General features: G+C 41.9%; 2 long non-coding RNA genes and 1 other non-coding gene across 3 annotated transcripts; 1 reads left to right on the top strand and 2 right to left on the bottom strand.

Annotated features, from left to right (window-relative positions):
* The first annotated feature begins 35,675 nt into the window (after nt 1-35,675).
* On the top strand, nt 35,676-48,221 carry LOC102551665 (uncharacterized). The gene is made up of 3 exons (XR_010054181.1): nt 35,676-35,765; nt 43,619-47,740; nt 47,979-48,221. It is a non-coding gene; the product is annotated as an uncharacterized LOC102551665 (long non-coding RNA).
* LOC120094404 (U6 spliceosomal RNA) lies at nt 39,636-39,745 on the bottom strand. The gene has a single exon (XR_005488729.1). It is a non-coding gene; the product is annotated as a U6 spliceosomal RNA (small nuclear RNA).
* LOC134480052 (uncharacterized) lies at nt 47,581-49,467 on the bottom strand. Its single transcript, XR_010054182.1, has 2 exons — nt 49,340-49,467; nt 47,581-47,769 (listed from the first exon to the last, which is right to left on the bottom strand). It is a non-coding gene; the product is annotated as an uncharacterized LOC134480052 (long non-coding RNA).
* Nucleotides 49,468-72,089: the final 22,622 nt, after the last annotated feature.

The raw sequence follows: 72,089 nt of genomic DNA, 5'->3' as shown, positions 1-72,089 counted from the left end.
CCACTTGGACTTGAACTTTGTACAGGGCAATAAGAATGGATCAATTTGCATTCTTGCAGATGATATGATGGTATATTTATGTGACCCCAAAAATTCCATCAGAGAACTCCTAAACCTGATAAACATTTCAGCAAAGTGGCTGCATATAAATTTAACTCAAACAAGTCAGTAGCCTTCTTCTACTCAAAGGATAAACAAACTGAAAAAGAAATTAGAGAAATGAAACCCTTCACAATAGTCACCAATAATATGAAATACCTCAGTGTGACCCTAACCAAGCAAGTGAAAGATCTGTATGACAAGAACTTTAAGTCTCTGAAGAAATTGAACAAGATCTCTGACAGTAGAATAATCTCCCATGCTCATGGATTAGCAGGATTAATATTTTAAAAAATGGCCATCTTGCCAAAAGCAATCTATAGATTCAATACAATCCCCATTTTCAGGAGGCCAGCTCCAGCAGGGGTCTTCTTTCTTGTTGGTTCTTCTTGAGGCAGTGGAGGGGGAAGAGTGTCAGTGGAGGGTAAGACTTTGTCTTATGAGATATTTAGGTTTGATATATAACAATAAATTTACTTATCTAAGTCTAAATTACAATGCTATTGTAGCTGACTTACTTATCTATGGCTAAGTTACTATGCCATGCTACAGTAGCTGACCTGCCTTCTGTGTTCCTCTGAAGCCATAAACTTTAGTCTCTGGCACTTAGCACCTCATTCTAAAACAGGAGGATATAAAGTAAAGAATTAATTGCTAGAGCCTTTTCTCTTTTGTCACTATGCCTCTTGCTTGTCAGGCCAGGGGGAAGTTTGGAACAATAAATTTCAACTAAACCAAGAGAAGTGAATAGCACTTGCAGAAGGAAAAACTTTTACATAGGCAAATATGCATAAACTTATATAAGTTCATATATATATTCATGAATGCATATTTATATAGTTTCACTCAACATAGTTGGGCTCAGCTTACATGCATTCTCACAATTACATTTTTACACATACACATGCATACATTCTCACAATTACATACTTACACACACATCCATACTTAACATATGCATATGGATCAAAAGACCAATCACTGGTGCCAAAAGAACTCACTTATCCTGGATGAAAAATAAGCTCCAATCTTTCTTGTATAGAGAAGAAAAAGGCTTCTACCCTTTTAATGCTAAAATAATTAAACCTAAGTTTGTAAGAAAAAAAGCTTGTTCCTTTTAATAAGACTAAGTCTGCCTTGTTATTAAGAAATGACCTGTTCTGTCCCATGGTAAGGAGAAGCCTGCCTGCTCCTTCTGCTCTCTGCAGCTTCTTCTTTCTTCCTCTTTCCCTCTGCATTCTGCACATTGCTCTCTTATGTTACCTATAGTCTCTAAGTTATTCCACTCTGCATTATCCTTCTTATCTTGCTCTCTCTTCCTGCTCTGATATTCCAATAATGCTCTTGCTCTCAATGCCTTTTCTCCCAATGCTATGCCTATACTTCTTTTTTTTTTTTTGCCATAAGATTTTTTTTTAAATTAACTTGAGTATTTCTTATTTACATTTCGAGTGTTATTCCCTTTCCAGGTTTCCGGGCAAAAAACATCCCCCTAACCCCTCCCCCTCCCCATTATGGGTGTTCCCCTCCCCATCCTCCCCCCATTGCCGCCCTCCCCCCAACAATCTAGTTCACTGGGGGTTCAGTCTTAGCAGGACCCGGGGCTTCCCCTTCCACTGGTGCTCTTACTAGGATATTCATTGCTACCTATGAGGTCAGAGTCCAGGGTCAGTCCATGTATAGTCTTTAGGTAGTGGCTTAGTCCCTGGAAGCTCTGGTTGCTTGGCATTGTTGTACATATGGGGTCTTGAGCCCCTTCAAGCTCTTCCAGTCCTTTCTCTGATTCCTTCAACGGGGGTCCTGTTCTCAGTTCAGTGGTTTGCTGCTGGCATTTGCCTCTGTATTTGCTGTATTCTGGCTGTGTCTCTCAGGAGCGATCTACATCCGGCTCCTGTCTGCCTGCACTTCTTTGCTTCATCCATCTTGTCTAATTGGATGAGTGTATATATAGGCCACATGTGGGGCATATGCCTATACTTCTAAGTTCTTCTTGAGTTCAGTTCTGTCTAAAAACTTCTCCTCTACTCAGTTCCTCTCTCAGCTAGGTTCTTCTCAGTCCAGATCTTCTTGGCTCAGGTCTCCTCATCTCTCTTCAGCTCAGTTCTTCTTAGTTCAGTTTTCCTTCGCTTACTCCCAACTCTTCTTATTTGTCCTCAACACTTAAACATCTTTCAGAACACATGATCACATGTTACAAAGTTCATCACAAGTTCACACAAAAAATCAATTCATAAATTGAAATGTAAATTTACAACAGAGAATGTTTACATGCATATCCCTTAGGAGTAATTATCTGGCTAAACATCCATCACCTGTCTCAGCTCTACAGGTTCACTGAAGGTTTAAAACCATAACTTTAAGTTATTAGTGAAGTTTTGTATAGATAAACCCAGTCAATATTTTATCCTCTGTCCTAGCACCTATAATAAATAGTTAATTCCCTTTTTATGACCTTTGGTTAATTGTTTTATAGCCTCTTGGAATGAGCTCTGAGTAGGAGAAAGTCTGGTTAACATCGAAGAGCAATTAACTGGTGACACTTGGGAGACCAGCAGAGTTCTCACTGCAGCTTTGGCTATCAGCAAAAGACCTAATAGCAGTCCCACTATAAAAGAGTTTAATAACCATTATAATTTTAGGAATTCTTACAGGATCATATTAAGACATAAGTCTTCTATTTATTTATATAGCATCACTACCAGACAGTACATCTTCATAGATCTGCAGAGATCTGCTCCTAAAGTGTATTACTTAATGGTTGTTATATGTTTTTAATAATAACATGAAAAGCATTTTAATAGCAGGAATCCTTCCTAAAATGAATCCATTACAGCCTTGCTTAATAAGGACACATCGGTCACAGATTATATAATTATCTGAGGCAGGCCATCTCAGGATTATCACCTGCTAGTTATTAGCTTGTCTTATTATGTCTCTTGACACCCATCAAAATTCCAACTCAATTCTTCATAGAGTTAGAAAGAGCAATTTGTAAATTCATTTGGAATAACAAAAAACCCAGGATAGCAAAGGCTATCCTAAACAATAAAAGAACTTCCGGGGAAATCAGTATCCCTGACCTCAAACTGTATTACAGAGCAATAGTGATAAAAACTGTATGATATTGGTACAGAGACAGGCAGGTAGATCAATGGAATAGAATTGAAGATCCAGAAATGAATCCAAACACCTATGGTCACTTAATCTTTGACAAAGGAGCTATAACCATCTAGTGGGAAAAATTTAGCATTTCAACAAATGGTGCTGGTTCAACTGAAGGTCAGCATGTAGAAAATGTGAACTGACCCATTCTTATCACCTGTACAAAGCTTAATTCCAAGTGGGTCAAGGACCTCCACATAAAACCAGATACACTGAAACATTTACTGAAGAGTAAATGTGGAAGAGCCTTGGACACATGGGCACTGGGGAAAATTTCCTGAACAGTACACTAATGGCTTATGCTTTAAGATAAAAAAATGGACAAATGGAACCTCATAAAACTGCAAGGTTTCTGTAAGGCAAAGGACACTGTCATTAGGACAAAATGGCAACAGATTGGGAGATCTTTACTAACCCTACATCTGATAGAGGGCTAATATTCAATATATACAAAGAACTCAGGAAGTTGGACTCCAGAGAATCAAATAACCCTATTAAAAATGGAGTACATAGCTAAACAAAGAATTCTCAACTGAAGAATATCAAATGGCTGAGAAGTACGTAAAGAAATGTTCAACATCTTTAGTCATCAGGGAAATACAAATCAAAAAACCCTGAGATTCCACCTCACACCAGCCAGAATGGCTAAGATAAAAAACTCAGGTGACAGCAGATGCTGGTGAGGATGTGGAGAAAGAGGAACCCTCCTCCATTGTTGGTGGGATTGCAGACTGGTACATCCATGATGCAAATCAGTCTGGAGGTTCCTCAAAAAATTGGACATAGTACTACCTGAGGACCCAGCTATACCACTCCTGGGTATATACACAAAAGATGCTCCAACATACAACAAAGACACATGCTCCACTATTTTCATAGCAGCCTTATTTATAATATCCAGAAGGTGGAAAGAACCAGATGTCCCTCAACAGAGGAATGGATACAGAAAATGTGGGACATTTACACTATTACCTTAACTATTAAAACAATCACTTCATATAATTCATAGGCAAATGGATGGAACTAGAAAATATCATCCCAAGTGAGGTAACTGAATCACAAAAAACAAAAAAAAAACCACAAAGACAACAACAACAACAACAACAACAACAACAACAACAACAACAACAAAACCCACACATTGTATGCACTCACTGATAAGTGGATTTTAGCCCCAAAACTTGGATTAGCCAAGATACAATTCACAGACCACATGAAGCTCCAGAAGAAGGACAACCAAAGTGCAGATGTTTTAGTCCTTCTTAAAAGAGGGAACAAAAATATTTATAGGGAAAATTACAGACAAAAAGATTAGAGCAGAGACTTAATGAAATGCCATCCAGAGACTTCCCATCTGGGGATCCGGCCCATATACAGACACTACCCTAGACAATATTGCTGATGCCAAGAAGTGCATGCTGACAGGAGCCTGATATAGCTGTCTCCTGAGAGGCTCTGCGAAAGCATGACAAATACAGAGGCAGATGCTCATAGCCAACCATTGAATTGAGTATGGGTTCCCAATAGAGGAGTTAGAGAAAGGATTAAAGGAGCTAAAGGGGTTTGCAACCCCATAAGAACAACAATACCAACCATCCAGAGCTCCCAGGGACTAAACCACCATCCAAAGAGTACACATGAACAGACCCATGGCTCCAGCTGCATATGTAGCAGAGGATGGCCTTTTGGGCATCAATGGGAGGAGAAGCCTTTGGTCCTGCCAAGGCTGGATGCCCCAGTGTAGGGGAATATCAGGGTAGGGAGGCAGAAAAGGGTAGATAGATGGGGAAACACCCTTATAGAAGAAGGGGGAGGGGGAAGGCATAGTGGGCTTATGGGCAGGAAACCGGGAAAGGGGATAACATTTGAAATGTAAATAAAAAATATCCAGTAAGAACCAGTGGTTGGGAACAATCAAAGGAAATTAAATAGTATATTGTAAATATGATTGGACCACTCTACTCATAGAATCACAGCAACTGTGATGGTACAAAGGCTACACAAGATCAAACCAGCATAGAGCATAGCATAGAGACAGGTGGAGTTCTAAGACCTGACCCCTTACTGAAGAGCACAGTCAACAGATCCAGTGGAAAGCCCCATAACCATGGGTGTACTCACGGATGGGATTTAGTTGGTTATTTAAAAACAAAAACAAAGCTGGGTGGTGGTGACACATACCTTTAATCCTTCACTTGGGAGGCAGAGGCAGGTAGATCTTTGTGACTTCAAGGCCAGCCTGGTCAACAGAGTGAATTCCAAGAGAGCTAGGGCTACACAGAGAAACCCTGTCTTGAAAAAAAACAACCACCTACTCAACTACCCACTCAAACAAACTTCCAAAGAAAAACAAATGCAACAGCAACAAAGCAAATAAACACACCAGGGTTAGAGAGAGAGAGGGAGAGGGAAAGAGGGAAGGGGAAGGGGAAGGGGAAGGGGAAGGGGAAGGGGAAGGGGAAGGGGAAGGGGAAGGGGAGGGGGAGAGGGAGAGGGAGAGGGAGAGGGAGAGGGAGAGGGAGAGGGAGAGGGAGAGGGAGAGGGAGAGGGAGAGGGAGAGGATGCAGGCTTGGTTTTTGGGAGGAGAGAGGAGTGTGAATGGTGATTATGAGCAAATGGATTGTATGAAATTCTCAAAGAGTTAATAAAAATGCATTAAAAGCCCCCCAATTATTTTTCCTTCAGTATTACTGACTATTCCTGATCCACACTTGAATGAAACCCACAGTCTTTTTTCTGGTCTCTATCCCCAGTGTCCTTCAAATGTACCTATAAGTACAATTCAGTTCATTATTTTAAAATCTCCATGTTTATATTCATTTCTCCACTTGTAACTAAAAATTGATGCTAAGTTCTTAAGGTCTTTTTAGACCTGTCGGTTTAATTTTCATAGTACTCATGAATGTAATACCCTCTACCAATGCCTGTCTCTGGCCCCCACTTGCGCATGCCCTTTGCTGTTGACACACTTCTACCTCACTGGTGTCTTGGCTGGGTATTTTACAATCCCCTTCTGCAGAGCCACATCTTACTTTTTTACCTCCTTGCCTCCTCTCTGAGGGCAAGTTTAATAAATCTTCCCTCAGCTAATCTGGTCCACAGGGTGCTCTCTCCTCACTAATCTCCCATTTATACTTTTAGTCAATACCAAATTCATTCTTAATTGCTTAATTTATTTTTAATTTCATGCACAGTAGGTTTTCTACATCCAACTTGATTGCAAGTTTATTGAAAGCGAGCTTCTCATGGTATATGTCATCTGCCTTCTCAATTTCATTGAGCAAAATGACTGGCACATAGCAGACAGTAAATAGATGATCAAATAAATGGTCCTGGGTTTCCAAACAATTCTAGACAAGAGGGATCCTCTTTTAGTTGTTTTCATCCCCCAAATTGTTCATATGCTTATGGACTTCCTTATATTATAGCATAAACCTCATTTTCTTACTTTGAGCACATAGAAATAGATAAAAAGATCTTACAACCAAAAACGATTCTTCATTCACCTTGTGATGTTAACAGAAATAATCATATTGCAGTAAAGATTTAAGAACTATTATTAAAAAATTTACTCTCTTGTAAACATTCGGACTGTTTCCTTGAACTTTCGGAATCCATTGACTTGTTTTTTCTTTTAAAAACAAAAATAAAAATTCGAGTGTCATCAGTAGCCAGTTACTTTTGAGGTCAATGTCTCCTCAAAAGACATGTGTACATGGGAGAAATGAGTACATCTCAGAACAGAGAGCGGGCATTCTGATTAGACTCCCAGAATCATTTTCTGCAGAGTGAGTTTTAATATTTGAAGGTTAGAAAGGTGAGCCCAAGCCGGATGCGGTGTGTGAGAACAGCCTACTTTTGCTAAGCAAATTACCTTGGAAGTGGTTCAGTGTTGGATTCAGGGAGGGCTGTGCCGGCCCTCGGAGGAGAAGGCTGAGGGTAAACGGCAGCTCCTGCCAGCAAGATGCCAGTGATCCATTCAAGCTCATCAATCAATATTGGATGTCAGAAATGAGATTGAGCACCCTGACTCCTCTAATAATGGCCAGGAAAATGAAGATATCTTGGAAAATAGCCAGAGGCAGAGAAGGCTTTGGGTTTTGACACTGTCCTGTAGTGATGGGCTTTGCAATATGTTTCCTATTCGCTCTTAGACATTCTCTAAGGACTCCCCCTTCTTTTTCAAGCACCATACCATATCCTGGGTTTTTGGTTTTCTGGAAGACATACATGATGTGGGCTGTTAGCCCAATTTGTGAATAAATGATGTTTATATTAAGACTGCCCACCTATGTAAAATAGACCTTGTATGGCACTGTGTGCTGCTTAGTATGTGTATGGGGCAGATGTACATGAATGTACATACCTGCCAAGGCCAGAGGTTTCTGAGTCACCTGGAGCCAGAATTTCAGGTGGTCCTGAGCCACCACCCATAACCTGGGTACTGAACTCAGGCCCTGGGCAAGAGCAATCAACTGCTCAGCCATCTCTCCAGTCTTCTGTGTGCTGTTTTTGCAGCTGCATCTCTTCATTTAATTGTATCAGCAACACAATAGAGTAGATAAAAGAATTGTGTGTCTCTGTGGGGGTATGCACATATGCAAGTGGGTACTCATGGTAACAGAAACATCGAATTCCCCTATAGCTGGAGTTACAGGCATTGTTGAATATTTGAAATGTACTAGAAACTGCAGTTGGGTTCCCTGGAAGACCATTGTTCACTCTTTAACGTTGATCCAATTCTCTAGCCCCTCGAAAATACTTTTTATTAACCTAATTATACATACCGGTTGCGTACAGTGAGATATTTGAATACATGCATTCCAATCAAATCAGAGAAGTTAATACTCCCTCTTCACTTGGTTTCTCTGTTTAGAGCCTTCAAGTTCACGGATTCCAGATACTTATATATTATAAATATGTTTCACCACAGTGGTTGCCATAGAGTTACTGTATTCCTTTCAAGGCATCAAGATATCTTACTATTTCTCATATGCTTTTTATTCACGCTTGCACATCCAGTGGGGTAGGCTATTCTACCACTGTTACAGGCCAGCCTTCAAAATAAATCCCTTTCTCCTGACAGTTTGCTTAGTGTGTCAGCTTGATGTACAATGCTGTGTTTAACTTCTTCTGGGCACTGGAGTGTGGTCTCCTTACAGTATTTTTGGTTACAGTTAGTGACTTTGGATACAAAGTGTACAACTACAGAGCTGGAGAGCCTCTGTATAGGCTGCATAGGAATGGGGTATTCTAGTGTCACATGTAGATATGTCTAGAAGGTAGTGGTGTGTTGTGCCCAGTGTTTGGTCATTACTGTAAGTGGATAATGACATTGATGGACTTAATCTGCTTCTGCAGGTACTGGTGATGTGAGATCTCTTCTGCAGACAAGGGGTTCTGTCCCAAATACTGCATGGGAGAAGGAGACAGTGAGAACCACAGTGTCTCCAAAACCTCTTAGTGCAGGCGCAGTAGCTTAATGGCATCAGGGGCTATTGTGTTTGAGCAGTGGGTATACAGGTAGTGAAAGGAAAGATAATTTCCATTCCCAGCTCTGTAAACAACATGAGCCAACCGTAGCATGGAGGTGCTATGCGGCTCACTCCCTGCCTTTTCAGCAGAATGGTCCAGGCATGGGGCAGCAATAGGAACTGTCACTTTTATTACTAGCCCTTTTGCGGTACATGCATATATATATAGGAGAAGGGGGAAGGGTGGAAGCTGCATCAGCATCCTCTTAAAGTGTTGGCACCAGCATGAGCCCATAGATAACTGAACTCATGAGTCTGTAGATAACCTTGGTCTTGAAGGACAGACATGCAGGTCTCCTGACCCTTAAGGATGGCACTTTCCATTCTCCGTGCTGTAAAATCAATTTCGTGCACTGTAGGGCACTAAGCAGGCTTTACTCTTTGTACTCTTCTGAGTTTAGTTGGGGTTGACTTAAGATAGTGTGGTGCAATATCCGTGGCATCCAAGATATGGGTTTATACAAGGGCTTCTGACTCCCAGAAGTGTATAAAATCAGAGTAGCTCACCTTTTAAGATAGGGATATTGTCACTCAAATGAAACAATGAAAGCTTTACCAAAGGGCATGGCAATAGGTAGGGGTACAACTTCACAGGATTAGGAGACAGAATGGGTTTATTGCGTGGAGGACAGAGGAGAGAGCCTAGGGTTCGATAATGACCTTGAAGATGGATTGATGCTCTACTCTGGTCTCTCTTAGTGGTGGCCATGAGGGGAAGTTGGCCAAGGTAACACTGTTTAGGGTAATGCTCTTGGTCATGAACTATGTGTGAAGAGAGAAATAGCCTAGGATATGGTTGTACATGAACTTCCTGGCAATGGTAAATGAACTGAGTGATTGATCATGCTCCTGTAAGAAGCAATATGAGGAGATTAGAGACAAGAGCATCCTTAGAATGAAGAGAAAAGACAATGTTAAGTGGTCTGCAGAAGGGGATGCAAGCATAAGTATGTTTGCACTGAATCTTAATTCCCATCAGCTCTTAAGACCAAACGGAGAAGCACGGGCAATCATTCCCACCATGAAATCTTTTTAGTAGTGTTCTAGAGAAGTTTTGACCAAGCAGGGTCCAAGGGAAGACATGCTAGGATAAAGAACTCACATGAGGTGAAAGCAGATTTGAGCAGAGTAACTGTGAGATCATACACCATGTCTTTCCCTGGTCTCCTTCACAAGTGCACCAACCCAATAGTGCTGTGAGATGTGTTTGCTAACGACCTGATCCAGAGACCTGCCCTCTGCTGAACAGGACTTCATGTTGCCCAGGAGATATGTCTCCAATTCTTCTGCTGGAACCGGAAGCCAGTGCCTGTATCACATGGGGATATGAGGCTGCCACTAGTCTCCAAGGGAGACAATGTATTTGCCCAGGATTTTCCTCCTTTTCTAATTTCTTTATTCATTCTCTCTCTCTCTCTCTCTCTCTATCTCTCTCTCTCTCTCTCTCTCCCTCTCGGAGGTTGGCTATTAATACATCACTTAACAAGAATTCGAGTCTCATTTCCTGTCTCTTTGTAATTCAACCTGAGCTTATAATGTGAATGGATGAGGACTTTCAGGAAGGGCAATTGAAACAGAAAGAGAAATAAAAATAAAATGTGAAGTACACTGGCTTTGGACAGAAGTTCAGAAAAAAAAGATGTTTAGAATATAAGATAATAGAAGCAATGGAGAAGGACAAGATGACATCACGTGTTGTCCCTATCTGTAGTGGACAGCAACATGCCTCTAAGTTCTTATGTCAGATGAGGAGTAAAAGAAGGGAGTTCTGCAGAAAGATTAGCAACTGTTAGGATGATGGGTGAGAGGAACTGTCAGAGAAGGGGACTGAAAGTTCAGTAGCGCCCTTGGAAGAAAGAGTTCCATGTTTACAAGAGAAGCTGTGCTTATGAGTCCACTGATACTTAGGACATCCTCCAGAAGATCCTTGGCTCCTCTCACACCGGCTTCTCAACACTCCGGTGTGTCTCTCCTAAATTCAGGTTGCAGGCCTAGAACGACAGCAGAAGTAGCTGAAAGATTTGTCTCCTAGTGTACTGCCGAGCAGGAAGGCTGGCTTATGAAAAAGAGATGGATTATTTCATAAGCTATGATGTAACAAATGGTTGGCCATCTGCAGAAAAAAGGAAGAAAAAGAAAAAGATAAAGGCAGGCTTTGAATTCATTTCGTGCATTAAAATACATTCCATATGGAGCAAGGACTTAAAAATAAAAAGTGAACTATAAAAATCTCAGGGAAAAAAATAGGAAAAGTTCTTCAGCTAGGGAGTAGGGAGTGTCTAAGTAAAATAAAACTCAGCAACTATTAAAATTTAAAACTTCCGTAGGGCAGAAACGAGTGTCTTTAGTAATAGCCAGTGTTTGAGGCCTCCATGTGCTTTACATTGTTGCTTAAGCTATCACTGTACAGAAATATGCGAGGTCAATGCCTTTGCTGTTGTCCTAGGTGAAGGGGGCTTAGAAAGAGCAGACTGCTCTGATAGAACAGATGGATGATGGGAAATGGGGTAAGGTCGGAATTCTCTCGGGTAGATGCTTCTAGACAGATCATGGGCTTCATTTTTAAATTTGTGTTTTGAAGAACTTCTAGGATGTCAGAGAGTTGAAAAACCTTCACAGTGAATTCCTGTGCAGTCTGCACCCAGCTCCATTTAACGTTGGCCTCTTAGAGAGTTTTCATAGCGCAATTAAGAAAACCGAGAAATGAATAATAGTATAATGCCATTACTGAGCTATGGGATGCCATTCAAATTTCCTGTTTTTTTCCTCCATCTTTTATTTGCTCCCATACACAAACTCACATCCAACATTGCACCACACTGTTAAGCTGTAATGTGTCCCCAGTCCCCTCCTAACTGTGGCAACGTCCTCCGTCCTTCCTTGTGTTTTATGAGCCTGCCTTTAGAAGCATTGCTTAACTTATTCTCTGACTGACCTGGATCTGGTTTTTTTCTTAATGATTGGATTTTGCTACATTTTTGGCAACAATAGCATAATGGCCATGTGGCCTTAGGAGTGACATCTGAGAGGGTATCATGTCAGCCATGTCATCATGGATAGGGCTAGCTTTCCTCTCTTCCCTAAGGTGATGGCTAACAGTGTTCATCAATGTTGTTACTGGCTTCAGCAAACATTTCGGAGATGATAGCTTGACCTTAGGCAACCAGTCCTGTTTCTCTTTCATCCACCAGTTTTCCTGTTTGTTCAGATCTTGTTTCTACAATTTCTATGCTTATTTAGTGCTTCTGCATTCGTCTTACCTCATACTTATTGATTGGAATTATTTTGTATAAATAACTATTTTCTGTTTCTTATGTAACCATTCGTTTATTTCGTTATGAATTCGTGAATGTTTTATTCTTTGCACTGTGACCTACTGTTGTAATTATTCCCTTGCCAGCTTTGCCATTCAAAATCTTTTGATGGGTTATGACATCCTTTGATGATGGACCCCACTCCTCTTTCCTTCTCCTTCCTCCTCTCCCCTTCTTTCCTCAGCCTCTGACACTACTAGATGCTCTCTGTTAATCGTGAGCTTTCCTGACGTATTAGTGAAATCAACCACCTTTTGGAAAGTCTCCAACATACTTAGGAATTAAGGTACTGCGCTCCCTCCCTCATTTTGGAAATGTGTTTTTCCCAGAAATAGAGTTTTAAGCATATGCTTTCCCCTTTTTCTTTTAGAACTTTCTAGATGCTGTCACTCTGTCCTCTGGATCCCAGCAGCTCTGCGGGAAGGAGAGTAACGCTGTTTTATTACAATGCTGTGTTTACCACTTTCTCCTTCTTTGCTGGATGCTTTAAGAGCTTGTTTTGCTTTTCTATGATTATGGTGTTGGGGGAGGGGTTAAAATGGTAATTGTCCCAGGAATTTTTCTGAATGTTTAGATCTATGACTGAATAGGTTTAAGTGACATGGGGTGGGATGGTGAACTTGCTACTCTTTCACATTTGGGGGTTCCGGTGAATACATTTTAAATCACTTGCTACTACCACACAGGCCTCTGAGAGTCTGTTCCCTTTCTGTGTGAAATTTTCTGTTCATCATTTTGAACACTTTTTCTGGGATGTCTTAAAGTTTATCAGTCTTTAATTCTGTTATGTGTAAACAACGTTCTGCCCAATTTAGTGAAATTTTTATTTCAGAATTTTTGGATCTTTTTTAATCTATAAATATTTGGGGTTTTTTTTGTCTAATTTCTTCTTTAAATTCACACAGTTTTTTAAACCCTTGAGCTCAATTATAACAGTATTTTTAAAGTTAGCCTGCTCATTACATAATAACCATAATAATCATGCCCTAGTTATGGATGGTATTTTCACATAGTCATCGCAAGTCTAGGAGTTTTTAATTGTGTGCTTGATGTTTTCTGTATGATTTTCTTTATTCTTTCCCTTTTGTCGTTATAGTATTTCCCTAGGTAGTTTTGAAAGATGCTTTGATAGGTGGTTAATTTTCCTTCAGACCATTTCAATCTTCAGTGTTTATTGTTGAAAAATGTATAATGTAGTATTAGTACTTTTAACCTTTTTAAAGTGAACAACAGGGACATTAAATACATTTATGTTGTGTACAACATTCACAACTATCCATCTCCAGAGCTTTATGTCAAACTCTGTGAACATTAACTCTCGTTGTTAAAGTCTTATCTCGTATAGCTTTGCACTGGATTTCCCTAATGACTAGCAATGTTTAGTGGGCATTTTCTCATGTGCTTTTTGGCCCTTTTGTGTATTTTCTTTAAAGAAATGTTTGTGTAGGTTTAAAGTTTTTCTCAACCTATTTTAATGATGGTTCTTAAACACTTTAACCTCCTTTCTAGCCCACCACCCGCCAGAGGTAGTGGAAGTGTTTGTTCTACCACAGAAATGCATCCCCGGCTGAATGAACCACCTCTTCATCTCTGTGGTTTTAAAAATAAGGTCTCATGAGGGCCAGCTGGCTTTGAACTCCTAATCATCCTGAAGTTGCTTCCCAGGGGCTGTGGTTACAGGCAAGCACTGGCATACTCGGGAACTGGTGAGCGGCTTTATTTTCTTAATTGGATATTTTTTATTTACATTTCAACTGTTATTCCCTTTCCTGGTTTCTTGTCCATAAGCCCCCCATCCCAGCCCCTTCCCCTTCTTCTATAAGGGTGTTCCCCCCACCAACCACTCCCCCTTCCCACCTCCCCTCCCTGACATTCCCCTACACTTGGGTGTCTAGCCTTGGCAGGACCAAGGGCTTCTCCTCCCATGGTTGACCAACAAGGCCATTCTCTGCTGCATATGCAGCTGGAGCCATGGGTCTGTCCATGTGTACTCTGTGGGTAGTGGTTTAGTTCCTGGGAACTCTGGTTGTTTGGCATTGTTGTTTCTATGGGGTTGCAAGCCCCTTCAGCTCCTTCAATACTTTCTCCAATGGGGACCCCATTCTCGGTTCAATGGTTTGCTGCTAGCATTCACTTCTGTATTTTCCACGCTCTGGCTGAGCCTCTCATGGAGAGCAGCTTTTATCTCACCATTTAATGTTCTCTTTCTATATGGGCTTCAACGGTTTGACTTTAATTGGATTGGTTGCCAATCTCTTTGGTATATCCCACTTGGAGTTTGGAGGGGTTCCTAGATTTTTTTTTTAATTCAAATATTTTATGAAGTTTGAGAAATTTTACACCATACTTTTAAAAAATAATTACTACCATTCCTGCCTGTCTCTTCCTCCGAGACTGTTTCAGCACGTATAGCTTAACTATGGTTCTTATATCCCGAGGGCTCTGTTCAGTTTTGTGTCTTCTTTTCTGCTGTTCTCCAGACAAATTCGGAATATTTTATCTCTAAGTTATCACGTTTTCCCTCCTGTTTGGATGCATGGTTGATAATCTCCAGTAACTGTTTCGATGTTTGTACTTTAGATCTCTAACACTGTTGGTTCAGTTCTTTTTATGATTTCTACCTTTTAGTTCTTATTCTTATTTCACTTCTACACAGTTTTCCTGATTTCCCTTGGTGGTGCGCTCGCTGACCTTTCTATCTTGAACATATTTTAGTAGATCCTATGCCTGTACATCTGCAGAGCCATTTCCTGCCAATTTGTTTCCTTCATTTTAATTGGCCCTGCTTTCCCGTTTCTTTGTATGCTCTGTGATTTTTGTTGCTACTGAAATAAAAACAAACAGAGCAAAGAAACCTGATCTACCAGTCTGGGGAGTCTGGCTGTGTGCTGAGAAGCTTCCTCATGCATTGGCAGGACCTGCTCTGAGCAGGGGGAATGGGCCTCAGGCTGGGGCTTAAGCTTTTCTAAGGCTTTCTGAGCACGCAGCTGCATCTTGCCTTCCTTTATGTGTGCATTTTTCAGTTTCCTAATTTGCCTGGCCCTGTTTAAACCATCTGCATTCTCCAAGTGTGTCACTCTCGGCCCTCCACGTGGTCTTTACGCTCTAGTGGGTTTCGTCTCTATTATCTTAACTAAGGCCCATAGTCTTCTTGATATATAAAGCACATGAATATACAGGTGCTCAAGTAGGCCAGAGGCATTGGATCTCTCTGGAGTTAAATTTACAGACTGTTATGAACCACCAGTCAGTGTGGGTGTTGGGACTGAACTTGGGTTTTTTGTTTTTGTTTTTGTTTTTGTTTGTTTGTTTTGTTTTGTTCTTTTTTTTTTTTTTTTTTGAACAGCAAGCACTTGTAAGTGCTAATGCACATTGCTGGGATCTTTATTTAATCTCTGTGTATCAACACACACACACACACACACAGAGAGAGAGAGAGAGAGAGAGAGAGAGAGAGAGGGAGAGAGAGAGAGACCAAGAGACAGAGAGACAGAGAGAGACAGAGACACACAGAGACACACAGAGAGAGACAGAGAGAGACAGAGACAGAGAGAGTAAAATCAAATACTCTAAAACAACCCAAAACAACAGAAACTCCTTTTTTCCCTTTGCCTGGGAAAGATAAAAGTGCTTTTCACCCAGGTAATATTGAGATGTCAGCTGTTTAGCTCAGTTTTTCCCAGTAGATGTTCCCCCAGTCTTGGAGCCTTACCATGTATGCTTTCACTTGGTGTTCAATAGGCTCGAGGAAATGTTGTGTGGAATTACAGTCACTTATTGGTAGACATTTTCTTTTCAGTACTCTTCAGAGCAAATTCCATCCTTCTCAGTCTCCCTAAATCCCGTTCTTCCTCTCAAGACTGTGAGAACACCATGCTCTTCCCAACCCTTCATCATCTATCCATACATTGTTCAAATACTAGATTCAAATAGAATGTCCAGGATTATCTTGCTTTGTTTTCTTTTTTCCTGTTTGTCTTTTGACTTTTTATTTATTTTTTTGGAGACTTCGATTGACTTTGTATATAGGCTGGCCTGGTACTCATTATGTGGTCTGGGTAGATCTCACACAAATGATTCTCCTGCCTCAGACTCTCACATACTGGGACTAGTCAAAGTCTGTCCCACTGTGCCTGGTGCAACCTAGTGTTTTCTCCTTTCTGCGTTTGAGTCTGTGGTCCCAATACCTTTTCGTCCTGGGCTTCATAGATCTTGCTGTCTCCAGCTAATGTGTGTCAGGAAGTCAGGAAAACAGCTCCAGTAGTGCTTACTTGGCTAGGGTTCAAGATGAGACAAGTTTAAAGTGACTTTTTTTTTCTGAATCGTGATATCTGCAAAGGAATGCAAATTAAAAAATATTTTGGTATTCTGAAATACGGAGGTTTATAAGTGTTGTAGAGGTACAGCTTAGTCTGAGATGTCTTCTTTGCTCACAGTGCCTAGCATGCAGATGTGATACACACCAAGTGCCCAATATGTATTCTTTGAAAAACCCTCTAAGCAGCCAAAGGATTCTATCGACAATAGTTTTTGAGGGCAAATATGTCTTGGCACTTCAGCACGATGACTAGATCGCTTCTCTTTCCACTGTTGTAGACCCTGGACTGGGATTGTTCTCTGCTTCACTGTCTATGACATTTACTCCTAAACTGCCCTAGGGCAGAATACTGATGTCATGGATTTGCTCCTGTACTTAATATGTCAGAGAAAAAGAAGTTACTATTTTCTGTGAAAACCTAAATGTAAGGGTAAAATATAACCCAGTACTTAGGATTTCTGCCACATCATCTCTAGATAATATAATCTCTCTCTCTCTCTCTCTCTCTCTCTCTCTCTCTCTCTCTCTCTGTGTGTGTGTGTGTCTGCTCTTCTCTCTGTATATGTCTTTCTGTGTGTGTGTGTGTGTCTGTCTATCTGTGTCTATTTGTTTTTCTCTCTGTGTCTGTCTGTCTGTCGGTCTCTGTGTGTGTGTTTGTTTGTGTATTTCTGTGTGTAAGTATAGATTATTATTTTATCACTATTAGGGAAGCTTACAAACCCGAACTGATACACACATTGGTCTTACAGGAAATATGATTGTGGTCTTTTTGCTTTGTTTGTTTTTAAACTCTGGGAAGTACAAATAGGTTTGTACATTTTGCATTTTCTACATTAATTTTATTTACATTTATTTTACATCTGTTTTTATTTGAGGAACAGCATGGTAATGTATGCATGTACTGATCAAAGTTGAAGTAATTAGTGGTTCTAATTCCTTTCCATTTTCGTGCTTACTTTAAGATTTAGGACTGAAATTGAACCCAAAACCTTATAGGTGCCAGGAAAGCACTCTGCCACTGAGCTGTGCCCTGAACCTTTGGGCTGATCTCATCTAGTTAATCAAATGCTTGGCCATGGCAGTCAGTCATCGCTTTGTGTTGTACATAACTAAAACTCAGTCCCTCACCGTTGTTTTGCCAACTACTCAGCCTCTCACTCTCATCCCTGCCTGACCTGAACCTGTAATAACTATCATTTTACATTCAGATGGACTGCTTTTTAGCTACGATGTATAGAAGTAGCAAGGAAACATGTTCCACTATGTTCATAGCAGCCTTATTTATCATGTCTCTCAACAGACGAATGGATACAAAAACTGTAGTACATTTACCCAAATGGAGTACTACTCAGCTATTTTAAAGAATGATTTCATGAAATTCACAGGCAAATAGATAGAACTTGAAAATATCATCCTGAGTGAGGTAACCCAATAACAAAAGAACACACATGGTATGTACTCACTGATAAGGTGATATTGGCCAAAAAGAAACTCAGAATACCCACAATACAACTCACAGACTATATATGAAACCCAAGAAGAATGAAGATCACACCAAAGTGTGGATGCTACAGTACTACTCAGAAAGAGAAAAAATAATCTCTGGAAAGGAGAGAGAGAGGGTGGGAGAGAGAGAGAGAGAGAGAGAGAGAGAGAGAGAGAGAGAGAGAGAGAGGGAGATCTGAAAGGGCGAGAGGAGGGAGAGAAAAAGGGGGTGGTTTAGATACAGAAGGAGATGGGGGAGAAGTATATAGAGTCAGGAATTTGAAAGTAGGTGTGTAGCAGTGGGGGGAAGGGGAACTGGGGAGTAGCCACCAGAAAGTCTCAGATGCCAGGGATCCAAGAGGTTTCCAGGACCCAACAGGGAGAACATTAATTGAAATACCCAACAAAGGGAAGATAGAACCTGTAGAGACCATATCCGTGGACAGGCATGGCCCCTGGTTGAGGGATGGGGCCACCCACGCACCTCAAAAATATTTACCCAGAATTCCTCTTGTCAAAAGGAAATGCAGGGACAAAGAGTGGAGTAGAGACTAAATAAAGGAAAGATTATCCAGAGATTGCCCCATGTAGGGATCTCTCTCATCTGCTGACACCAAACCCAGGTAGTATTGCTGATGCCAAGAAGTACTTACTGACAGGAGACTGCTATAGCCGTCCCCTGAGAGGCTTTGCCAGTGCTAGACCAATACAGATGTGGATGTACATAACCAAACATTGGACTAAGGGCAGGGACCCCATTGGAGAAGTTAGGGCAAGGACTGTAGGAGCTGAAGGGGTTTGCAACCCCATAGGAAGAATAACAACATCAACTAACCAGACCCCCTCAAAGCTCCCAGGGACTAAACCATCAACCAAAGAGCACATGGGGGTGGAGTGAGTGGGGGTAGACCCAGGGCTCCTACTGGATATGTAGCAGAGAACGGCCTTATTTGGCATCACTGGGAGGGATCCCCTCGGTCCTGTGGAGGCTTGATGACCCAGGATAGAGGAATGCTAGGACACTGAAGCAGGATTGGGTAGGCGGATGGGAGAGCACCCTCATAAAGGCAGGGGAAGGGGGAGGGGATATGGGGCTTGTGGAGGGAAAACTGGGAAGGGGGATAGCATTTGAAATGTAAATAAATAAAAACCATTAAAAATAAAAAAAAGTATTAAAAAGGTAAGCATGCAGGATTGCTGTGTCTGACAAAGTGAAATAATGATGATATTTTAGAGTAATAGCTTCCAGCTCCATACATTTCTCAGCAATGTCTGGATTCTATTCTCTCTCTTTTTATATGGCTGAAAATAGTGCATTGGGCTAACCCATCTCATCTTCTTTTGTCTGTAGATAAACCTAGGGTGAATGTTGGCTGTGACTTAAACACATGCAACATCTCCTTTGTATGCTGATTTCATTTCCTTTGGATGTATACCTACAAACTGAAGAGCTGGGTCCTATGGTGGATCTGCTTTGAGTTGTTTGGGGATCCATACAGTTTTCCATAGGAAACAACTGTGCATCCTCACCAGTTGTGTTGTCAAAGTCCCGTGTTTTCCACCTCCTGGCCAAGAATTTGTCACATTTTGTCTTTTCTGTTAATGTCGTTTCATCTGGGGTGAGATGATGTCTTATTGTATTTTGATTTGCATTTCCCTGACTTGTAATGATTTTTTTCATAAGCACGCTGCCCATTTATATCCCTTAAGAACGTCTATTAAAACCAATCTTCTATTTGTAAACTAAGTTGCTAATGAGATTTTTAAGTCCTTTTATATTCCAGACAATAGGCAATGGAATGGTTTCTTTCAGCACACAGGTTGCCTCTGATCTCTGCTGATTGTATTCTTGGTTGTACACAGCAAAGTTTAATACATCCCATTCGTCTATTTGGTTTGTTTGTTTGTTTCCTGTACTTCTGAATCTTGCCTAACAGATACTTGTCTATACTAGTGCTTTGGATTATTTTTCTGATTTCTTCTAGTACTTTTATAATATCACGTACTTCATCCTCCTTGAATTGGTCTTTGCTGATTTTTAATCTTGCGTATTGAGTAGACATCAGTCTTCCCAGCACTATTTACCGAAGAGAGTAGCTTTTCTCCAGTGCATATTTTTTTTAGCAGTCTTCACCCTGAAAATCAGTTAGATAGGCCCATAGGTTTGTTCCTGGCATGTTTATTCTGTTTCTTTGATCTGTGAGTCAGCTTTTATGCCAGTTCTATGCTGTTTGGGGTCTTACGGCCCCATGGTGTATTTTAAGATTAAGTTTTTGACATCTCCAGCTTTGTTCTTCTCAGTCAAGATTGCTTTGGTGATCTGAGGCCTTTGGTATGAATTTTATCCTTCCAGATCCCCTTTGCCTTCAGCATCTGAGAATGGAGTATCACTCTGCCTCCTTTCCTGCATGGTTTGAGGTGAGAGCTGCAGAAAACGTGGGCATGGAGTCTGGAATGCAGGCAGACTGCAAAACAGGTCAGCTACACCCTAACCTGTGATGCCACAAGATTATAAATTCTAAAATAATAATGACAGCAGTTTCCCTCTTTAAGAGCCGCTAGGGGGATTAAATATGATAAATGTTGTAAATCTCTAGAACAAATTTTGAAAGTCATTTCAAATTAAATGAACTGAAATTATTTTTATTATTAGTGGTGGTGTATTTTTATATTCCAGATAATAATAGATCATATGTTTTAGCTGATGAATAAGTATATATATATATATATATATATATATATATATATATATATAGTATATATTCTATGCTTTGCCTTGCAGAGTAAAAATTTTTGGTATTGCTTGATAAGTATATTTTTTAAAGGCAACAGATATCCAGCTGTTTTCCTTCAGAGGATCCAGTATCATTTGGTACCAACAAACCCTCCGAGTGACAGTAGAAGATGTTGATTTTCTCTTCTCTTTTCTACCATTTCCCGTTTCATAACACAAGGAACCTGGCACATATATATCAGATCTTCCTGGGCTTGAGTTTAGGATTTCAGGGGTAGAGTTTGGGAGTGGAACCCAGTAAAGGAATGTTGTGTCATCAGAGGATGCCATTCCAGCAATCAGGCTATCTAGGACTTGGCTGTTCAGAGAAATAGTAATTGATTGCTTTTAATAAAAATTGCAGCAAGAATTGTTCTCTAAGGATATTGCTATCAAGTATGCCTGCGGCCACAGCTTGAACACTTGAGACTGGATTTTCCATGAGTTCCCAGGGTATTGATAAAGGGAGCCTAGAAGCAGGTATTGATGCTAGTCAAGTGTCTTGCAGAAGGTTATCAAGTTCTTTTCCATTCAAATTCATTTCTCAAGGGGTTTGGGGGAATTTTGGCGATTAGGATATTTGTCCTTTGGTTTCTCTCATAGGTAATGGAACTTGTGAGTGTTTGTATTCCTAAGTTTTTTCCCTAATTATGAAATAATGATGGGTGAATATAGACCACTAATAGATATGAATCGTCAGAAAGATAATTCACCCTTGCGTGTCCCAAGCACATTGAATTTAGTCATTGCCCTAGTTTTCTTACTATTGGCGTGATAAACACCATGACCAAAAGCAGCCTGAGGAGGAAGCCTTTGGTTCTTCTTACAGCCTACTGCCCATCATAAAGGGGACTCAGGCAGGAGCTCAGGAGGCAGGCACTGAAGCAGAGGCCATGTACAGGCACTATTTACTGGTTTGCTCTTCTGGTTTTCTCAGTTTACTTTCCTATACTTAGAATTACCTGCCCATGAGTACCACTGCCACAGTGTTCTGGCCCTCCCACATCAATCATCAATCAAGAAAATGCCTGGGAGATTTACCTATGAACTATTTTTTTAATCTTTATTAACTTGAGTATTTCTTATTTACATTTCGATTGTTATTCCCTTTCCCGGTTTCCGGGCAAACATCCCCCTAACCCCTCCCCCTTCCCTTCGATATTGGTGTTCCCCTCCCCATCCTCCCCCCCATTACCGCCCTTCCCTCATCAGTCATGTTCACTGGGGGTTCAGTCTTGGCAGGACCAAGGACTTCCCCTTCCACTGGTGCTCTTACTAGGCTATTCATTTCTACCTATGAGGTTGGAGCCCAGGGTCAGTCCATGTATAGTCTTTAGGTAGTGGCTTAGTCCCTGGAAGCTCTGGTTGGTTGGCATTGTTGTTCATATGGGGTCTCGAGCCCCTTTAAGCTCTTTCAGTCCTTTCTCTGATTCCTTCAACTGGGGTCCCATTCTCAGTTCAGTGGTTTGCTGCTGGCATTTGCCTATGTATTTGCTGTATTCTGGCTGTGTTTCTCAGGAGAGATCTACATCCGGTTCCTGTCGGCCTGCACTTCTTTCTTATGGAGACATTTTATCAGTTAAGATGCTTTCTTTCAGATGACCACAATTTGTTTCAACTTGAAAAAAAAATAATCTAGTCAGCACAGTCATCAACTTCCAAAGATAGGAACAATTTGGATTGGTATGAATTCCTCTAGACATCTCCCCACTGTGACAAGGTGTTTGTGGGTTGTAGAGTGTGCTGCAGGAGGGGTGGCTTGTATATTCCACAGCCATTAGATTCTCCTTTTGTTAAGGCAGAACTCCAACCCTGTTGAGAGATGGTGTGCCTGCGGTAGATGGAGAGTCATCACATGATGCCTCTAAGCCAATCAGGGCAGTTCTTTTTCCTTCACCAATGATAAAACTAAAAGGGTATGAGTGTTCTAGGATACTGGGATTCATAGGAATGTCTCCTAGATGAGGGTGATGGAGGACCATAAGGACCTGAGGGATTTTTAAAAACCCTGCTTCAAAGATGTAAAACTGCCTTTCAATAGGGGCATTTACAGGTACCGTGGTGGATGAGCAGCCCCTCTACCATGAGGTTACATGCTTGGGGGGGGGTAGGAACCAGTACCTGAAGGATAGTGGAGTGGGAAGGTGAAGGAATCTGATCTTTGATGATGTGATGCAGTTTGCTCGCCTCTCTGATCCCTTGTTAGTAATTGATAAATATCAGGATGGTGCAAACAGTGGGCATGTTTCGTTGTTGGTACTGATGTTGAATGCACGATTTCTGATATTTTCACTTGTTTTATTTTTAAACTACTAAGCAGGGTACTAAGCATGTACCCTGGTCCATGCTGTCATGTTGGAACCAGATGAACTGTTAAAAACCATCACAGTGCAGGAAATGTTCTAGCCTATGCCTGTGTTACCCGGAGATTAGGTCTGGACTAAATCTACTCCAGTGAAGGGAAATGCAGTTCAGCTGAGGCTGCTCTTTCCTTGTGTGCATATGTGTTGTTGGAGCACAGATTCTTCATGAATTATTTGCATTACTGAGCTGCTTGGAATTTATTTTGCAAAGTGTGTGAAGGTTGGCAAGTGCAATGGCAGAAGCTATGCTGGCCGTGTTCCACTCTGGACTCGGTGAATTGCCATTTGTCTGCTCCTGGAAATGGCAGCACATTGTGTATCTGCTTTTAAACAGGTGCTGCGACATCCTGTAGAGAATGTTGTCTGGCTACCGGTCAAGGCTCATCCGATTATAGAAAGAGTGATAAGAATAAGACAGATGAGATGAATGGTAAGGGATATTTTCCCCTAAATTAGACACTCACACACATGCACACAAACACACACAAACAAAATAGGCCTGGAATGTGTTCTAGTGAAATGAGAATGCCGTGACTCAGAGCATTCTGAACGAGCTATGTGTTGGGACTGACCCTAGCTCTGGAAATAATAAGTATAGCAGAAATCTACTGGGCTTCTGACAAGCTTAGTGTTTCACACTTAGCTCTTAATTTAAACCTTATAGGCAAGCATTTTCAACAGGTTTATAACAACAGACGGCCGAGGTTCAGGAACATGAGAAAAGACTTCAAGTAAAATTGGCTCAAATTAACTTTTCTTTCAGCATGCTCTCGGGTTTCTATCTAACTGGGGTATTCATAAAAATCACTTGGCTTTCCACTGGCAGACAGTTATCAATTCTTTTTGGTTTGTCTGATATATTGATGCTAGAAGAATTATGAAGCAGTGTGGAAAAAAATTAAGCCTGACTCCTACTGACGAAAAGGTCAGTTTCAAGGAGGCTGTGTATATAAATGTGAAGAGATTGTGGAGACTGTCTTCATGAATTTAAGTAAGAAAATCTTATTAAACAGCATGATAGTCCTTAAATTGAGCAATGCTGAAATCAATAGTTTCTGTTCCTGAAAAAAAATGTATTGCTATGTGAGTAGAAGATCTTACTGCTTGGGAGACTGGGAATGCTGTTGGTGACTGCATGGCAGCTGTGGCTTCTGTCAGGAATGGTGACAGTTGCAGAGGGGAGGGCATTAGTAGAGTAGTGCGAAAGGTGTTCGGCCTTTTCCACCATGCCAGCTCTGGACGGCCGGTATGTGTGCTGTCGCTGAGGCTGCTTCAGTCCCGAATCACGGTTATACTTCTCTCTAGGATCTGCTCCTTTCTTGGCCTTTCCTTGACACAGTTATTGAGCATGGGAAGATTCTTTAATAATTATTCTGCTTATTAAATTTTGTCTGCTTCTAGGAAGATTGGCCCTTGACACTCAATAAGAGGAAAAGCTATAAGGTCTGAAAAAATATTTTCAATTTACCTAACTGAAAACAGGTGTAGAAACAGAATTGTCTAAATAACATCTGATCATTAAGAACATGAAAGAACCCAAGAAAAAATGGTTGAGAAGTTTAAAAAGGAGGATTTATAAAATGTCCAAAGAGTAATAAACTTTATTAATGATAACAAAATATACATTGAAAACATACAAATAGATAGCAGAACACACTGGAACTGGAAATATTTAAAAAATAGTATGCGTGTTAAACATTGGTGAGGATCTAGAGCAACAGAAATTCTTAATTGTTACTCTTAGAGGTATATGTTGGTATTTCCATTTCAGAAATTAAAGCTATATCCTCAGTCTGCTACTTATTAGTATAAGTATATTTTAGTGTTATATCAAATTTGTGGAAAGCTGCAATAACATTCGCCATCACAAGATGGCGCTGGCTTCCGCTGCGCCAGCCCGACTTCCTTTCAGGAAACTAGCTGTGTGCGCATGTGCAAGAGTGTGTTCGCGCCAAGTCTTTGCCCACCCCGGGGCGTGCCAGTGAGATCATGGGTAAGCGACCAATCAGGCGTGGACATGCTGTGCTAGGGTTTTATTTATTTATTTATTTTCTTTTTTTCGGAGGTGGGGACCGAACCCAGGGCCTTGCGGTTGCTAGGCAAGCGCCCTACCACTGAGCCAAATCCCCAACCCCCGTGCTAGGGTTTTATAATCAGCGCCTTTCTGGGCCCCGGTCTCTCCTCTTCAAGATGTAATAAACGCTTTGCTGCAGAAGGATCCTGGTGTCCGCGTGTGTTCTTGCTGGCGAGACGATAGCGTGGGATATTTGGTGCCGAAACCTGGAACAAATGCCTCACCATCACCAGCGCCGAGGAGAGCCTCTGTTCACGGAGAGGGTCCAGAACTGCAGGTCGAAAGGTAAGCTCTGAGAGACATGTTTGGTCTTGATCTCTCTCATCTCTCTCCCCCATTAAAAGATGCGGTGGAAGCTTTTGTTATTGTTTTGGCAGCGCTCATTCTTTCTCTTTTGGCTTTTGATTTTGCGGTTGCCGCTAGGCACAGTCAGAAATCGTGCCTAGAAGATGAGAAATGCCGCCCAACAGTAATAGCAGGACAGGGAGCGCTAGGGGAGTTACAGGACAGCATGTCAGAAACAGAGCGGAATGAAAGATTAAAGAGCTCAAAGAGAAAAGGTGCACCTAAGAAAAAAGGCCTTTCCAAGGACCTTGGATCCGAGGGAGCGAGAGATAAGGGAAAGGACGCCCTGGGAGAGAAAAAGGGAGGAGATAAAAGGAACAGTATTTTGGGAGAAAAATTTTGTCTTTGTGCTTGTAAAAGGTGTGATTAGGCTCTGGAAACTTCACAGAGTCATACTGAACAGATTTGATAGAGGTAGACTGCCTGAAACATTTATTCAGGAGAATCAAACAAAAAGATATCTCAATTCTTCATTTTTCCTACCCCCTACCCCCAAGGACATCTCAATGCCCATACACAGCTTGATGGAGTTAATGTAATTGGGTTGTGAGTGGAAATATTCAGGACTGTGTTTCACTTCCATACCATTTATGAATGTCAGTCGTGCTGCTCAGATATCCCGTAATATATCTCAGTATCTTACAGGAATTTGGTTTCAACACGTTGATGGACTAGTCCAGGAATTGAGACAATCCATCGTCCATATCAATTCCACTCGAGTGGATGGTCACCGTGGAAGTGGTGGGAAAGGGGAAATCCTACCTCTCTGCTGACTCCTATTGGGATCTGGGTCCCTTTGATGGGACACCATCTAGTTTTTCCCTCTATGTGTATTGTCTGTCCTTGGTGTACCAAGCTGTTCATGTCTGTTAGTTTATGTCTGTGGTTCTTGCTTCTCGTTGTTTAAATGTTTTATGTTTCATGTTCAAAAGAGAAAATGGTAAAAACTTTATCTGCCAATCGTTCATATCTTGATTTGGTTTTAACTCATTTCAAAAAAGGAACAAATGAATAAAAAGCAGTTTCAATCAGTCCTTGGAGCCCTGTATCTGTAGCCAGGAGTCTAGGTCAGCTGGAGAAGCTGCCCGGGGATGAGCGTCTGCATGAGCTGATTATTAGACTTAGCAGGTGACAAGGTGCTTCTCTTAAAATCACAGCTAGAAAAGTCATAATGGTGTTTGGTCTAAATATTAAAGATATGTGTAGCCACTTCAATTTTGTTTCTCATTGGTTTTAAATGTATAAATATGCTCTACATGCCTTGGTTATGGACTATTGGCTTTTAAGTTATTGGATATGGTTAAAAAGGTATAATATTGGTAACAGAAAGTTGACATAGAGCTGGTAATTTGGATAAAGTCATTCTAGACAACATGTGACATGAGCCAACCTAGGGAAACAGGTCTAAATTGAGATAATATTTTTATGGAACTCTTATCCTAGAGACCAGGCTTCTAAAAGAATTTAGGACAATGTCTCTTTGTTGAGGTATTGGAGACTGCACCAATATCGTGCGTTGATATGTAGGAATTGGCAGTCAAACTTTGTAGCATGAAGGATAGACTCGGTGTCTTGGAGACTAGATTTTGGAGACTAGATTGTTTGTTGGAGGTTGAGTTTTGCTTTCCAAAGTTGTGGTTTGCCCTGAAGTTATCTGTATTTTAATGCTAATTCCACTGCCCCAAGGACAGCTGCCTAGTCACTACTCAGAACTCAGGTGACCTTGTGGTTGTGCTCTGGTGTTACAAGGAGAACTTAAGGATTTGATTAAGGATTGCCAGTGTTACATTGACTAACTCAAACTTATTTATAATTGAGGAAAAATCAAACAGGTAGAGATTGTTACAGGATTTACAAAGGATTGATGAGGTTTTAGAATTTGTGAGAGCATTACAGCCAGTTTCCTTACTCCAACTGCCATTTCAAGACAGATTTAGAGGATTGATTTTATGCAATTTGTTTATCCTCATTGGAGATAAAGCTTCAGTTGTGTTAATACAGAATTGTAGGCTAGAGTCATGGAAGTATTTTAAAAAGAAACCTGGTGAAACATATCTTATTCCAAAGAGCAATCAAATTGGTTATTACAAAATACTGATATTTGGCCTATTACATATACAAATTTTTCAGGCAAAATTGATAATTTTACTCTTTGCGTGCTTTTGTACTTCCTGTATATTTGTGCATGCAACCCATAGGAAATGCGCTTACTGTATCTATAGGTGGTTCATCTAATGAAAAGGCTACATGTATGATTGGATCACTTGTTTATTCTCTTGAGTTTCCCCTGCTTCAACACAGACTATTAAATTACGTGCTGTAGCCACTGTTTTTAAATGTTAAAAAATCAAGCTTTCAATTCAATGTGTAGCTTGTGGTTTACAATTGATTTCAATTACTTAATGCTTTATTAGAGGCAGGTTTTCTACATAAAATCAGTGAGTGATGATTTCAGTGTGAATTGCCTGACAACTCACTGTCCTTTCAGTGCTCTGCCTCAGACAACTAAACAAAACCATAGACCCAGCTCTTTGAAAATGGTAATGTAGTTGATAACACACCCTCATGAAAAAGAGGAAGACTCCAGTTGCTTACTTTCAACGCCCAGCCTCACCCTGCCAACTCAGGGATTTCTAAATAAGGCTAAATCTGGACCAGGTTTACAGGATTCGGCATTTCTAATTAATGCTTAAAACTTGTGAGGTGCTGGAGAGATGGCTTAGTGGTTAAGAGCACTAAGTACGGTTCCTTTGTAGGCCATTTGGGAACTCAAACTAGATTGCCTGGACCCCTTAACAAGGGAGGACAATGATACTAGACAGTTTATATCTTAATAAATAAAAAGGGGGAGTTATATCCCTGTATGCTATGTATGCTATACAATAATACTCCTTTTATTTCCAATTTTAAAATTTGGATGCCAAGGAACTCTGAGTGTTTATGGCACTCTACAACTAGGCATACTTCTGCATTTGGCATGATACTGTCCAGGTATTTTATATGGGGAAGAGGGAATGTTTGTGTTTTTTCTACAGGATGCTACAAGAGTATGCCAGCTGCCAGAGGTGGTTGCTGAGACTTGCTGATCCTGGGAGCATGAAGATTCAGCTCTCATGGTTCGGGTCCCTGGAGTCATTCCTGTGTCCTTGGAGGAAGACGGAGGATTCCCCCACATCTTTTGTCATCACAGAGATTTTGACGTTGCTGCAATCATTGTGTCCCGTCCCACCGCGGCCTGCACTCCAACCCTCTGTGCACTGCTGCTTTCTGGAGAAGATTGGACTCCAGCTGTTACCCCTGCCCCCCTCATTCCCCTGGTGACTCTTGCTGCCTTAGTCATTTTGCAGTCTGTAGCTTCACAGGAATGCCATCTGCGTGAAGCTGCTATGGACTGGGGAACTCTGCCCTGGTTGTGCAGATCTCAGACATGGTTCCATTGCCTACTGGTTGTTCCAGAGAATAATGACCAATCCTAAACTGTCCTGGGAAAGACCTTGTTACTTTTGCTGCTATTGTAGCAGCCATTACTGCTGCAAACATTGTTTCTGCAGTGTCTAGAGTTACCTTCCCCCAATCTATTGTTAGGCAAGCACAGTGGGTGAACTTTCTGGAGTAGTTGCTAACAATTGGGAATTCTAAATTTTATTATAGGAGTGGCTTGACTACGGCCCTTGTTGGTAGCAGCTGAGGAGAACCAGATGAGGTGCCCACTACTTATCGGGAGTGGCTCTGTTTGGTGCAGCCCTATGCTGTGGATTAGTGTTTATGCTATGGTTGGTTTGCAAACTCAGATCTCAACAGAAACGTGACAAGGTCGTTATCACTCAAGCACTTGTGGCCATTGAACAAGGGGCCTCCCCTGAAATTTGGTTATCTATCCTCAAAAATTAGTCGACATCTGAGTTCTCTGCTCTTGCACCCCATGGATTTGTGGATCCATTGCACTGGGATGAGAGAGACTCAATGATTCTTTGATCAGCCCTTCTACATCGCTGAGGTTTCCTCATTGCACGCGATAGGGTGATCATGATTTCCTCACTAACTCATTTTCTGGCTGGCCTCTTTTGTAGAGTTCGCCCTAGGTCGTTTAGCAGTTACTGTCACACAGCACTGCGGTATCCAGAGACGGGCAACTTTCCTCATGCACAGACCAATCTAAGACACGGGGCCCAGTGGCGATAGGGTTACCCTACGATGGATAAGGCTGTGACATTAGAGGAACGACCTAAGACAGGAGCCACAGCAGATGGAAGTGACTGCAGAGGCCTAGACCAGCCTCATTCTAGTAAAACAAAAAGGGGGAGATGTGGAAAGCTGCAATAACATTCGCCATCACAAGATGGCGCTGGCTTCCGCTGCGCCCCACGTGAAAAGCCGGGATAGCATTCGCCACTATAAGATGGCGCTGGCTTCCGCTGCGCCAGCCCGACTTCCTTTCAGGAAACTAGCTGTGTGCGCATGTGCAAGAGTGTGTTTGCGCCAAGTCTTTGCCCACCCCGGGGCGTGCCAGTGAGATCATGGGTAAGCGACCAATCAGGCATGGACATGCCGTGCTAGGGTTTTATTTATTTATTTATTTATTTATTTATTTATTTTCTTTTTTTCGGAGGTGGGGACCGAACCCAGGGCCTTGCGGTTGCTAGGCAAGCGCCCTACCACTGAGCCAAATCCCCAACCCCCGTGCTAGGGTTTTGTTTTGTTTTGTTTTTTTTTTTTTGGTTCTTTTTTTCGGAGCTGGGGACCGAACCCAGGGCCTTGCGCTTCCTAGGTAAGCGCTCTACCACTGAGCTAAATCCCCAGCCCCCATGCTAGGGTTTTATAAGCAGCGCCTTTCTGGGCCCCGGTCTCTCCTCTTCAAGATGTAATAAACGCTTTGCTGCAGAAGGATCCTGGTGTCTGCGTATGTTCTTGCTGGCGAGATGATAGCGCGGGACACAAATTAACTAATTTATGTGTTAATTGTACTCTGTTGATTTATGGTTTTCATTAAGGTGGTTCATTGGTTTGATACATAACATGAATATATGTACATGTATACATATGAAAATATATATTATGTATATAATGAAAGTCATATATAGTTTACATATATTATATGTATAATGTATATTTTACACACACACACATATATATTATATATAAATAGGCCATGTGCTTGGGGTAACATGGCCAATAAGATAACCTCAGTCTCCTGTACTATACTGAATTAAATAATTTTTCCCCAAATTCATGTTCTTTGGGACCTTGAATGTGTCTTATCTGGAAGTCAGATTTTTTAATATAGATATTTAGATAAGGTCATACTATATCAGAGTATTTTATATCCAATATGACTGAAAACAGAAAATGTGAAGCTCACCTATATACATGTGCTTCATGTACAGCACTGAGTGAAAATTGTCAGTCAGGAAGTTTCATGAGAAGTTGGGCAGAAGGGCCTTCAGTATAGAACTTCCCACGAGACCCAGATCTTTCTCTATGTGGTGCAGGGCCCTCTGACAGGCAGGGAAACAGAAGCCCTGAGGGCAAGGGAGACACAAGGAAAGCCTCGGTTGCACAAGGGCCTCAGTTTTTGTCAGCCAGAGATCACAACCTAACCATACCAGAAAAACAGCCGACTGGAACACTCAAAGACCTCCATATCAACCAGATGTGGTAGTAACTTGTTGGAATCTCTTCCCTGATTGTCTGGATCTAACTACATGCAGCCAATCAGGCCCCATCTAGACCTCAATAAATTTGGTGGGCCATGGACTTCAATATCCAATGAGTGCAGAGGTCTGTGGAGTGGGAAGATAGAAAGTCATCAAAAGCAAGCACTTAACAAGATGTCCCTGTGCTTAAGGCAGAATTCACTAAAGATGGAGGGAATCCTCCTTGCCTTCAGCCTCTGTGCTAGCAGGAAGTTCTGATTCTCAGTGATCCTGAGGGCCTTTTTATGACTGCTGGCCAAACACACCAAAATGAAATGTCACTTGTTGGAGATTGTTAATTGTCTCCACCTGGGTTATTAACTGCTCTCCATCGAAGTGTGAAGGTGGGCAGGGAGCAGAGAGAGAACAAGGGTAAATATTGGTTACATGAGACTAGAGAACTCCAAGACCCTGGGTAGAAAGAGTGGCCAATGCAGAGGTGTTTTGGCTCCAAGTCTTTAGCAGCCTTCAGGGTTCTTAGCTGGAAGACACAAGTGTCACAGTCCTGTGGTCTCAGGGACAAATAGGGAAATGTTGCCTATGTCTAGATTGTCCTTTCCTTAAGGGGCCACCCTAGCCCAAATACTCTCAAATGAATCCTGATTTGGGTGGTTCATTCCTATGGGCAAGTCAGGGAGAGTACTTATGTACTTGTTTAGATCCTGGAAGCAATAAAATGAGGTCCAACCTGGATATATTGTAAATCAGGCTATTAGGCCACTGGGAAGTTAAAAATGTCAGTAGCTGACCCTTCAAAACCAAGCGCTCCTGAGTAGCATTTGCTTGTTTCTAGATAACCACCCTGAAGGAAGTAAGTGCTATTCTTGGTCTCTCTTGGAAACCTCCTTCCTGTAAAGCAGACCACAGAGCTCATCTGGACAAATCTCAGAACGTCATATGTATTCTGTGTCAGTATTTCCCTCACTGAACTCCTCTCTGTCATCTGTTCATCCTCCTGGAAAGAGTAACCTGCTGTGTTCTCCAACGCCAGCCTCTGTGTGTTCTTTCATACCCAAGCAAAGTTACAATCACAAGATCGATTCATGCAGATCGATGGTCCTCTTTTTTTTTTCTCTCTTCTGACGTTTCTTGCTCTGAGACAGTCTGCTGTCTGAGGTCATTTAAAGATCTTTTACCTCTTTGGGTTGGAATGAACACAACACACACACATATGTCTCTCACAGACAAACACACTCCTATATACATACATCAAAAGGTTAGTATTAAGTTCCATATCTTAGGATAAATTGCCAGAAATGCATGTCCCCTCCCTTTTCTGGACTTTAAGATCCACAAGATGCATCTGAAAACTTATGACTGGAAAAGAAAGAAAGGAAGCAAGCAAGCAAGCTCTTACTGAATGAAGAAGGCCACAGGGCTCCCAGTGACTGACTGCTGTAACATAGTCCCTACGTAGACAAAGGGAGCGTCACATTCTCTTTGGACATCATTAAATGCAGCAGTTCTTGCTGCGTGACATAGACGGCTGCACAGATTCAGTCGCTTCACCAGCACTGACATGGCTCTTTAGAACTGTTACCACTCACAGTATTAATCTTTGTTGCAGGCCTTACAAAGATGGGCACTTTTTGGCACTTAGGTCCATTCTCACTTTTAAGACTGTATTTTCCATTTTCAGAAACTTTCTTTGATGCTCCCAAACTCTCAGACTTTTTTTTTTGGCAAAAAATGTAAAAGATTCTTCAGAGAAATCCAAGCTCGGGGGTGGGGAGATTGCTTGGCAGTTAAGAGAATTGGCTGCTCTTCTGGAGGACCACAGTTCAGTTTGCATCACCCAGACCAGGTGGCTCACAACTGCCTGCAAGTCTAGCTCCAGAGAACCTGAACCCTAGAGGATAAGGTGAAGAAAGGGGGGAGGAAGAGGAGAAGAAGAAGAATAGGGAGAATGAGGAGAAGGAGAAGGAGGAGAAAAGAGAGGAGAAGGAGGAGGAGAAAGAGGAGGAGGAGAAGGAGAAAGAGGAGGAGGAGAAGTAAGAGGAGGAGAAAGAGGAGGAGGAGGAAGAGGAGGAGGAGAAGTAAGAGGAGGAGGAAGAGGAGGAGGAGGAAGAGGAGGAGGAGAAGGAGAAGGAGGAGAAAAGAGAGGAGAAGGAGGAGGAGAAAGAGGAGGAGGAGAAGTAAGAGGAGGAGGAAGAGGAGGAGGAGGAGGAGGAGGAGGAGGAGGAGGAGGAGGAGGAGGAAAATAGTGTGTACCTGACTTACAACACATCGACACATCTTTTCTGTTCACAGTTTTACAGTTTCTAGATGACAAAATTCTGATTTAGGACACTTAAGCTAGAAGGGGGAAGACGCCGTGTTTCCTTTCAAAGCATTTGCCATAGGGCCCAAAGGGGAAGGCTGAGACACAGAGAGATACTGTCTACAATTATTCCGATTGTTTCCTGTCCAAGGATTGCTAGGTTGCGGAAGGTGAGTGGGAATGGAAACTCAGTTAAGTTCTGCCTGCAGGCCATGAGCTCTCAAGCAGTTTTATTTGCTTGGAGAAAGGATTTCCTTTGACTAATTTCTACCCAGTACTATTCCTCAGCAAGCCATGTGCCTGCCTGAGGGGATGCCGCTTTCTGATGCTTACAGAGATCCCAGGGAGCTGGCTCTTGCTTTGCATGCACATTTATCCGTGATGTGGATAAATCATCGTTAAATAAGAAGTCAAACTCGTCTTCCAAATAGGCCATGATGGTGGACGTCCCAGAGATGTTTGCGTTTGGGAAACTGAAGTAAAAAGTAGTCTAAGCGCTGTGAAATAACCGCTGGCTGACAGAAAAAGGCGAATCTGCAGTTGGACTAAGTCCTGGAGCTTGCGGAGATGGGAAGAACCCTTTTCAGTGTGTTTGGTACATCCCACACTTGGCTTCCTGTTCCTCCGATTGCTTCCCTGTCCCCTCTATCTCCCTAGAAATAGCTCCTCTGTAGGTGTTGTCAACTGCACTAGTTGTGTTTTGTCTCAGTCACCTCCCTAGCGACTCATCCCTTATGCTCACCGACTCCCACTTGAGCGTTCTGTCTGCCTGCGCCTTATTGTCCTTTGAAATAAAATCTCTTTGCCTCAAAAAAAAAAAGAAAGAAAAATGCCTTCTTGGTGAAAAACTGAGGATAAAAATAAACTACGTTTACTCAAGTTGAAAGATCCCTAAAACATTCTACAGGTCCTTTCAGACAATTGGTCCTGGGCTACTACCATTGCTGTGGATGCCCATCCTGTGAGGTGCTTCCTGGGCAGCTGCATGCCATGGTCATTGGACTCAGAAGCACACCGATAGTGTATCAGAGACTCTGCAAGGTGCTATAGAAGTAGTCCGGTTTAGCGTTAGCTTTTTACATCTTTTAGTTTCTCTCTCTCTGTCTCTCTCTCTCTCTCTCTCTCTCTCTCTCTCTCTCTCTCTCTCTGTGTGTGTGTGTGTGTGTGTGTGTGTATGTGTGTTTTGTATGTCCTCACATAATATCACACCTGTATGGAGGTCATAGGACAACTCCCAGTAGTCAGTTCTAACATTCTGATATGTGGGCCCCTGAGGCTTGAACTCAGGCCATATGGCAGCAAGTGCTATGGAACCTGCCCTTTAATGTTTTCTCATGTTCTTAAGTGTGATAATGAAGACCTTGATATTCTTAAGCCTATGAATACTTGGTACATCTATGGAACACACATTACGTTACCAAGTACTAAATACATAGAGGTGAATGCCTTAATAGGAAGGGTCATGGGTTTGAATTCTCTCATTAGTTGCTCTCTGCTCGACTTCACTAGTCAACACCCGGTTTCAGCGTCAACTTTCTCCATAAACTTTTTCTGACCAACCTGTGCTTCATTTCCTCTCACCCAGCTGGAATTTTCTTACACTCACTTCTTCCTGATTTTGCCATTATTGTTTGCCGAGAGCCTTCTCTCATGCCTGGCTTGAGTCCTGGCTGGTCTGCTTCTCTCGTGGATTATTATTACATAGATGTTGAAACCTTTGCCTCAGATGCACTATTTTATGCCCTGCTCATCCAGTCTGGACTTTCCTGGGCTTTGGAGGAAAGTTTTAAGTTCAAGTATTTACATTTAAGAAGTCCTGTTGGATCCTCATTGCCTAAGTACACTACACTTCATATTCTGGCCCACAAAGACTTTGCCAAATTGTCTTGATTTAATTTTTTCCTGGATATTTCTTGTTATCCTGAGCAAACACCGGATATTTTACCATTACGGGGGCTCTCTGCTCTTTCCTCAACACAACAAACATTTTGCCACATGTGTAACTCTGTTTACCTATTATTCTTAGAAACCACTTATACTCTTCAAAATCAGTCTTTGAGGGCCACATCTGAGGCAGCGCTATCTTCCATTTTTATGTGCATGCAGCACTTGGGGGATAGTTACATGATAACACAGCCATATTACAATTTAGATGGACATGCGTTTGGATTTCTAAAACAGTTTGAAGTCTTTGAATGCAGGGTCTCTGTGGATCAGCTTTGCGGTCTCAATGCGCAGCAGTGGCGCGCATGCGCGAGATACTCGGGTGTGGGCCAACTGAAAACAAACCAACCCCTTCTGTTTAGAGCTGGAAGACATCTCCATCATCTGCTCAAACGGATAATGTATGTACATCTCTCTTCCTCCAACATTCTACATTTTAAAATTCATGACTGTACCCAGATATAGTTTTAGAACCCATGGTCATACAACCCCCAGGAGATGGCACTGATTGGTTAGGGTCAATGCATAACTTCTAATCTGCTTTCCATACCTCATGCCTTTGAAGTCTCTTCTTTTATAGATGAGAAAATAGGCTCAACAAGTTATACAAGAGGCCACACAACAAATAAGTAATATATTTATGACATGAAGCCATGCCTTTCATTTGCTAGTTAGCACTCTTCTAACTCTTAATTAATTAATTTGTTTGCTTGTTTGTTTATTGAGGTGTGGTGTTATATAGCCCATGCTGGCCTTGAACTCCCTATATAGCAGAAGATGACTTTGAACTCCTGCCTCTAGCTCCCTAGTGCTAGGAGTAGGGGCACGTGCCACAACACCTAGTTTTATGTTGAATCCAAGGCATTGTGCATTCTAGGCAAACAATATACCAACTCAACCTCCTCCCCATCCCCCAACCCTAACTGGAGTGCTAACCCAAATCCCATCCCTAACCCAGCCCCAGGATACTTACATTTGTTAATGTTTGTTTTATCCCTGCATTTCCTTGTTAGAGAGCCCTGCTATTAAGGTTGCAGTCCCCCATATCTGAATGGTTTTTTGAGCTCAGCACAAAATGGAGGGCTCCCCTTTTCAGCGGGGCTTCCCTTTCGCTGGAGAGCATCCCTGAACACAGCAGCGGGCCTTGTCTAAAAAATAACCTTGTACAGAGCTCTCAGCAAGTGAGGCAGCTGCATTACTTAGCACACAGGTTCCAGTTTGCCTTCCTCAATATGATAATTAGGTTTTATATTATGTCCAATCAGCCGTTCCTGCCCAACTTGATGCTATGACAACTAGCCTTTCCACCTGTACCCCTAGAAGCCCTTGTATACTCTATCCCTGAAACAATAGAGTAGATTTGTGTCACTGCAACTCTCCCTAGAAGTCCTTCCTTCACACTCACAGTGGTCTGAACCCTCCACACACCCCCCTTTGTCCCTGGGGGTTGGTGGGGAGACGGGAGGGAAGGCGACATTTCCTAGTCTCTTTAATTCACTTACACTTATCTACATGTGAGGGCAAAGAATCCTGCAGTTCCTTTGTCTATTCTTTTGCTCACTATAGCTGCTCAACACGGGTCTGGTGAGTATTTAGCTTGTAATTTTCATGCAAGCCATGTGTTTGAAATAGTTCCAAAGGCTTGATTTTTCCCCCCTCTGTTTAAAATACCTCTTTCTTCTCTTTGGCTTTTTCATAATCTGCATGAGCAAAGATTTTTCTAAGGGTTGGTAATCTTCAGCCCAGTTCCTGCCTGGTGCGATGGAGGCGAAATCTTGGATGATTCTGGATTCTGTGACTCCACTTCACAGCACTGGCTTTGGAAGATGCTTCTCTTACACAATTCCCAGACATTTTATGAACACTGCATTTATAATCATGGTCTTACCAGGTGTCCTTCCCCAAAACTGGACACACTGCTAGTAACATCAGGAGAAAAGAATAAATCATTTCTGCCAACCAAATGTTGAACTTTGTACAACACAAGCAGCCCATCTTCCCTTCCCCACACACGGTTCATGAACATACATTTAAACAGACCAAAACCAACCAAACAAAACCAAATAACCCCTCTTTCCCCTTTATATCTTTTCCTGTGTCTAGAATCAATGATAGATGTTTTCTCTGTCTAATAGCAGTGCTCCAATATAGCTACGAATCAAGAAATTACTAAGAAGAAATTACACCACGTGACTCTCAGCTCCAAATGATCCATCTCCCCAACTTCTACCTTGACCTGATGGCTTACCAGCATGAGTGAAATCCTCATGATTGAAAATATACTGTTTCACAGCAGTGTTTTTCCAGAAATAATCATAATGATGATGGTGGTGCCATAAATACCAATGGGCATTTCATCGTGAAATGTTTGAACGAGCCGATTTCTCACAGAACACTACAACACTGTCTGTCAAGTTTGTCAAGGGTTGTTCTCACAGGTTTTCATGCAAGTAAGACAGCCTTGTACTGCCTGGGTATGGAGGTGCTCAGACCCCAAGAGCACAAGGTACTTGCCCTGATCTTTCTGCCAATGCTGTCTGGAGGGCCCCCTCTCTTCTTTGCTTTGCCCCTTCCTAGTCAGGAGTCCTGATGATTTTCAACAAAGAGCCTCACATCTGTCAAGCAGGTAGCTGCAGTCTTCGCTGCTGTGGCTTGCACCATGTCTGTGTCATCATCTCTTTGGACCGAATTTAGCGATCTATCAATCTGCTTTGTCCCCTTTGAGTGACAAACTCCCCTTTCCTATTTATTTATTTTTGGATGTCTGGCACTTAGTATAATGACTGGTGATTAATGTGTTCTCGTTAATGTTTCTGGAGACGAATCGGAGCAGATTTGAAAATCTGCGCAATAGATCAAACCTGCTAATCATTCTTTTTGAGAGTGTAGCCGTGTGGTGGCTTGGCTTTAAACTCAGCACCGGGAGGCAGAGGCAGGCCAAACTCCTTGAATTCAAGACTAGCTAGCCAGTCATGTTACATGTCAGTGGTACATGTTGAAACTAAAGCAAACATGTCATAAAACAAACGAGCGTGCATTTCTGGGAGGTAGGAAGGAAGTCTCTCACTTTATAAGCAATCACCTATCTCTTCTGTGGGCTTTTAAAGATCATTTTATGTTAGATGGAAGAGAATGGAGTTTTAAGAAGAAGCCCCTACCTAAGAACTCTTTCTCTCCTTCCTTCGTTTCTTCATTCTTTCCTTTCTTCTTTATTTTATCTCTTGGCATTTTGATTTACGTATTTTAGAAATAATATTGGGGCTAGATTAATTACTTTATGGTTAAGGACACCACTGGCTGCTTTTTCAGAGGATCCAGAGTCTGTTCCTCGAATCCAGATGGCAGCTCACAGTCCAGGGAACCTGATTTCCTTTCTGGTCTCTGTGGGCACTAAGCATGCAAACAATATATGTATTTACATGCAAAACTAAATCTAATATATACCTATATATAACGACTAACATGTTTGTTGCACAAATTAATGGATTCAATGTTATATTTCTATATAGGTACATTTATGGTGTCCTTCCACTCTCCTTTAACCTTGGTATTTCTCTCAGTTCCTCATAATTCCTCTTTCATTATCAGTTCTTTTTCAGCTAAACATATGTAAGAAAGATTATGTGATAATTATTACTTATATACTTATTATTCTGTGTTTGGCTCCTTTTGATTAACATATGTCCTCTTGCTGTAAATAAAAGGATCTTATTTTTCTTTGTGAATGAATAGTACCCCATTGTACGTACATACATACATACATACATACATACATACATACCTACACACATTTATACATGTGTTTATATTTCATTCATATCTGATGGGCATAGAAACTGAATCCCTGTCTTAGCCATTGTGGATAGTGTCACTCAAAAGGAAGCATGCATCCATAGATTTCATACTGTTGACTTCATTTCCTTTGGGTATGTGCACAAGAGTGATATCAATAGATTATGTAGTACTTTTCCTCCAGATTTTGGAAAACCCTAACGCTATTTCCACAGTGTATGCACCAATTTTTATTTCCACCAGTAGCCTTGTTCCACACTCTTACCATTTACTCTTTAATTGTTTACATTTTATTTATTTATTATTTTACTAAAAATAGATTTTAATACAATATATTCTGATTACGGCTTCCCCTCTCCCTACTCTTTCCAGTACCTCCTCCTCCTCATCTCCTCTCTCAACCAAAGGCATGGAGCCTTTTCTGCCTCTCATTAGAAAACAAACAGGCATATATAGAGAAATAAAGAGATAAAATACAGAAAGAGTGGTGGGGGTGCTTTAGGGATCTGTATGCCATCCTTGTGCAGGGGCCATGCTAACCTTCTCTGTACCATTCCAATTTTACTGTATGTGCCGTCGAAGTGAGCACTCTCACTTTACCTTTATAAAAGTTGTCATTTCTTTCCTTCCCAATGAATTAGACCTGGTTGCTTGAACTTTCCTTCCTCCTCCTCCTCCCCCTCCTCCCTCCTCCTCCTCCTCCTCCTTCTCTTGCTCTTTTCTATCCATCAGTGTTGCTACTATCCCCATGCATCAGTGTTTCTTTATCCTCACAACATCCTTCTTCTGTGGGATGACTGACAAATACACCCTTGTGCTTAACCCTCACAGTGTTTGACAGCAAAAGCCTTACTTCTGTAAGAAGATGAACCTAGGATTCTGAGAATTGAGCCATGCCCCTGGCCAGTCACTCATTTTTGGTTTTATCTATTTCTAAAGGGAGTTTAAATCCTATCCTTGGACTTCTGGAAGGGGATTTGATTGGTCTTTGATGGCTAATGCTTGTGTACCCACTCTAGCACGTACCCACCCAGCTCTTGAGAGGCAGGGTGGATGCTCTGGAAGCCAGAGGAGGGCTCACTGTACTCACTGTGTGAGCATCTCCTCTAGAAACTAACTTTCCTCCTTTACAGTTGGTTCTTCCCAATTCTTTATTTTCAATCCAACTGTATTCTACTGGGATTAACCGTTATATTTCACTCTGGTTTGGCTTCACCCATATACAATGATGGTGAATTTCTGGACAATCAGATTTCAACACAGCTATGCTTCTGCGGAACCTAAACTTTAAGCTCAGGCTGCCAGACTGTTACCAGAGGTTCCTGTAGCACAGGTGCACGGCAGATGATTCTGCAGTAGGAAGGGGAGAGACAAGGCCCCAAACCAATCCAGACAATTTCCTTCTAACTTGTTCAAGTCTTAACTATCACTGACCCAGATAAATGGCAACAGATGGACTGAAAGCTTCCTTGAGCTGGGATGTGACCACCCTTGCTGCTGACTCTCGGCTTATAGTCAAAGCAGCCAATCTGGAGGTGCAGAGCTGTCTGGTCCCCAGGGGCATCCTATGCTATGGCATGGGGCTGGAAACATCTTCTCTGCATTGACCTGTGGTCCTCCGTGGCTTTCTTGTCTCACAATTCCTAATGTGCCTGCAAAGGTTCCTTCTCTTAAGCGACTGCTTTATTGCCTCTTCCCCTCTGAGGGTGATTGCTGATGCCTCAGGAGAAGTCCCCGTTACCAGCCTTTCTTTCTTCAGCTCCGCCATCTGCTCCTGTGCATACATCTAATAAGCACATTTTCCAGGACTTCATTATGTCTCTATAGTCTCTCTCTCTCTCTCTCCCTCTCTCTCTCTCTCTCTCTCTCTCTCTCTCTCTCTCTCTCTCTCTCTCTCTCCCTCTCTCTCTCTCTCTCTCTCTCTCTCCCTCCTCCAGTCCCCCCTCTGGAGTTGGTTTTTCTTGGGGAGGAGAGCAGAAAGGAATGAAGGGGTTTATAGAAATGACGAGGGTGAACTTTGCTTAAGGATGTTCCAAACCAACCCACTTACAAATCGACTGTTTTAGAGAGGCAGGTCTCAGAATTGGCTGGGGAGCTGGAAGGAAAAGATGTAAAAATACTTTGAGCTCAGCAGATATATATTTAGTTAACAGATTCAAAGAGAAACAGATGCAGAAACCTGGAGAAGCCACCAAACCCCACTAAATGAAAATAATATATCGCCATGGGGCCTCGCAGCTGACACACAAGTAGTGAGCCCTGCCTGGGAGGACTTGAAGGAGGGAGCCCAAGAAGGTAGAGCTCATCTGGGAAGTTGGGGTCCGGCAGTGTGGAACATCTGATGTCTCTCACCGAGAAAGGCTCCAGTACCAGAAATCGTATGCTGCAATTTTCTCTAAGTCTCAGCATCAAGTGGAGATCCATATGCCAGTCTGTGATGCCAGCATCGTCATCCTTGGCTGGCCCTCCCATGCCCCCGTCACATTTTAAGACCCCTCCTGAGTGAGAGAAAGGGTATTCATAAAAGAGATGCATACTTGTTCCTTCACCCAATCAACACACACATGCTCGCCAGGAATTATGTTAGCTGCTTGCAAATATTGATTTGTGTTGGTACAGTGACTTATAGCTTGCCAGCTATGTTCCAATACAAGGCTCTTAACAACCCGAGGAGTGGATTTTAATGCTTTCATCTTGCAGATAGGTTAGAGATAAGGAAGCTCAGGAGGTTAAATGACTTTGTTTAAGGTCTCAGCTCCGCGTGGAAAAATCTGGCATCTAATATCTATCACTCAGTATACGGGGCGTGGGATTAGCTGTTGAGATGCCAAAGATGAAGAAGACACAGCCGGTCTCTGCCCTCAGAAGGTTAGAAACCAGGAAGTGAGAGCAACGATGAACAAAGAATCAATTCTGTAGGGATGATGCAAGAGGAGACTGGCTGTGATAAGAGAGCTTCTGATAAGGGAGGCAGAATTGAGTGGCGACTGATAAGAATGTGAGGACTCTTCCCTTTTCAGGGTATTTCAATTGCACTTGAGAGGAGATGAAGCCAAACGCAGTCTCTTAGATGCAGAGGTGTGAATCAGATGTGGGGGCAGTTCAGGTGGTGGTGACCAAAAGGCGGGGAACAAATATTGTAATATTTAACACAGAGACCCTTCTGTTGTTATGCATGGTCTATGGCGTAGAGACAAGGAGCATTTCAGTGGCCCATCCTGGGGTTTCTTAAACTTTGTCTCTCCTTTACTATGTGCCTGGGTTCTGGCCTGTACTTGTACATGTATTCAGAGAAATAACTCAGCCCATTGGCTAAATGTTCTGTGTATAATATCACCCATTACCTCCTAGGCTAATTCCTGTCCTCACTACTTCTGCCCCACCAGGGGCTCATATTTCCTCGGAGCCAACTCTTAAAATGGCCTCCTCCTACACCTCTTCCTCCTCTTTCCTCTTCTCAGTGCCTCATAAACTTGTAGCCATGACGTCTGTTACTGCTGTGGTCAAATGTGTTTTTGACTTAGAGAAACAATTCATCGTGTGACACCAAAGGCCAAGGTGGCCAGGATATTCATGATTGATGCCTGTGGTCTCAGTGTCATGGCTTGCCCACCCCTAACTCTCATGCATATCCTGTGGTTTGTATGCTATCTCCTGTAGGTTCTTAATCTGTTACCTAGTCGCCTGTCTAGACCCATTCTGCATGTCAACCTCTCTGCCTATGCGACTCTGTACCTTTTCACTAGACTAACTTTTTTCTTTTTCTTTCCATTCTACTTTCTCATCTTACAAAGTGAGTTCAGATGCCCTTATGGGCAGGAACTGGGTTGACTGCCTGCCTTCTGCTAGGTGAGTCCTGGTCATTGTTTTGTATGCCAAAGGACACAGAAATGTTGATAGAGTTTAAGTGGTGAATTATTCATTGAGTGGGCATTAATTTATGGCCCTTCAGGTAAGATAAGGTAGCTCCCCTTTCTACTACTGATTCTCCTAGGGCCCCTGTGACCTTTGGTATTTTACCAGGACGGGCCCCATAGGAAGTCTTCTTATATATAACCAGGTCAATAGTTTCAGCCAAAGACACATTATCCTTCACCAGATACTCTTTGCATCTTTAATAACCACTATCTTTTCCTTTCTACTTTGTTAATTGAATGTTTGTGTCCTAGTTAGATTAAACCAATCTAGGTCAACCAGGGGTTCCAAACTGAGAGGCAGTCATCCACTTTACCAAAGGTAAAATAAAGGTGCCATGTATTTTGAAGAGATTGGTTTAGGGGTTTGGTGTTAGTCATTCTTTCTTTCTTGATGGCTTTCACTGTAGATGAGTCTGGGTTTCTGTCTCTGTCAATACTCTTATGCAGACTAATCGATAGTCCAGCCCTCATTCTGTTTGGAAGGTGGCCAGATAAATGGTTGTCTTATCGCTATGCTTTTGTCACTCAGCATTTTTTTTTTTTAGGTTTCTATGTTAGACTGAACTATGACCTTAAAAATAAGTCTGCCACCATGGAAGACAGATGTGCATCTTCCCAACTTCTGCCCTCAACAGGAAATGGCAAAAACCAGCATGGCAAAGGTGGTGGTGTTTCATTAGGATTCTGAAGCCAGGGCACCTTATGTTATAAGCAGCATATCTGCTGTACTCAGCATTAGAGGCCATATTGGAGTCTGCAGGCCAGCAGTGGCTTTAAATGATGTTTCCAGTGAAATGGCATCGTGGCACAACTTTGGTATTATTCACGGCTGTAGACATTTTACTGTTTCTCTGACTTCTTGGGAGATTTTATGTATGATCTCATATCCTTTAATAAATAATTATTTTTATAGGATGGCTGGAGTTATTCTCCATGATTTGCAACTATGGAAACCTTCATCTAGGCGTTGATTCAGAAAGTTATCTCTCCTTTTCCCTCTCTCCTTCTCGTTGACTGTTTGTTCCCATCTGTGTCCTGACTGTAAGCCTGCCCCTTTAATTGCAGCATGGGGGAAGAGAGAGAGAGAGAGAGAGAGAGAGAGAGAGAGAGAGAGAGAGAGAGAGAAGCATCTCTACACAGGTTCTAAAAGTGACATATCTCTCTCTCTCACAACACACACACACACACACACACACACACACACAAACACACACACACATGACTCACATTGTCATTTAAAATCCCAAGGGACACTGAGACTTGTAGTTTACTGGGAAACTGGAATGGAAGTCTGCCACAGAGTATCTTAATGTTTTTAGGCCTAGGAATGTGATTTAAAGCATTTCATTCTCCGATTTTAGACCTGCCCACTCTTTTCGGTGGTCTCAAACTAACATGTTCCCTGAGAGATACATATTCTAGAAGCAGGCTCACATGGATTTGCACCCTGTCATCATTAGTTGTGAGCTGTCAGATTTGGTTGCTTGCTGAGTGACCTTCTCTATAAAGCCTGTGTCTCAGTAATGCCTCCTTCAGAAGGCTGTGGTGAGGACTGGACACCGAGTTATGTGGCAGTCAGCATTTTGATTGTGAATAATATAATTCTGGATAAATATTACCATTTAAAATTGGTCTCTTTGTTCCCCGCATCACAAAATGATCTGTAAAACAAGTGCTTATTTGCTATCCTGCTCGGCGGTATTCTGGAACTTAATTTTACCATCTCTGAAAGGCCAGTGGTGCATTTGTATTCCCAGGCTCACCTTTGATGACCTCACATCAGGAGTCTGAAATTCGCCTTTGTGACAATGAAGTTTCCCATGGGGACGGGTGAGCATTACGAGGTTTCAGGTTCTGCTCTTACCTTTCACTGTGGCAGCCACTGGTAACCTCTAGTTTATTGTGCCTTGTGTGAAGGCAGAACCTGGCTCAGAGCTACCCATCAGCAGATTCTCCTCACTTACCCTCACTTACGCTTGGAGCAGCTGAGTAATGGTGCTGGAGCAAAATAAACTATCGACCTCTAGAGCTGTGGAGATATATACGCAGTGATCTACCCCATGTCCAAAAGTTCAGAGTGTCTGACGGTTGAAGAGTCACCCAGTATCTACAGACTTACTTGTTTGGTGGGAACCCCTGCTCACCCCTGCATAAACTGGGAAACCCCATCCGTCCTCCTTCCTCTAACAATCCACCCAAGAATGCCCACCCAGAAGCTCAGTTTTTGACCATACATGAGTACAATCTCAGCTCCTAGCTGACACATCATCGCTCCCTCCCTAAGCTCTATAAAAGCCCCTTGTGTTAGCCCCATTGTGTGACTCCACTCACTTCCACCTGACCCACCTGAGAGCTGCCTCCTAATAAATCTGCCTTTATCTATTTCTCTACCTGTATCTGCTTCTCCGAGGGAGAAAGAAAGCCATTCATTACTCGGCAGTATGAAGGAGTTTCTTGATAGCTGGCAGGGAAAACAGTGGTGGAGATAGAAGATCAGGGTGCACTAACTGCATAGGATTGATGTCCCTGGACCTCACCAGTGTGGAGTGGAATAAAACCCGATATGTAGCTTTGTTACTAGAGTGCATGCCTAGCACAAAAGAAGCCTTGTGTTTGACCCCCAGCACTGCAAAAAGCGCATGAGAGCATCATAGGACTCTGGAGATGGAGGCAGGAAAATCAGAGGTTCAAGGTCATCGTCAGCTACAGACTCAGTTTGAGGTCAGGCTCTCATATAGGATACCTGCCTCAAAGCAAACAGAAGAAACTCACAAACAAACTAAAGGTAGAAGGGCAGATGATGGTCTTTCTGGTTCTCACTCAATAAGGTCTTTTCTAGTTTGCTTTTGCAAACTAGACCTTTTACAGAAAACCACACATAAACAATGTAGAGATGGAGGGCCCAGAGCCCAGTCCCAATGGATACAGTTATAAAGTGCTTAAGGCTCAAGGAACATTGTGGGAGAGAGGACTGTAAGATTGTAAGAGTCAGATCATTTGCCGAGAGATCATGTCTCCTAGAAGTGTCAGAAGTTACATGCATAGTGTCTTACCAACATGAACTGATCAGGGACACACATAAACACCGTAAACATGTATCTGAATAGACATGCTAAAGTGGACAGAGTAAAGTTCACGAGGCCTCAACCCTGCACAAAGAACTACAGGCATAAAGGATTGGGCAAAACCGTCCTTGGTAGGGAAGAGTACATGAATTGGTTCTCCAATACCAATGGCAACTCTGAAAGCATACATACTAATAAAATAGTACAGCCTGGCCAATATGTGTCAGATATGTATTTAGAAACCTGTGTCTGTGTGTGTGTGTGTGTGTGTGTGTGTGTGTGTGTACACATACACACATATAACAACAACTAATTTAAAAGAGGCCATGAATTTAAAAGGGAGCAAAGAGGGATGTGAGAGGTGGATTGGAGGGAGGAAATGGAAAGGAGAAATGATGTAATTGTATTAAATCTCACAAGTAAAAGAAGTCAGTTTTTAGAAAGGAGAACAAGGCTGAGTTGGTGGTTGACTGAGTCAGGATGTCAGTAGTGTTGTGGAGCAGGTCAGGGACCCTCCCTAGGATGAGTTTCCTTTGCTGTAATCTTGGGGCAAATGAAATTGCTTAATTTGACCTTCCACTTGGTCCTGGGATCAACTTGGGTAATTCTTTTAAATTATCTATACTTAGTAATTTGTGGGGAGGGCCCTATTCTTGTATCATCTCAACACTTTCTGAAAATCACCACAGAGTGTGGTGGAGGAGAACACCTTAAACTGCTCCCAGTTCTTGAATCTCCTCCCACAGATAGGCCAGGCCCACCCTTCCCCCTCCTAGGTGTTAAATGAATATTTATCTGAAAGACCTGTGTTGGGGCTGGAGAGATGGTTCAGCAGTTAAGAGTATGCACTGCTCTTTCAGAGGGCCTGAGTTTGTTTCCTAGCACCCACGTGGCAGCTTGACACATGTAACTACAGTCCCAAGGGATGTAATGCTCTCTTCTGGTGATGGTAGGAACCAGGAATGCATAGAATACTCTGAAACACTCATACAGAAATAAATAAATACATTTAATAAGATAATAAAGGAATGAATGAATGAAAAAAAGGAAGAAAGAGAAAAAGATCAGTGTTGGATAATAACATTAAAACATCTATATAGGAAGGGAGTTGAGTCTAATTAAGACATAAACTCTCTCCTGTACTCATCTGGGCCAAGGCCTGCCTTCCTCCATCCCTCTACTTTTAACATTTCACAGTTCCTTTATGACTTTAAAGATGAGTTTTACTAAAGTCGATTGGAAGGGTATTTCCATATATATTCCAGTACAGGAGATAAAGAACTTTTGAACATGGAAGGGAACTTAGAAATCCATTAGAATCCCACATCCCTCTTTGTGGAGTAGGCAAGTGAAGGCTCAAAGATCTAAAGTCCTTGAGGTCACACAGTCAGTCATTGGTAGAACTGAGACTCGAACACCAAGTTCCGTGCTCCAAACTCAGCTCTTTTGTTACTTGCAGTAGCTCTGCAGAGAAGGGTGTACTCTGATGGCTCATGCCGGGCAGAAAACGGTGATCAATAAGAACTGAATAGGTTCTGAAAGTGGGTCTGTCAGGGTCCATTCAGCAGAGAAACCACCACGGATTGCCATTTCAACACGAAGGTATTTTCATTTCCCAGCAAAGGAATCCACTGTCAAAAGGAGAGAGAAGAATTATACTCACTACCGAGCCTTTCATTCATGGGTTTGTCCTCAAAAGCACAAAAGAAAGGAACTAAGGAACAATTATTAGAAACGTTAACCTGAAACTGTGAAAATGCTAGACTTGCTTCTGTTGAGGGGGAAAATATCTATTTACTGGGAGATTAAAATAGTGGCCATTTGCATTTCTTGAAAATAGACTTTGCAAGTACTGTGGTGGAATAAGACACAGCCATGTGAGAGAGGGGCCCACCCAATCACGGGGCTTCGCCAGCAAAAGCTAAGAACTGGGAAACTCTGGCAGGAGAGTTACTGAAGCCTAGAGTCTGGCCCCATTCCGATCGAAGAGTTTAGAATCTCTTTTATTGAACTGAGCTGCCACTGTGCTCTTTGAGGTTGGTTTTCTTTCTTTTTTTTCTTAATACAAGACCCACTGACTATGGCCTTTGTTTGCTTTGTTAACCAAAACAATTTCCCAGGAGAAAGGACGCCACCTGGTACTCACTGTCTAATCAGCAACTAGAAGGATGGGTCTGAAAGGCATAATTGTTTCTGAAGTTTTCCATAACTGAAATGTAAGGAGGGAGGGCCCACAGTACTTTTGCTGATGCTTTTCCTTCCTCTGAATTCAGAGTAACTGCACACTGTACTCAACAAGATCCGCATAGGAAATAGTAGTGTGGTAGGCTGTTGTCAAAATGTTTCCACCCTTGGATTGTAAATCCACGATCTTTTGATATCTTCTAGGTTCCTAGTATAGGTTTCATAATCATTTAGACCTACTCATATACTTGGGTTGGTACACACACACACACACACACACACACACACACACACACACACACAATTTTTTTTGAACAGCACATAGCAGGTGAAAGTAAATATCTGTTAATGAGTCACGTGTTTTTTGCCTTTAAAACACTTTTGTTGATATTATCCATTCTTTACCCTTGAAATGTGCTATGCCATTTAAAAACATCCGTTATATATGCATGCCTATGGTATATATGAACCCTCATATGCTTGTGTTTGCATATATAGAAGGAGAGATGACATGGTGTGTTAGCAAAACTACTTTGAATGGTAAGAATTGAGCCTTCCATGGTAACTATGGCCACAGTGACTCAATGTGGCCGTATACTCTTAGAGTTTTAGGTCTTATTTGTTTTTGGCTCTTATTCCTAAATGCTTACATATGTAGTTAAAAGAATGTATTTCAAAGATATCTCTTACTTTCCTAAATGCTTGAATATGTACTTAAAAGAATGTCATGTTTTGTCAAAATTCTACTGTGTATTTTGTAACAGGGGTTTTCAAGTTGCTCCTGGAAATGTCAACTACAACAAGCATAGGCTAAACAAAACAATGTTAGGGTTTGTCCACAAATGCGTTTCCTCAAGGCACCTATGCTGAAGGCTTGGCTGCCTTCCGGTGGGCTCTGGAGAGGTCAGGAACCTGGAGCCCTCTCTCACTGGGGGAGTGATACATGGATTAAACTCATGGCTAAACTGACCACTGGGATATGGGGTTTTGCTAGAGAAACAGGCTCATGGCACATACCTTGGAAAGTTCTGCCTTATTCCAGTTACTGTCCTTTTCATTGTCTTTCTCTGGGTCTTATCTGCCACAGTCAGCAGCTTCTCTCCTCCATGATGTTCTGTCTTACCACACACGGGTCTAGAAACAAAGTATCCAAGTGATCACGGATCTAAACTGTGAACCAAAATAAATTCTCCGCCCCCTGTTAGCTGTTTTACCTAGGATCTTGTCCCAGCAATAAACCCTTAACACAAACAAGTTAGTACAAGTTTTGAGTGCGTGCTGCAAACCCTGCATTCTTTTTTTCCAAGTGTTCTGACCCTGAAAAGAAAGCATGGGTAAATCAGAGAGACGCTGAGCACTCTGTCAGAAGAGGGGAAATGATCTAGATTCTTTTGGCTCAATTTACCACTTGTGTGATCTTGGGCAAGTTTTATTACTTCTCAGATTCTTAGTTCCGTTATTGGAGAAATGGGAATAATATCTGCTGTGTGCATTGCTGCTCTGGTGGTTAGGAGGTCCATAAATGAACGATGAAAACGTTTATAAAAATACAGGAAGTTTATAAAAATACAGGGGATAGCTTATCTTATAAAAGGAAGCCTCATGGAGGTGGAGACAGAACGGCTGCATTCATCCTGGAAATTTTATTTACAGCTAACTGTTCATTTCCCCCGTCCTCCGCCATCAAGATTTGGATGCATCCCTTGTCTTCATGGTTTTCTGTGATATTTCCAACACTGGGCCATTACCTGGTTATTCAAACATTTATTAAAACCTCATCTGGAGATACAGGATATTCAGGCAGGATGATGAGAGAGTTGAATTGAAATACAGGTGAGGATGAGGGACACCAGGGACAGTGAAATCCTAGAGCGGGTCGGGTTTTGTGTCGCTATTTCCTCCAAGTCATTTTCTGTGCACATATTACCCCCAGCCATATTAAATGATGAAATAAACAAACAGACAGACAGAGAAACAGACACATCTATGGATAGAGTTATTCTTGGGGACAACACTGCTCCAGGTGAAAGGAAAATACCTTACATGTTTACCATTGGGTCAGCTAGGCAAGACAGATGGCCTAAGGGGACCTGTGTGGACAGCTCAGACTGTTAGTCTTTAGAAGAATGATCTGACCAGACTTAATTAGAGTGGATGTTAGTACTTTGGGGTGGAGGCCTTCCTTTCAGGAAGCTCTATGCATGTTTGCGGCACATATCGTTGGTGTGTCTTTGTTAGAACAATGTCATAGGTTTCCAGGACAACATTTGGCTTTGCAGTGACCTTTCACGTGGCTTGACATGTCCTCGCTTTACAGCTCTGGGGTTATCAAAGTTATAAGCTGTGGCAAATTTGTCATATGAAAGAATTCGTTCAAGCTCATTAAATCAGGGGTTGGTGGAGAGAGCGGGGGTGGCTGCAAGGGGGCGACTAATCCTAGAATAGGTTAAAAAAGCGAAACACCCAAAGTAGAAATATTAAAAATAGAGAAACCTCCAGTACCAGATGGTCAGAATTATGAACAAGCCTGGGGACAAAATTAAATAAATGTTCATGGAAATATTTTGTCATCCGTTGGAAGCCCGGATAGGTACCCAGAGCTGCTGAAAGGCTTCCTATTCTCTTTCATCCAGAAGCCACAGTGCCGAGAGTTTGCTGGAGTCTGACCTACTTTCTAGGAAACTTCTTATGGTTAGGAAGAAAAGAGGGGAAAAAAATTGAAATGGTATCAAGGCAGTGGGATGCAGAGATAAAAAGCACTGGTCTCGCTGTTAAGACAAATATTTTTAGCAGTAGTAACTGTCACTATTGATGGGATGACAAGTAGCATTTATTGAGTGCTAACTGTGCCATGTGCCTTGTTTTCCTGTGATGATTACAAAACCGGGCTTCGTGGCCTGCCACCACCGCTCTGATACAGAGGCATTGGTGCAGGTTCTGGTAAGTCACAAAACTCCTAGACAGTGGGGCCAGCACCTCCACCTAGTCCTCATCCTGCTCCGTGGAACACATCTCACGCCATCTGCCTTTCTGACTCATCTCCCCAGCTGACCTTTGGAAAGTCACTGTCTCCCTCAGCTTAATTTTTTTTTTAATAACTTTCAAGTGATTCAATTAGACTCGTCCCATCTGTTAATAACAAAGTGCATAATTATTGGTTTAATTTCACCTCTTTCTCTTAGAAGACTGCCACTAGGGCAAGAGCTTGGTTGGAATTCTTGTGTTCTAGTGCCTAGTGCAGGGTGTGTCCGGCAGACAACAGATGCTTGGTAAATAGTCACCAAAAGAGTCTGTGTAAACTGTGACCCATTTCTTTCTCTGACCGTAATTCCAGTAATCAGCAACATAAAATTCAGCTGGGCCTCCCCTACAGTTCTGTCCCACTTGGGGAGGGACTCGTTCAAGTCATAGACTTGCTCATTTGACTTATTGAACCAATTTCTGTAGGATAATTTCTTTTTGAAAAGTTTTATTTATTTTTTATTTTTTAATCGTTTAATCTAGACTTCTTCCCCAATCTGCCTCCTGACCACTCCCCATCCCATAACTTCTCCCCCACCTTCTCCAAGGGGGTGTCCCCACCCTTGACCCCTAGCCTACTAGGCCTCCCTACTCCCTGGGGCCTCAAGTCTTTCGAGGGTTATGTGCATTTTCTCTCACTAAAGTCAGACCAAGCAGTCCTCTGTTGTATATGTATCGGGGGCCATAGCAGTTGGTGTAGGCTGCCTGGTTGGTGGCTCAATGTCTCAGAGATCTCAGGGGTCCAGTTCAGTTGAGACTGCTGGTCTTCCCGTGGGGCTGCCCTCCTCCTTGGATTCTTCCAGCTTTTCCCCAGTTCAACCACAGGGGTCCCTAGCTTCTGTCCATTTGTTGGGTGTTAGTATTTGCATCTGACTCTCTCAGCTGCTTGTCGGGCCTCTCAGAGGGCAGCCACGCTAGGTTCCTGTCCACCAGCACACCACAGCATCAGTAACAGTATCGGGGCCTAGGGCCTCCCCTTGAGCTGGATCCCAATGTAGGTCTGTAACTGGACCTCCTTTCTCTCATGCTCTTCTCCATTTTTGTCCCTGCAGTTCCTTCAGACAGGAACAATTCTGAGTCAGAGCTTTTGACTGTGGGATGGCAACCCCATTCCTCCATTTGTTGTCCTGTTCCTCCACTGGAGGTAGACTACAGGCTCCCCTTCCCCACTGTAGAACACTTCATCCAATGTCACCCCCTTTGAGCCCTGAGAGTCCCTCACCTCCCAGGTCTCCAGTATATTCGAGAGGCCCCCCCCCATGATTTCTATCACAGGCATTGCAACTGATATTGTAGTTCAAAGTCTCCTCACAAATTAAGAAGCGATGGTCTAGCTAATGACTCTGAAAGCAGATTGTCCAGGTTGACTGTTGGGTTGGAGAGGACACAATCTATCTGTTTTCCCCATAAAGCCTTATAAACTCCCATAGCTGGCCCTCCCTTCAGAGGCTCACCAGTGGTGCCTCCATAACACGCATTCCCACCTAATGTTTAATAATTCTTTCTTTTATTTGTGCTTGTTTTCCCCTCCTTTGGAAAAAGTGGGAAGAATAGGCTAGTTAAAGGCTGAAGCAGAAGGTGACCCAGAAGGTCATGACATAAGGAAAGAGATGCAATGCCTCAGTCTTTAACCAAGCTTTGCCACGTTGCTTAGGAATGACAGCCAAGCCTGTCTCGGCAGTGTCTGTGTTGATGGCTTCTCTGAGACAATATTGTAAACTCCCTGCTGCTGGTGACTTTGGCCTGTTTTTCAAATGAACTCTAAATTAGTGTAGTTAGTGTACTCAAAGGCTTTTTAACACATGAGGTCTTCTTTTCTCTTCTTCCTCAAATTTCTCTTTCTGGAGAGTAGATGTTGCAAGCTTACTGCTCTCTGTAGTTCTTGTGGAAAATATGATTGTTTTAGAATCTCAACTTGAGATGATATTCTAAGACTTGTTTGCTTACATTTGGGATTTATTCATTTATTTATTATCATCTTGTTTATTTGGTTGGTTTTTTGAGACAGAGTTTATCTGTCTGTCTGTCTGTCTGTCTAATCCTGACTGGCCTGTAACTCACAATGTAGATAAGGCTGGAGCTCATAGTGATTCTCCATCCTCTGCTTTCTGGGTGCTGGGAGTAAAGGCATGTGCCACTGCAGAGGACACATCTGAATGCTTAGATATTCATTGGGGTTAGAATGTGTGCAAAGAAATCTGGAAAATAGGTTTGTCCTGGGAACATCGTTTCAGCTCTCTCTTTCTCTCTCTCTCTCTCTCTCTCTCTCTCTCTCTCTCTCTCTCTCTCTCTCTCAGTTTTTAATGTTCTAGAAGAATAATGGAACATAGTGCTTGCTTTTGTGTAATCCTGAGGACCTGGCCTTGTGTTTCCTTTCCCGGTTTTATGTTGAATTTGTAGTACAAATCTCAGCTGGTTTTTATATTAGTTACTATTCTTGTTGCTATGACCGGATATTTAATGAAAGGTAACTTAAAGGACGTAGAGTCTTTTTTATCTTAGAGTCTGACCTGGCAGTGAAGCTATGGCAACCAGAGCTTTGGGCAGCTGATACATCCTTGGTGAGGAAGCAGAGAAAAAGGAATGCATGTTGTCCGCCAGCTTCCTCCTTTTTATGGGACCCACGACTCTAGCCCATGACGCTACCCACATTTAGGATAGATCTTTCCCTGCAAATTAACCTAATCTAGAAAAATCTCTCACGGTCATGCTCAGGGCTTATCTCAAAGTTGATTCTAGGTCTTACAGATAGATACCTTCAGTCTGGGAAAAAATGTTCAGCGACATCGTCTGGAAGGGAATTTTTCCTTCATTAGCTTTTCTTCAGTTGAGCAAACTCCTTTCTGAAATGTTAGTTAACAAAGAAAACGTTCTCATTTGCCAAGAAATGAATCTAAAACAGTGTCCATTCTTTATCTTCCAAAGGTATGTGGTCACCTTTGTGATCCCAAATATCTACCCACTGTCTGACAAAGGGGGTGGGGTTGTTTCCTCACCATGAGCGGCTTAAAGACTTGAATGAAGTGGGGGAGACTCATAATGACAAGCGACAGAGATAAAGTTTCAACTCATTTACATTTTGTGGGTGTCAAGTACTCAAGTCTGGTGCTCTTGTCCTCGTTTGTCACTTTTCCTGCCAAAATTTCAATAAAGGAAACGTTTCGGTTCTTAGCAATTTATGTCCATAGTGTTTGTTTTTGTTGCCAGAATACTGCATTCTTTTGCATCCGTCATGTCTAGATGCTATTCCCCATAACTGTCCTGATCCACCTAAGAAGATGGTGTGTGTATGGAAGAGCTTCTGTATTAAGAATCTGAGTAAAAGCTGGGTGCACACCTTTAGTCTCAGTACTTGGGAGGCAGAGTCAATGGGATCTTTGTGAAAGCGAGGTCAGCCTGGTCTACAGAGCAAGTTCCAGGACAGTCAGGGCTGTTACACAGAGAACACTGCCTTAAAAAAATAAAAAAAGAACTTGTGTGGAAAGTGGGCATTCTCAGGAGTGTCTTGACAAGGCTCTGCTTTCCTAAGAATACCTCCTCTCAGCGACGGTATGTGTGCACTACAACGCTGTCAGCCACTCACCAGCTGATGAACAGCTGTGTTGCTTTCCATACAGGGCTATAATGAAATAGAGCCGTGCCGAGCGTGTGTGTACACATTTAAGGGTGAGCCTAAGCTTCCATTTTTCTTGGATACAAACGCCCGTCATGAGCCCCTTCTAACTTTTTACAGAGTTGGTTGCCCTAGTTTACAGTGTCTTCAGCTGTGAGTTTCCCCCGATCCTTGTCAGCATTTGACATTGCTGCTTTTACACTGTGGTCATCTGCAGGTGTCCCTTGCTATGGTATATAGTTTTACTTTGCATCCTCCCTACTGACGGATGGTTAGGAATCCTTGTATGTGTTAACTCACCATCTGCAACTTGTTTCTGGATGTGTGTCCATTTACGTCTTTTGTCAGTTGACTTTAACTATTTTCACTTCCAAAGGTCTTGTTCACGTTTTTGTTTAGTTTTTCTGATAGATGTCAGTATTTGTTTTTGGACTTAGAAATTTTTCCTGTGTTACAGATTTCAGCTCCTTTTCAGATCTGTCTTTATATAGGTATATCTATATATGTGTCTGAATAGATATATCTTTATAGAGAGAGTTACTGTACACATCTTCAATCTGTTACGTGATTTACTTTCTCATTCCTTTGGTAGTGTCTTGTGAAAATGGAATATCCTGATTTTAACAATGTCTAGGTTATCAAAATTTTCTTATTATGAGTTGTACATTTTTTATATTTTGGATCCTATTGTGGCAATCTGTGACTTCTTGAAGATCATGGAAATGCTTTCTTATATTTTTCCTAAAATCTTGCCACTTTCTTCTGTGCTTGAGGACTATGTGTAAGACTCTGCTATTGCTTTCTTCTGTAGTTAGAAGAATTCGCCACAAAGCCATTTGGGTGTGAGGTTTGCTTTTTGGCTGGATTTTAAATAGACAATCATTTATTTTAAACAGATATAAAACTGTTAAGACTTTTTCTTATTTTCCTTTTAATTTTAGTAGTTTCTAAGTTTGAGAAACTTCTTTTAAGTAAATTGAATTTTTTGGTATGTAACATTATACATGAGACAATTTAAATTAAACTTTGTGTGTGTGTGCATGTGTGCGTGTGTGCGTGTGTGTGTGTGTGTGTGTGTGTGTGTGTGTGTGTGTTATGTATTTGTGAGCCTGTGCAGGTGCATTTAGAGGCTGAAAGATGACATTCAATGTGTTTCTCCATCGGTCTTTGTATTATAGCCTTGAGAAATTTTGAGCCATTATTCAGCTCCAAATGCTTTCTATTTCCTTTCAGTGTCCCTTCTTTCTTTATCTCACTTTCTTCCTCTGGTTTTGTTGATGTTTGCTTGTTTGCTTTGAGGCAAGGTCTCATGTAATTCAGGTTGAGTTTGAACTTGTTATGTTGATAGGGGTGATCTTGAAGTCCTGTTTCTTCTGCCTTCACACCTGGGGCTCAAATCTAGGGCTTAGTGCATAAGGGGCAGCACTCTGCCAAGCTATATTCCCAGCACAATATGCCTCCTTTAATCATGATAGATATATATTTTTTTCCATGTGATTATTTTTTCCTGGTTTTGTGCATATTATTGACTCTAGTATTTTTTAAGATATCAAGGCTTTCTCAAAAAATACCCTTTGAATAAAACTAAGAGAGTGAAGATTTGAATATATGATTTATGAATATGTAGAGATGCAATAAACATATGTACTATGGGACATGAAGCAGCGATGAGCTTTGATTCAGAATGACAGCTACTTTTTGAGATGAAAGACAGTATAAATAAGAAATGGATTCATCACTGTACAGTTAGAGGGGTACTAGAATGACCTTCTTAGCTTCCATTTTTAGTTGTGGATCTTTAAATGATTATTACTTATTCCGTGTAAACTCTTAAGCTTTTGTTTTAACCTAAGTTTTTGTTAAGTATATCAGATGTACAAAGATAACTACTCTATCACACAGGAGCCAATTATGTTAAAAATTTGTCGTTTGTTTAAAATCTGACTTTCCTTCTTAATCATCGAAAAGATATACTATATACCAGGCGCTGTTGCAGTCTTTTAACTTACTCCTTTTTTTCCCGGCAGCATTAGAAGGAAATGTCCCCCGGGCACAGTGAGTCTCATGGGTGAGTTTGTAGGCCTCCTTTCATTTGAGTATCCTAAATCTTCAACCCCAAACTATGAACCCTATCCACTGCACAAGACCAAGTCTCCACTCTTCTTCCCTTTTCTCTCACCAGGCCACAGGTCATTTTAGCACAAGGGGATTAATTACTTGCCACTCTGAAAAAATTATTAGGTGGCAAAAATAATTACAGCTGTGATGAGTCCATTATGGTTCTGGGAATGGTAATCTGTGTTTGTACTTCTCGCTACTATTTTTAGTTCTTAAATTTATAGAAGAAAATCTCAATGATGCCATAGTGGTAAATAACCTCCAAATATCAGTGGCTTATCACGCAAAATTTGTATCTTTCTTATGCTCTATCTCCAGTCATTACGACCACTCAGACAAGCAAAATAGCAGCTATTTTCAGGGCTGCTGGCTGGGGCCCTTAAGTGTAAAAGGAGCCTGGCATGGAGAAGGGAATTCTGTTCTGGTCCTCAAATGACCGATACCTTCCCACCAAAGTGCGTTTTCCAAATCTTGTCATATGGCTCTACTCTAATAAGAGATTCAGGATGTAATGGGGAAACTGGAAATGTTTGGAGGAAACAGCAGTAATGCCTATCACAGCCAATAAAAAGCCCCTGTTTCCTCCAGGGAGGTCCTGGCTGGGGATGTGTGTGCTCTAGCACTTGTCCAACAATCACAAGGCTATGAGTTAGAGGGTCTTGTTTCAATCTGCAGATTTAGATGAAAGGTCAGCCCACTTCTTTTCCTTCCCGGTGTGAAGCCAACTTGCTAACGATACAGGGATAAAACTCTATACGTCTTCTTGCTGCATGAAGACCATGCTCGCCTCTAAGAATATTAAAGTGACAGAGACCTATTTAGGGGAATCCTTGATTCACAAAGAATCTATAACCTAGAACTCACAATAATAAAAAGGATGATTGTGTTGAAGCCTGTCAAGAATTAGTGAGCAATCTCTCCCAAACATGATTTCAATCATATAATTTACTATGTGAATACATTGATTGATTGATTTATAGATGAAGAAACGCAAACACAAGAGGGATGGGACCTTGATTTTAATCCTGCATTTAATAAGGCAAGGAGGTGGGACTTTCTTTCAAATATTCCGGCTCACCTTCCCTGGCAGACTCCTTCTATTTCCCCAGTTTCAGCAGCCTGCTGCGCTGTGCTCATTTTGTTTTAATGTCGTGATAGTGTTCATTGTCTAGACTCATAACTTGTGTTGTGCATACTAGTATGCAGAAAGAGACCATCCTTCATCAGTGACAGTCTAGCTGGTCCCCTGCTCCTTATTATACACTCATATATATATATATATATATATATATATATATATATATATATGTGTGTGTGTGTGTGTGTTTTTAATCATTTGGGAATCCTCACTACACTGAAATAATATCATTGATAGAGTATAATGGGTCACTACGTGACTCCTGACTAATCTTCTAAACTATATCAAACATTCTATTTCCCTTGTATTGGCCATTGTGTGTAGGAAGGATTATTGTATCAATTTGACATTTCATAAGGGTGGGGCAATCATGAGGAGTGCTTAGGTGTGGGAAGGAAAGAATTAAACAGAGAAAGGGGAGGAAATTGGAGACTGGCAACCCTGGGAGTCTGTGACTGCTCTAGGGCTGCAAAGACAGTGGGAGACAAATCATGCCCAGAGTCCAGGAAGTGGGACTAGTGAGTGAGAGAAGAAAAGCTATACCGAACATCTCCGCCTACAGAGCCCATACTGTCTATTGATGGCTTGAGTCACTGGGACACCTGCTAAGGATAAAGATCACGAGAGTTGAGAGAGGAGCCCCTGCCCTGTCTCCTCATCTCTTCTCTCTGCCCCTCCCATTAGCCAGGTACATCCTGGTGTGGATTGAAAGAGAAACCAAGAAAATGGAGTTCCTAGTCTAGATGATTCTAGGAAAAGACAGAGAAAGGACTTAGAAAGAAACAATTATGTGCATGCCAACCATCTAGAGTTTTCTGTGACAGAGATTTTGTATAGCTCATTGGTGTCGTTGAAATTTTCATTTCTTTCCAAGTATATGTTATATGATACCATCTGTTTGAGTGATGTTTTTTTTTTTACTTTCAAAGTGGTTGATTTGACAGAGATACAGCCACACTAAATATATTTTATTATTATTTAGGAGTTGTAATTTCTGCATTGTAGATGAAAAAGAGCGACTTATGGCTCGTCGTATATAATTATACACCTCCTTCCACTCCTTTCCCACCCTAGTTGTCTGAAATTGTGTTATTTGATTTAAAATTTACCCAACATATTTTTACCATGAACATCTAAAAATAATAGTTTTCAACTGCAATTCAGGATTGTAGTCTTTAAGATCTAAGTGGAGATCTATGATTGTGTCTATGTGACGTGAATTTACCTTCTTGAAAAAGATGAGAACAAAGTCTACTAATCTGGTTAGAGTGAGTCACATAGAACAACACTTTCTGAATCATTTATATGCTTACCATATAAGACTTGCTATGGAAAAAAAAACCAAGCCATAATAAATTTGAGGAAGGCTGCATAACTTATCCCCTTTTTAGAGAAGTCACAGTATTTAAAGGATTAGTGATATCTGAGGAGAATGCTGTTTAATGCGGCACTCCAAATCTAGCAGATTTCAAAAGGAGAGTCAGCTTCCTACCATCACTTAGCTGAGAGGGAGTGGGTGTCTGGACCAGGGCTGAGATCACAGCACTGCTGTGGCGGGTGGTGGTGGCAGTTGGGGACATGGTCTTCAGGTCGGACAGGGAGTGGTATTGACTTGAACAGAGAAACAATGACAAGCCAAGGGAATCATGACATTCTTAGTTGTTTTGCTATTGATCAAAAAAGAACAATTATACTCATGACACAGATGGATGTGCTTACTCTGCTATCAAATAAAACCAAATAAATACTCATATACAGTAATAATTAAATAATGTGTTGGCTATACTATATATACTGGTGTATATGCATATTATTACTACAACCTATTAATGCGGGTTACTGACCTCCATATTAATAGACTTGGGATTAGATTAGTCTCTAATCCCAGCACTAAAGAGGAGTTCAAGGTCTGTCTGGTTTACAGAGAGAGTTCCAGGACAGCCAAGGTGACACAGAGAAATTCTGTCTTGAAAATCCAGAAAAAAATTATATTTGGAGTTATTTGCATGATGTTCTGTTGCAACCCAGATTTGTAAAAAAAAAAAAGCTTCAATTTTATTTTTAAAAATTCATATAAAAGAATTGAAAAAAGTATACTCTTCATGTAAGACTCAACTCTTCTAATGGATTTTTAACTATGTGGAAAGTCAGGGTTGCCTGTGAGACCTTACCAGAGACACCCAGTGGGCAGCAGGTAGACTGAACATGCCCAGCATCTCACAACAGCTGTGCTGGTCCTCCTGCTCTTCTGGCCTTTTCACCTCCTCTTTCAAGATAACCTGTGACTCTGATAGGTTAAAAACCTGATAGGTTATCCAATCCCAGCTGGCACACGTACATAAAGGCAACACTAAGTGTAGTTAGTAGGTGTGTGTGTGTGTGTGTGTGTGTGTGTGTGTGTGTGTATGTGTGTGTGTGTGTGCTCACCAACATTAATAATTATCGAAGGGATCATGAATCCAAGTTGGAAGAGGGAGGCAGATATGAAAATAATGTGAATATAGCATATTCATGTATGAAGTGCTTTCTCTATCTCTGTCACTGTCTCTGTCTCTCTGTCTCACAGTCTCTCTGTCTGTCTCTGTCTCTGCCCCCCACCTCTCTCTGTCTCCAGGAAGTTGAATTCTATACCTGCACCTGCACTCTGCACTTCTGGACAGGAGAGTAAAATATGTATATATCATTGATAACTGGTACACACACACACACACACACACACACACACACACACACACACACACATTCCATTGAGGAAGAAGCTCTCTCTGTATTATACATATAACTATATATAATATTATATATTATATGTTATATTTATAAGTAACACAGAGACAGAGGCAAAGACAGAGGGAGAGGCAGAGAGACATAGAGACAGAGACAGAGACACCCACAGAGAGACTCAGAGGTAGAATGATGAGCCATTTGCCCCAGTAAAAACACACGAAAGTGAAGGCCTCTCGAGTACTGAGGCAGAATGTTTAAGAATATTTATTGCCTTTTATTTTGTAAAATGGGGAAATAAGCCAAGCAGGCAGTGATAAATCACTCAGAGAGTAGGAACAGCCTCTGTCTATCTCAGGACCATGCATGCTGAGTTGATGAACTGTCGGTTTCTGAGCCACAGCTGGCTGCATCAGGTGACATGTTTGCTGGCTTAGGAGCTTGCCTCAGCCCAGAACAGGAAGATGCTCAGAAGAGGAATGGGAAGTGTGTGCCTTCTCTTGATTCAGCACCTCTCTGTCTCTTCACCTACTCATTTTGCTCCATTGAGTGAGGAGCTCCCTCTGTATGTAATCCACCTTCCGAGAGAAGATTCTATTGGTTTAAGTCACTGCAGTAAACAGAGGGTTCTGCCTCAGCTTCAACATAGCTCCATATAGGCAGGCTGTCTGGTGCAGCCACGAAAGATTGGCTTGGAGCCTACTCTTTTCTTCCCCAGGAACAAAGCAAAACAAAGAAAATCAAGTGTTTAGCATTTAATATACTGAACAATATTTTCATGAAATCAAGAAAAGCTTAAAATCTGGAACCCCCGAATGTTAAGAATGTCATCACAAGTGTATGCTGGGCAGAGCTGTGGAGGAAATAGTGTTGGGGCCACTAGGGTGATGGGCAAGAATTATCAGACACTCAAGGCTTCGGGTAACAACAGGCTGCAGGGAAGCCTTGCAAAATATGTCACTTTAGGAGAGAACCCAAACGTAAAGGAACAAGAACAGCACACAAAACAAACAAAACTGAAGTTGCTGCTGCTATGAAGATAATATAGACGGACAGGACCAAGGACAAGCAGTGGTCACTCTCACAGGGCACGTGAAAGGTGTAGGTGAGGACAGTACCACACAGGAGATAATCATGTCACTTATACAGACTATATGGAAACTGTTGTGGACAAACTTAGCAATGATACTTATGAGTCACAAACCTAAAAGATGAAGAACCAAGAACAACTGTGGTAAAAAGCTCATACTAAGTACCAATTATAGCTTTGTATCAGAGAGAGAGAGAGAGAGAGAGAGAGAGAGAGAGAGAGAGAGAGAGAGAGGAGAGAGAGAGAGACTGAGAGAGGCAGAGAGAGACATGGAGAGAAAGACAGAGAGAGACAGACAGAGACAGAGAGACAGAGACAGAGAGACAGAGAGACTAAGAGAGACAGAGAGAAAGGCAGAAAGACAGAGACAGAGACAGGGAGGGAGAGATAAAGATACTGAGAGAGAGAGAGAGAGAGAGAGAGAGAGAGAGAAAGAATAAGAAAATTGTTTTTTTTTAAATCCTAGTTCTAGATCTCTTAGTGTGTAGTGGTTGCAAATATTCTTTGAAGGAAACAAAAATATTTTCTATGGAAGCTGAGCATGCACAGTAAGAAACAAGACGTTTATAAGTGGCTCTTACAGATGATATTCTGGGAAATCTGTGTTTAATTTGCAGTAGTCTCATTATGCTAATTGGACTTGTAATTTGTGCGTGTCCTTTAGAAGATGGCTGAGGGTAGGTAGGAGTTAGTGTGGAACCTACAGTTCTAGAAATAACCTGTTCCAAAGCATGGCTTTGTGAGGATGGCTTAGACCTTTTTACACAGTATGAAATTCTTTTTATTTTATTGTTTCCCAGGGAGATGTTAGCAAATATATTTACCCCAAACACAGCATTAATTAAAAAAAAAACCAACAAACAACAAAGACACGAGTCCATCCAGGTCTAGCCTGATGAACCGCTAAGTTTATTAAGCACGGTTAAGGGGTTAATTTCAGGAGTACAAGCAACCTTAAACATTGCCAAAACTGCCTAACATGGAGTTCCTCCATCCAGTTAACCTTCTACCTCATATGCACTCTGATAACTGCTGAGATCAGGTATGGAATCTAATCTCCCTGGGAAGGGGCAGGAGTGGGTTGGAGTGTGAGTGTCTGTATCTTAGGTGAGGGTTTAATGACCTTCTCTGACCCCTCCTTTTCTGAAGGTGCATTAATATCCCTGTTCATCTTTTAGGAGTCTCGGGTGTAATCCCAGTGGTTCTGGTTTTAGATGGTAATGACTCTTATACCTGGAGGCACCTTTCCCTCCCTTGATTCGACTCAGGTTAGGTTTGATCTATGGGTAGAATTATTTGGGAGATTGATAAATATTTCCTCTTTTATTTTCGTTGTCTCTCATCTGCTCAGTTGGGAGTTGGAGGTTGGATTTCCCGCATCCTTTAACCCTTGCCAAGCACAGCTTCCTGGAGGTTTGAGAGTAGGGATTTTGGGATGGCAGGAGAGCTGATCCTTGTATGCTACTGAGGAAAATTGACAATGCTGTATTCTTGCATTGATGATTCGTTGCTGACTTATTTTAATGAAGCCCCACGGTGAGAACTGAATAAGGTTCATAGTAGAGTGAGAAACAGAAGACAAAAAGAAAGATCATGGCTTCCTTCTCAGCAGCACTAAAGCAGCTTAAGTTAAAGGGATCAGATATTCTTGAACATTGGTTTGGTGGGTTGAAATGGTTGTCTGGGATTGGTTTGCCTGGAGCAGCATTTCTCAACCTGTGGGCCACAACCCTTTTGGGGCTCACTTAAGACCATTGGAAAATACAGATATTTGCCTTATGATTCATAATAGCAAAATTACAATTACGAAGTAGCAACAAAACAATTTTATGGTTGGGGGTCATCATAACATGAGGGACTGTGTTAAATGGACACATTAGGAAGTATTAGGAAGGCTGAGAACCACTGGTCGAGGGGTTGGCCTGTTCTAGCACCATGTGATGATAACAGGATAGAAGTCCTTGGGTCCTGGTGTCTGTGTCTGTGCATGTGCGTGCGTGCGTGGTGTGTGTGTGTGTGTGTGTGTGTGTGTGTGTGTGTGTCTTCTGAAAGTATCTCTCAGTATAGTTATATACCACATCATAGTTTGTGTGTTCAGAGCACCACTAAGACCAATTAGGAGCTGAATAAATTACAAAGATTTTACTGGGCAAATGAGAGGCCAGCCAGTTCAGAAGGTATGGAGGCTAAGTAAGCTCCCATGGTGTGATCCCTGCAGCCTCAGCATGAGGCAAGAGGAGACCTACTCAGAGGGAGCTCAGAGCCAGAGAATACACTGATCTAATTTGCTTAAGGCCAAACATGCTGTTTCAGGAAGTGGGAATTTCACATATATTGCACTGGCTTCCTTTTCTAACTATGTTTTGAAAGAGCCTCTTTTGTCTGGGCTTAGAGGTGAGAATAAGGAGGGCACAAGGGCCAAGAAGGGCTAGTTATTTAGGGAAGTCAGAGAGAGAGAGAGAAGACGTGAAACATCCCGGTTAAAATTGGACAGAAAGAAGCAGCAGTTAAAAGTCACTCTGTAGGAAATGAGACCAGAGGGGACATTTAAAAGCTTCCTCTTTGTCTCTGTGGAGCTTCACCTTCCTGATCCTTCCGTAGTAGAAAGGAGAAATGAATTTTCTCTCAGGCACTGTTGGGAGCCTGGAGGGGGTGTGGTGGCATGTTCTACTGACTCATGATCAGGAGAAAACCCCATGCCTTGATCATGCCTAGTGATGGGTTGGGTAAGAAAGAGCTACTTAGAGTCATAGAATGGCATTTTTAATCATCTTCCTCATCAAAGAGATTTAAACTTTTCTGGGAAAGATCACTGCGTAGGATGCTTTGTTTAGGTTACCTGTCTGATGAGTCAACTTCTGGACACATGAGGTTGAAGATGTAGACAAGGGACAGAGCAGAGTGTGCAGCCCATAGAAATAAAAATATGTCCACATGGATGCTAGAGAATGAGTTTCCTCTATGGTTGACCAATTCCAGATAGTTTGCCCTAGACACATGACTGCACTTATGAGCAGTGCTGAATAGATTTAGTGCTTTTTATATACATATATGTATAGATGCACACATGCACACTTGTAACAACAATAATTAAAGAGAGCATGAGTGTGGGAGTGGACATGTAGAAAGAGTTAGAAGGGGAGAGAGAGGAATTGGAATTGGAAAAAGGGAAGAGAGCCAGGAATGTTGTAGACATAGTCATTATACTGGCTACTTTTGTATATCCACTTGACACAAGTTGGAGTTGTCACAGAGAAAGGAGCCTCGGTTGAGGAAATACCTCCATGAGACCCAGCTGTAAGCCATTTTCTCAACTAGTGATTAATCCTAACTCAACTAGCGATAGGGGAGGACCCAGCCCTTTATGTGTGGTACCGTCCCTGGGCTGATAGTCTTGGGTTCTATAAGAGAGCAAGTTGAGCAAGCCAGGGGAAGCAAGCTAGTAAGAATCATCCCTCCGTGGCCTCTGCATCAGCTGCTGCTTCCTGCCCTGTGTGAGTTCCAGTCCTGACTTCCTTTGGCGATGAACAGCAATGTGGAAGTGTAAGCTGAATAAACCTTGCTTCTTGGTCATGTGTACAGGAATAGAAACCCTGACTAAGACAGTCATTATGAATAAAGACCTATGTCCCTCCATCCCCCAAAAAAGGAACTTTAGAGGGGCCCAGGTGGAGATCACATCACCTTTCAGTTGGCCCACATTAGAGGAAATAAATGAACCTGAGTACTTCACTCTGATGAAATTTTGGTTGGCCAGAAGTGCTGTAAGCTTCAGAAAAGCAGATTTCTTCAAAGAGGTGAGCGACAAGTGAAATTTGTCTTCCAAAAGTGTTCCTGTTAGCTGGAGAAATGAATGCCTATACTCTGAGGTCCTTACTACCTGGTACAATGCATAGCACAGTTATTCTTCAATATCCACGTGTATTTATTGCTTCTAGGACCCTTGTAAACACCCAAGCCAGAGGATGCTCCAGTTCCTTATAAAAAATGGTGCAGCAGCTGTCTGTAGCCACATAGATCCTTCTGTATGCTGAAAATCACCTCTTACCATACCTGGTACAATCCAAATATTATGTACATGCTGTATTGTTAGGCTGTATTATTTACAGAATAGCTACAGGACTACACTTCTGTCCATGGTCAAGAGACATTCAGCCATAAGATTGTATTTTTGATTGTAGATGAATCTGTGGATATAGAACCCTCAGATGAGAAGGGCTTAACATCCTGCAGTACCCTGGATAACTCTGAAACAATGAATTACCCAGTCAATTTTGAGAAAGTTTCCTTGGCCTGTAGGGTGGAAAGGAGACTGCTTGGTGCAATTCCTATCTCTCCACTTGAGACGTATCTCCTCCCATCATCTCACCATGCTTGGCTTCTATCTTGATTCAGATATTGTTGAATACTGATCTCATTCCTTCAGGACAGGTTTCTGAATCACTGACTGTGTCTCTCACAATGTTGGACACACAGTAGAAACTCCGTGGAGCTAGTTAGTAAGTTTCACTGGGCAAACATTGACTTTTATTTGAGAGACACCTCTGTGCCAAACATAACTGATGCATGAAATACATTCTGGAAGTGTCAGATGAGCGGGTCAGAGAAAGGGTGCATTGAATGGACACTACACTACAAACTCTGGCTGATTATGGGCCTTGGTCCCATTTGCATGTCACTGTAATTGAAGACCCAAGAGAAGTCAAGCCTGAAGGTGGTCTGCATTTATTTCTGATGTCTTCAGTCTCAGAGGTGCCCGGATGTCCTTTTCATTCCTCTAATGCCCTGGACCCATTCACCTTTCTCCTGCTCTGAATTTGTTGGCAAACCATTCTTCTCCTTATTTATTTGTCTCTTGGGGTCAGGGCAGTCTGTGAACTCGTGTAAGGGGATAGATTCAAGGGTATGTTAGTTTTTTAATGGGAGAGTGGAGATGTGACCCCTTTCTCCTTTTCTTTGCCTTCCCTTGCCTGGGAGGAAAAGGAAGAATTACAATCGATTTTCAAAACCACAGCTTTGGAATCTAGACCTCTGTCCCCATTGATAAGAACTTTGTGCCTACAGACTGCGTAGTGCCCAGCTTGTCATTTTAATCTGCAAATTAATCCTACCGTTCAGTTCAATCAGCTTAGAGAACCCTAAATCCCCAGGGCCCAAATTTGTTTAGTTTGGTGAATATACTATTTATAGATTAGTTTTTTTTGTGGAAGAAAATCACATTTCTATTTTCACTAGGATCTATAATATTAGCTCGAGAGTCTCAGGAGAATCTATCCAAGGATTGTAACATTTCTTTCTCTCTAGTGTCTGAAAACCTGCATTGTGCTGCTTTGTTTGTGTGGTCAGCCCTTGGGGAGAGTGACTGGCACTGCTAGTGCAGTGAAGCTCTGTCCTGAGGAAAAGTACTCCATTTGTACAGCACACTCCTCCCCAAGCTCCCTGGCAGGCTACCATTGAATTAGATGTTTAGGATACATCCCATTCAGGCCCTAATGAGTTCATTATGATAATCCACAGAGAAATTCATCCCTTTTGGTCACACACTGGCTTTAAATTACAATATCTTCAGTTGTTATTAATTGGTTTTGTGTGGAGATACCAGCCACATGTGATTGAACCAAATTATGAATCAATCATCTACCAAAATACTCTCTTAAAAAAAATCACCATCATGGGGCAGGAGAAGTGGCTCAGCAGTTCAGAGCACCGGCTGCCCTTTCAGAGGTCCTGAGTTCAATTCCGAGCAACCACATGGCAGTTCGCAACCATCTACACTGGGATCTGATGCCCTCTTCTAGCATGCAGGCATAGGTGCAGACAGAGCACTCACACATTAAATAAATAAATAAATAAATAAATAAATAAATAAATAAATATCACCATTATGAGTGGGCTATGCTAGTATGAAAGGGAAGCAATCAAACCTGGGAAACAGAATTTTCTTGTAACAACTCCATTGACTCAAAGGACAGGATATTCCTGCTTAACCAATGCTCACATATGCACACACATACAGAGAGAGGGGGAGGGGGAGAGACAGGAGAGGGGGAAGGGTAAGGGGCAGGGGAGGGAGAAAGGGAGGAATAGAAAGAGACAAAGACAGGGACAGAGAGATTTCAGAGGGAGACAGAGAGAACTAAACACATATGAGCAATTAGACAACACCGGATAAAGCCCTAATCTGTAAATGTAATTCCATTTGAACAATGGCCTGACAACATCAGGGATTAATGATTCCAACCTGTTCACAGTTCACAGTATGCTTGGATGTCCCGTCTCAATGTGTCTTCTATCTTGTGGTGGTGGAGAAAGGCAGAATTTAAAGTAATCTTTCTAGGCAAGATTGGAGTTTGAAATGTTTTATTAACAATAGGAGAAACTTCCATAGATATAAGTGCAATTCATTATTTAGACCTGAATCTGACTCTAAGTTCGTAGTTTATCAGGAAGTTATGTAGAAAATGAAAGGAAGGAAAATTGATGCCTTCAAAACACTGATTGGAACAATGGCAAAGTCCATATTTTGATGACTAGGGAATCCCATGCAAATATAGCAAGAAGGAGTTTGTCATCAGAAAATTTAGGTTAGGTGTTTGACGTTTTTAAACTCTTAACCACTGGGTAAAACATGTATTCGGGTTAGTTTCTGTCAACTTGTTAAAAACTAGAGTAACCCAGGAAGAGTAACCTTAGTTGAGGAATTAATTTCACCAGACAGTCCCACGGGCATGACTGTGTGTCATTTCTTGATTAACAATTGGGGTAGAGGAACCAGTTCACTGTGGTTGGTCCTACATTGGGTAGGCAGTCCCAGATTTTATAAGATAGCAGGCTGGGCGAACCACAAAGAGAGACCCAGCAAGCAGTACTCCTCTATGGCCTCTGCTTCAGTTCCTGCCTCCAGGTTCCTGATTTGAATTCCTCTTAGGAACTTGAATTTCCTTCAGTGATAGACTGTGACTTATAAGCCAAGTTCCTTTGGTCTGTGTTTTATCATAGCACCATACAACAAGACTAGAACAAGCTATCTCTCCTGTGAGTTAAATAGAAATCAGCTAGACAATATATGTAAAGGTCTTTATAAACTCCAATGAGCTGGCAACTATTAATTATCAGTGAAACCTCTGTCTCTCTGTCTCTGTCTCTGTCTGTCTCTCTGTCTCTCTGTCTCTCTGTCTCTCTCTGTCTCTGTCTCTCTCTCTCTCTCTCTCTCTCTCTCTCTCTCTCTCTCTCTCTCTCATACAAGATTTTTCTGTGTTGTTCTGGCTGTCCTGAAATTCACTCTGTAGGTCAGAATGGCCTCACACTCTAGATCGAGATTCACCTGCTTCTGCCTCCCAAGTGCTGATATTAAAGACCTGTGCCACAAGACCTGACATCCGTGAATCTTTTCAATACTGGCAGTAAATCTGACTTGTATTATAGCAGGGTACAAACAACAAGCACATTTTAGAGAAATAGAGAATTATTTCTTCAATCTGTCTGGCTTCTCATTAGAAATTCCTGTTAGACCACCTCTGATTTCCATATCAAAGGTGTTTCCCATAACTGGAACCCTCATGAATTCATTGTTGGGCCAAGATGTGGTGTCTGACTTTTCCATTGTCTGTGAAGAAACTGGCATGAGGCAGCTCATTTGATAAAAGAGTGAAGTGATGGCAGTCTAAAGCTATCTAGGTCATAAGTCATGTACTTGGGGGTCACATGGAGTGGCCCAGAATTAGAGAACAAGAAACTAAGGTTCAGGACACTATATAAGAAATGAAAAAGAGCTTCAAGCCTAACTGACATCAAAGGCAGTCCTGCTTATAAAGACTCACACGGCATCAGAGTTCCTACACAGGAAATGCTAAATGAATACAGACTTTATAAATCTTCTCACTGGTAATAAAATGCTATTCTGTTTTATTGCTTCTTTTGGGGGAGAAGCATGGAGAGGAGTCAGAGATTGGAACAGACCAAAATTGAAGCACTACTCTGATCATTAGCCTAAGTTTCTGACCTCAGAGGAGCCATGTTGGCATTTTGGGAAGAAGCAGATTGACAGGTAGGAAGCTTGGAGGCTGAGGCAATGGCTCCATTGGTAAAATAACTGACGCCCAAGAAAGAGGACTTGCACTTGATCATCAGAACTAGGTAAAAAGCCAAGCATGCTTAGCGTGTGCTTGCAATTCCACTGCAGGGGATGTGGAGATGTGTAAATCCCAGGAACTCAGTGGCCAGCCTGCCTAATATACTTGGTGATCTCCAGGCCACTGAGAGATGATGTTTGAATAAACAGGGGAGACAGCTCCTGAGGAACAGTATCCATGGTAATGTTGTCCTCTGGCCTCCACAGGTCCACATAAGCAGCCTCTGGCCTAGGTAGCATGGTGCGACAACTCATCTTTCATCACCTTTGCCCCACAGCAGTATCTCGACCCCATCTTTTGTTGTGAAGGGACTTGTTCCTGATTCATTTTTGCTTTGCTGTCTGGACTGGACTCTTGTCTAATGCTTTCTTTTGCTCGTGTGTGTGTGTGTGTGTGTGTGTGTGTGTGTGTGTGTGTGTGTGTTAATACACTTACCACCATTGTATAAATTATTTAAATAGTCTTTTTCTGTCTTCCCAGCCACTACACATGCTCTCCTAGAGATGTTTATTAATCTCAGAAATAACAGGACCATGGAACAGTAAGACAGATAGCAAGGGGGTCATCTTATCATTGAGCAAGAATACAGATATATACAACAGGTAAGCCAATTTTATTGCTGCAAGATGCCACTGAATCCAGTTAAGCAAGCAGCCAACTTGACTAGGGTTAGGGGGTGGTGGTGCATGAGTTGGAAATCAATCAATTAAACCAGTTGGCTTACATTGACTGGTCATTTCAGTCCCAAACACTTTGCACTGGGTAGATACTGCCTTAGAGAGCTTCCGAAATACAGTTCCCATAGCAACTGTACAAAAGTGGCAATAAGAAGCAGTGCTTGTGGAATTTATTTTATCTCCTTTGCCTGACTTCCTTTAGTCCCATCTCATATTCCCCTAGGCTCTGGCCATCTGGGCATGCTCTTTTTTTCTTAGCAGTTTTTCTCCCTCCAGGAAAGAGCTCCATTTAAAATGTTCTTTCTTACTTGGCTCTGACAGACAGATTGAGATTGTCATCCACATTGGTGAGCTTCAGTCCGTTGAGTCCCTAGTGAAATCCTCCCTCGCTGGCCCCTTTCTGGCTCACTTTTCTGGGTTCCTGTGCTTTGGATTATGGAGTTTATTGCAAGAGGGATTAAGATTTTTAGCCTCAAGATCTGTTCTAGGTGACTTCTCCCAGGAAGAGGCTCATCGGTTTACACACTGCTGCTCCAATTACTCAGAGGAAGAAATGCAAGCTCGACGCTTCACCTTCCTCTTTCCCATCACCTTTCTTATCTCCACCGATGAGGGGATTTACGGAGTGATGTGATTCAGCCTTCTTTATTGATCTGTATCTTGACACACATGTTCATCTTCTGATTCCCTAAAATGTCTTCATTAGCACCTCACTGAACTTTCTTCTTTAAATAGGTATGTGACAGAGCAGAACAGGCTGCCTCAGCCAGAGCCATTTCATGACTTACGGAAGAACTTATTTCACCAATTTACAAAAAAAAAAAAAAAAAAAAAAAACTCCTTAAGAATTACGTCAGTGCTATTTCTGACACTCATGTAAGGGGTGATTCTGAATCACACAAGTAGCTACTGTCTCTCTTAAGTGTTCCTCCTAAGCTAGATGTCTAATTTGTATGCTTTAACATGAAGTCTTCTGAAACTTCATTCTAATTTTCTTTTAAATGTATGCCCAAACAAGAAAGCCACAAGAGCCTTCTTTTTCATCTAGGTGGTGGCACCTGCCTTTAATCCTACGATTTGGAGAGTAGCGGCAAGAGGATCAGGATTTTCAAGACCTTGACGACATGGTAGCTTGAGGTCTGCCTGGGCTATATGACAGTTTTTCTTAGAAATAATCTTCTTCTGCTAAAATGGTTTGTTCAGTGGCCCCTCAAACACTTTGCCTTTTATAGTTGCCTGTTGTTACTCATGTCATGC

The sequence above is a fragment of the Rattus norvegicus genome, chromosome 8, assembly GCF_036323735.1.
Source record: "Rattus norvegicus strain BN/NHsdMcwi chromosome 8, GRCr8, whole genome shotgun sequence".
Classification (NCBI taxonomy): domain Eukaryota; kingdom Metazoa; phylum Chordata; class Mammalia; order Rodentia; family Muridae; genus Rattus; species Rattus norvegicus.
The sequence above is the reverse complement of the archived record's forward strand: the minus strand, read 5'-3'. Positions and strand labels throughout refer to the sequence as shown.